General features: G+C 38.7%; 5 protein-coding genes across 6 annotated transcripts in view; 1 reads left to right on the forward strand and 4 right to left on the reverse strand.

Moving 5' to 3' along the window:
* LOC146464349 (uncharacterized) overlaps positions 1-6,800 on the reverse strand; it is a 19,802-nt gene extending 13,002 nt beyond the window's left edge. The window contains exon 1 of the mRNA XM_085129822.1: positions 6,663-6,800. The gene's annotated coding sequence lies outside the window, so the exon portion shown is untranslated. The remainder of the gene's footprint in view (positions 1-6,662) is intronic.
* Positions 6,801-12,641: 5,841 nt separating this feature from the next.
* Positions 12,642-22,982, reverse strand: LOC146464350 (cilia- and flagella-associated protein 53-like). The gene is made up of 10 exons (XM_085129850.1): positions 22,796-22,982; positions 22,437-22,556; positions 22,184-22,293; positions 21,610-21,783; positions 20,774-20,996; positions 20,365-20,565; positions 19,788-19,886; positions 14,511-14,727; positions 13,596-13,813; positions 12,642-13,137 (listed from the first exon to the last, which is right to left on the reverse strand). Exons 1-10 carry the CDS (start codon positions 22,859-22,861, stop codon positions 13,024-13,026), a joined length of 1,542 nt encoding a protein of 513 aa, XP_084985976.1. The 5' UTR covers positions 22,862-22,982; the 3' UTR covers positions 12,642-13,023.
* A 3,858-nt stretch (positions 22,983-26,840) lies between these two features.
* On the reverse strand, positions 26,841-49,607 carry LOC146464351 (uncharacterized). 2 transcript variants are annotated; one of them, XM_085129873.1, is made up of 16 exons: positions 49,034-49,607; positions 45,160-45,239; positions 43,750-44,170; positions 42,884-42,945; positions 41,764-41,879; positions 40,306-40,847; positions 38,980-39,107; positions 38,056-38,213; positions 36,820-36,944; positions 35,476-35,994; positions 35,096-35,212; positions 34,088-34,192; positions 33,116-33,313; positions 31,583-31,808; positions 29,444-30,224; positions 26,841-28,830 (listed from the first exon to the last, which is right to left on the reverse strand). In XM_085129873.1, exons 1-16 carry the CDS (start codon positions 49,508-49,510, stop codon positions 28,734-28,736), a joined length of 4,152 nt encoding a protein of 1,383 aa, XP_084985999.1. In that variant the 5' UTR covers positions 49,511-49,607; the 3' UTR covers positions 26,841-28,733. The 2 variants fall into 2 exon arrangements, with proteins under 2 accessions (XP_084985999.1, XP_084985998.1); XM_085129872.1 differs by having other exon boundaries at positions 40,306-40,850.
* Positions 49,608-58,985: 9,378 nt separating this feature from the next.
* Positions 58,986-65,703, reverse strand: LOC146464352 (acidic skeletal organic matrix protein-like). Its single transcript, XM_085129839.1, has 5 exons — positions 65,552-65,703; positions 63,145-63,390; positions 62,008-62,273; positions 61,092-61,352; positions 58,986-60,360 (listed from the first exon to the last, which is right to left on the reverse strand). The coding sequence occupies exons 1-5, from the start codon at positions 65,595-65,597 to the stop codon at positions 60,109-60,111; spliced, it is 1,071 nt and encodes a 356-aa protein (XP_084985965.1). The 5' UTR covers positions 65,598-65,703; the 3' UTR covers positions 58,986-60,108.
* Positions 65,704-68,542: 2,839 nt separating this feature from the next.
* LOC146464353 (skeletal aspartic acid-rich protein 1-like) overlaps positions 68,543-71,760 on the forward strand; it is a 6,001-nt gene continuing 2,783 nt past the window's right edge. The window contains exons 1-3 of the mRNA XM_085129815.1: positions 68,543-68,684; positions 70,482-70,678; positions 71,669-71,760. The exon at positions 71,669-71,760 is cut by the window's right edge and continues 178 nt beyond it. Coding sequence (XP_084985941.1) covers positions 68,636-68,684; positions 70,482-70,678; positions 71,669-71,760 — 338 coding nt within the window. The 5' untranslated portion in view covers positions 68,543-68,635. The remainder of the gene's footprint in view (positions 68,685-70,481; positions 70,679-71,668) is intronic.

The following is a 71,760-nucleotide window of genomic DNA, read 5'->3' on the forward strand; positions in this document are numbered from 1 at the left end:
TTTGTTTTTCTGGCAATTTATTAGGAAGGTTCTCGCACTTAATCAGTTCTCACGTTTGAACGTTGGGTTATTGAACTTTTGTGTGACGAACTTACTGGTATAAAATGCAGGAAATTTACTTCAAGAAAGCTACTAAATATTAGGTGTTGATCACTGAATCTTTACAAGCGGTTGTTGTTTTAGAAATGTGACATCAAACATTTCAAACTTCAATTAGTGAATTTTACGAGAAACATCTACGTATATGGAAAATGACGATCATGGGGTACTTGTCATTTTTACATCAGTCCGGTCTCCTGGGAATTCAATTTCTTGCCATAATTACAGTGAGGCTAAAATAAAAATGGGTTTTATTTTGTCTCTTTTCAGGAAAAAAATTCTTTTTAGCTCTATTAAAACACATCAAAAAGCAACAAGGATCTCTGTACAGATAGCTTATCTGTTTACATAAACGATGTTATTTGTAATCATTCGTGTCAGGCGATCAGATCTGTAGAGCTGCACATTTCAAAAGCTCTATTTTCACTGAGCCCTTACAGCCTGCAGCTGTATTGTTTCTTTCTTTTTTTTTTCTTTTTTTTTTCCCTTATTTTTTTTATTATTATTATTTATTTATTTTTTTTAGGGCTGGGAACATTGTTCTGTTGTTCGTTTCTTGTCCCCTCGACCACGCATGTAAGACGTTGTAAACGGGGAAGGTCCCCACGATCAGAGAAAGAATAATATTTTCCTCGGCGGAGTTTTAATCTTTTGCCTCAGAGGCTAAAAACGTTTCATTATACATAAAGTATAGCAAACTATGGAATGTTGAGCAAATTAGTGTTTCTTATCCTGTTCTACCATTGCCGTTTCTTTTATTGGCAGGACGTTCATTTTGATGAACATTTGTCAATGGTGTCGTTTGCTGATCGAGTAACAAACTGTGCAAAACATACATTTATTGAGATGAACGCATGGAATGATATGAGCTCTCTTGGTAATATGTCAAATTAAGAACAGATGCCTCGCTTCCTTTAGCTTTCTTCAGTTTTCAAACCACTTTTTTTTCTGAAATCAGTCATGGCGACCAATTTGCAAGTGCTTTCACCTCGCTAGTTCTTCTCCCTCCAGTCATGTCCAATACTCACCACTTGTTCGGGTCGTGAAAGTGCCTTTACGACTCGTACCAGTCGTACGAGCCAAGTGGTGAGTGTGATACTTTTAATGAAAATAACATGACGTTTGATTTGGTAAAACTGCATCTCATTAAAGGAGGTCATGGCCTGCCAAATTCGTACGAGTCGTACGACTCGTTCAAGTGGTGAAACAGCATCTCATTAAAGGAGGTCCTGGCCTGGCAGATTCGCACGAGTCGTACGACTCGTTCAAGTGGTGAAACTGCATCTCATTAAGTACGGATTCTTTAATCCATGAGCCGAACCAAGCGCAGTACACATGAATATATCTCGTTCTTTAATCCATGAACCGAAACAAGCACGCTACACATGAATATATCTCGTTCTTCAATCCATGAACCGAAACAACCGCACTACACGTGTATATAACTCGTTCTTTAATCCATGAACCGAAACAAGCACGCTACACATGAAAATACCTCGTTCTTTAATCCATGAGCCGAAACAAGCGCACTACACATGAATATACCTCGTTCTTTAATCCATCAACCGAAACAAGTACGCTACACATGAAAATACCTCGTTCTTTAATCCATGAGCCGAAACAAGCGCCCTACACATGAATATATCTCGTTCTTCAATCCATGAACCGAAACAACCGCGCTACACGTGTATATAACTCGTTCTTTAATTCATGAACCGAAACAAGCACGCTACGCATGAATATATCTCGTTCTCGTTCTATCAGCGTGAGCGACCAAATGATGCGTTTCTCGTTGAAACAGAAAATAAACTAGAAGTAAACAAAATTTAAACTAGGGGCTGATGCTGTAAAATACAACAAATATATGTTTTCTTCGTTCTTTAGTGTGAGAAACTAAATGCTGCGTTTCTTACAAAACAAAACCTTACAATCGTCTGGAACAAGGAAACGCGTTTTCCTGACAACTAATGCAGAATACTATAGTTTAAAATTAGTATTTTATGGTAACAGTAGACTGAACGGTAGTATTGGTCAATAACTTTAGTGGCATTTGGTGGCTCCTAAAGGAGCCGTTGTGAGAGTTCATTTTGTAATGACCCTCTTTTACTTCGGTAACCCATTGAGGTACAGAAGTTTGTTGTAGTTCTACGTCAAAGTAGAACCACAGATGGCTTTTCTGCTCGGCATTGTTGAGGACAAAATCTACTTGTCTTGCCCTCTTTTCTGCTTTAACTGTTGAGTCCGCCCAGCGTTGCGCCAGCATTATCCATCTTCTGATAAGGGTTTGCTCACAACCGTTGCCGATGAGAAAGGGAACCAACTTGAAGGTTTCGGTGTCACCCATGGGATCTCCAGAATATGAGCCGCATTTCCTTTGGCCACGATTTTAAAGGAAAGAATGCGTCCCCGTCAATTACTGTCGTCAACTGCCTTCTTTCCTCCACTACTTCTGTTCGTGACAGTAAACGAGTTTCTTCTCGATACAGACGTAACGTTGCCATCACGCGTCCTTTTGAAAAGTGCTCTATGAAAGCTCCAATCCTGCGTCATGGTTTAAATACCCTCAATTACAATTTTGCCACCTTCCCTCGACAGAAAGGTTGATTGTTTGGATCAACAGTTATTCAATGTAATCGCACTAGCTATTGTTGGTAAATTTGCCGCAAACAATCGGCTCGAGTCTATTCAACCGGTTCCCATCAACACAACGCGCGTACTGTTCGACTACAACCGATTGCTTATACCTGCCAACTTTTTCTGAGATATAGGCGTGAGATTTTTATCTTGGGAGTGCTGAGATTTTTGAAGACGACACGATCATTTCCGAAGATTTCCGAAGTCTTCCGAAGACGTCCAAAGTCTGCCGAAGGCGAAGTTATCGAGAAAACGCTTAGCTACAAGAACCGACGTTAGTTGATAAAATCAGCTAGCAGCGCTATAGTTCTAAAATCGGAAAGTTTTGGACTTTTATTCACTTTACACATGGTTTTCGTTCCTTACATGGGTCTGAGTTAACATATTTTTGGAATTGTGTCAAGCAAGACGGCAACAACTCACATTTTTCAATCAGGCGTGAGAAATTGGCCCGCAAGCGTGAGCCGGCGTGAGGTCGAAGTTTTCAACCCGCAGGCGTGAGAGTTGGCAGGTATAGATTGCTACGTCCCTCCTGCCTTACAAATCGACAAATCGTGCAGGATATCCCAAGTCTGACACCCTAAATAGATGAATTATTACACTCGCAAACAATGTTTGAGTCCACCTGTACGACTACACAACCGATTCCGGTACTGGCTGCGGCCCTTCTGCCGAATTGCAAACACGGACTGATATTTTCAGACTCCCCGGCTAATGAGATGCATTTTTCGACTCGACAATTCACTTTGTCGGCTCGACAAAGCTTCTGCCCACCCGTACGACTCGTACGAGTCGACAACTGATTGCAAGGGCCCTACAGCCTTACAAACACGGACTGATATTTTCAAAGTCTCCCTAATGAGATGCATTTTTCGACTCGACAATTTACTTTGTCGACTCGACAATGCTTCTGTCCACCCGTACGACTCGTACGAGTCGACAACTGATTGCTAGAGCCCTACAGCCTTACAAACACGGACTGATATTTTCTAAGTCTCCCTAATGAGATGCATTTTTCGACTCGACAATTTACTTTGTCGACTCGACAAAGCCTCTGTCCACTCGTACGACTCGTACGAGTCGACAACTGATTGCTAAGGCCCTACAGCCTTACAAACACGGACTGATATTTTCTAAGTCTCCCTAATGAGATGCATTTTTCGACTCGACAATTTACTTTGTCGACTCGACAAAGCCTCTGTCCACTCGTACGACTCGTACGAGTCGACAACTGATTGCTAAGGCCCTACAGCCTTACAAACACGGACTGATATTTTCAAAGTCTCCCTAATGAGATGCACCCCTAAAAATTAAAAGCAACATCATGTAATTCCACGAAAATGTAACTACTTCACCACTTGCACTAAACTGACCACTGGAACAATTGTTCCACGACTCGTACGACTCGTACGAGTCGTAAAGGCACTTTCACGACCCGAAAAAGTGGTGAGTATTGGACAACCCTCCTGGAATTGCATTATAAAATAATGACGCATATTATTCAGTATGCTGCTTCCCAAGACGAGCGGCTCTCAGAGGCACAAACATAATAGAAGAATCTAATCTTGACTCAATCGAAATATACTGACTTTTAATGTAGTGTAATATTCCTTCTGTAATCTAAAAATCCTGATACAGCAATGATTGAACTTTGTAAAATAGTACCTCATAACTGTTACAAAATTTTTTCCATAGGGAAGCGAGTACGATTAATTAATCAGGACCAATTGCGGAATGGTTCTAGTGCCTCTTGTGTTGCGGGTCGATAAGACGATCACAATTGAATTTCTGATCACCGTGAAATAATCAAAATGCTGAAAGTTTCGTGATCCTCAGTCGGAAACCAATGAAGCTAGAACAATTTATAATTTTTTTACTTTTTAATATATATTTTTTTTTTATCAACGATTGTGATATTGCTTCGGTATGTATTTTTATCATGCAAAAAGAAACCTCCAAAGCGTATAGCGTCGACTTATCAGTGAATTCCTGGGATAGCTTTGGGCCAAGAAAATTTAAAAAGGGCCCCTCATTTATTTATTCATTTATTTTTTATTTTTTTATTTTTTTTTTTTTATTTCTCCACTCCAGTTTACAAATAGGTTAAGCTAATAACAGTACTTCAGTGGAGAGAGGAGGAGAACATCTAGTTTTACTACCATTATGACGTGTGCTTGTAAAGGGAGAGGTTGTTCAGCGCATGTGCATGAATCTAAATACTTTTTCTCTTTCTTATGAACTTTATGGCCTTAAAAATCCAACTCACATGTACATCAGTAATCACATTCTATAATCAGTCCAAGCAAAATAACTGATGACCAAAATTCACAGAATAATGCTAGTGGATTGTACTCGTATTGTCGATATTGAATTTAGCGTCGACCCGTAGGATTTATTCCACGGTTGATGTGTTTACAGTTATTTCCATGCGAAATAACGCAATCATATGAAAAAAATTACCACCCGAGTTACCTATTCCCTTCCGAATGGTTCATAAGCAATGAATTAAATTAAACAGGCTTGGGTCATTGCGAGCAAAGGCGAAAAAGTATTTTGATTCATGGCCGTGCGCAGAAGCGTGAACCCTTCCTTTGACATAGAATGATTACAGTAAAGATGTGAATAACTAATTAGTTAATCAAACATTTGTATATTTATATATTTATCTCGCCTCGAGTGTATCATTTGCAAAATCTTCGCGAAGGAAAGCTTTGTTTTTTAGTTTCCGACCTAAAAAGAGAGAAAATAAAGCTTTGACAAGTATCTGTCACATGATCTCATGACTAGTTATTACCCCAATTGTCATGTGAGTGGATATGCGATGGCATTCAAGGTTTCGCTTCTCGATCCTCCGCATTGTTCAGTAACTATGGCTTCCTGTTTTGGTTAGTTTTACTTTTGCAAAAAAAAGGTTTTTCTTTTGTAATCAGTAAGGCATCAACAGCAAGAAATATTGAGGTTGTTTGTGATACTTTCGTGTCAATGGAAAACCATGTTACTGTTATTTGTAAAGCAGGTTTTTATCATCTTCGAAATATTAGTCGCATAAGAAAATACATCACTCGCCATACAACTGAAATCCTCGTACATGCCTTTATTACCTCCAGATTAGACTTTTGTAACTCATTACTGTATGGACTGCCTAAACAAACTTTGATAATCAGGGACTTCAGCATGTTCAAAACGTAGCGGCCAGAATCGTTACGCTTGCAGCTAAACGTGAACACAAATCTCCAGTATTGTATAAACTGCATTGGCTGCCAGTACAAGAGCGCATAGTTTTTAAGATTATTTTGATGACTTTTAAATGTTAAAATGGTCTAGCCCCCTCGTATTTATCAGAACTAATTCAGAAGTATATTCTTCCATGTTATTTAAGATCTTTAAACAGTAACCGCCTTGCTAACGTGGAATATCAACTCTGTAGTTACGGATCAGGGTCCTTTTCAGTAGCCTCACCCCAACTGTGGAATTCCCTGTCACTTGAAATAAGATCTTGTGACGACTTGAATGTTTTTAAGAAAAAAGTTAATACTCATCTTTTTAGGAAAGTTTATCCATAGAATTAAATACCACATGTAGACATTTTGTACATTAGATATATTAGACCTAAAAATGTAAATGTAATTTTCTTTTCTTGTTCAGTATTGTATGGTGTAATGAAATTTATTTGCTGTAATTGTAAAGCGCGATTGGACATCGCTGGAAATCGCGCTATATAATAAAGTATCATTATTATATTATTATATATTGGGTTTAGGGCTGCTTGCGTTCTGTCCATTGATATTTCCTTTTTAGAAATTAGCTGAAAGTTGCAGTAAGCGCATTTCGTACAAGATTACAGTAGTAATAACTAGGTCCTAATTTAAGCATAGTCTTGATTGAAAAAGAAAGGCAGAAAATCTCTGTGATTATCTGATAAGCTTTACCTTATGACCAACGTTGAACTTGCAGAATTCTGGCCAACCTCTAAGGGCAACTGCTGAGGCCGATTCAGTGTATCATGGCGACTATCATGTGCGTTTAAATATCAGCGGCGTGGGTTGAATGCCAAACCATTAGGAAACTAACCTGCGTAGCAGCGGGTTCTGCGGTTTCCTTTGAGCCAAGTGGCCCTGGTGTGTCTTTCGTCATGCCCCGTCATGCCCCTTCATTCTAGAAAACAGAAGGACGTAACGGGACGAATACCAGTATGGAATGTCGAGAACAACCACAGTGACTGAAAAACAAAAATATTTCGCGTCAATGCACCGTAGAAACATCCTACTGAATATTTAACGAAAAGAAGCGTTCCCAATGTCAGGTTAGATTAACATATTTTTCAGCATAGTTTCAACAACAAGATGAATTTCACAGAAAAATTGAAGAAATGACACTGTAGGAACTAAACAACTGTCTCTAAAATGAGTTTTATTTGTCTGCAAGAAAGCGAGACGGAACTCTCTACAATAAGAAATCGCTTACCGCGGGCTGCGCGAGATGTTAAAATTTCATACTACTTTTACAGTATAGCTGGCATTGGTTGAACATTGTCATCAAGGAATTCAGAAAGAATTAACGAATGCCTCCTCCTTGATATTGCTATCCCATCAGACAGGAATCCTCCAATATCGGAAACGGGAAGAATATCAAAATAGAAACATCTTCTAAGCCTAGAACGGTCTTCAAAACTTATGGACTGTAATATTCAAATAAGTTTGAATTCCACACGCATTTTGATTGGTTCTTACTTATGATCTATAGGAGGACAGACGCATAGATGACGTCACCAACACCATTAACAACTTTTGCTTCTTTATTATATAAAACAAAGAGATTCCATGTTGCCATGCGTCTGTTCAGTAATATATCACAGAAGACGTCAAAACGTGGTAGGAACATCAGTGCCACACTCGGCTGCGCCTCGTGTGCCACTTTTTTGTTCTCAACACATCTTGACGTCATCTGTGATCTATTACTGAACAGACGCATGGCAACATGGAATCTATTTGTTAAATAGATAATCAACATATCGCTCGAGTAAAGGAGTTAGACAATTTTCTTAGGAGTAGTTTCTGAATTGGACGTCGGAAATATCTCACGTCGCACTCAAATAAAGCTGCGAAATTAATTGGTATAATAAATAAATGCAGCTTCTACCTTCCTAAAACTTCTCTACGTTTATTGTACTACTCCTTAATTGATCCTTATTTTTATTATTGTAATATACAATGTAGTTTGGGCTTCGACGTACAAAACAAATTTCCGCCGTCTCGTTATTCTGCAAAAGCGCATTATCAAAATTATAAATAAATCACATTTCTATATGCTCATACAGCCGGATCCCATTTTTGAGGACATGGTATACTAAAATTTAATGATATCCATTTGCTTCAACTAGGCCAATTCATCTATTCTTGCAAAAATTCATTCTTGCCGCCAAGGTTATAATAACTTCTTCCAACTGAAACAATTACTTCCTCCCTTACAATATTAGAAATTCCCATGCCTACCGTCTACCCTATTGTCGAACGAACATTAAGAAGTTTTCAGTTTTTTTTTCCAAGGACCCAAGTGTTTTTTTAACTCGCTTGACGTCATCAACTCTTCACTCATCCAGTTCTTCTTTTATTAAAGAAAATACTTAAGAGTAAACTAATGAGTAGTTAAGAGTAGTTAATCAACTCTTAGTTCGTAGTTTGAGGGTGCCTAATCTCTTATAAGCTCTCTATAGTTTCTTTCAGTTCCCATTGCTACTTTTCTTTTTTTGTTTTTTTATATTGTATATTTATCCCATTTGTGTTCAGCTGTATGTAAGAAAAACGACAACAGTTTTGATTTAATGAGGCATGTTTCGACAGCTCTTCCGTCATCTTCAGTTTTAAACCGTAAAGTACAAAGTTGAATTTATAATAAGTACAGTACATGGAATGATAACGAAAAAAAGTTGCAACCGAATACTATACTAAGGAATACGTGACAATATGCGACTGTACAGAGAGTTTTAAATTTTAGGTGGTAATTTGTTTTATCGTTGGGATTTAAAGTGGGTTGTTCCCTTTGGGTATAAATAGCTTCTTTTATCTTGAGCGGCTGAAAAGTGGTGAAAACTTGATCCCAATATTAAAACAATATATTAGGCGAGCATTGACATTGGCATTGGCATTGCTTGATAGAATCTTACAAGTGCTTGAGAACGCAAGAGGCCCTATCCTGAGTGGATAAGTGCTCACGTACGAGTGTGGAAAATATATAGAGGATATTACACGGCGGTGCAAAGATATGAATTTTATTTTCGAGTGGTTAAAACAATATTTTACGAACGAGCGCAGCGAGTGAGTAAAATATTGTTTTTAACACGAGAAAATAAAATTCATATCTTTAAGCCACCGTGTAATTTTCTTTTTATTATATGGACAATAAACATACGTGATGGAGATTGAAAAGTTGGATTTAATACAAATACTGGGCATTTTACAAACTCTGAGCTTGATACAAAATACAAAATACTCAGTGCCCAAGGTATAAAAATGTTTAAACATTCAAAATACAAGTAAATGGGACCAAATACATGTGAACTGGTTTAATTAAGTAATGAAAACTCCATTACTGACTCTGGCTTGAATCATCAGATACGGTTATTTTCAGTCTCTTTTCACTAACGAATCTGTGAAGGCTGTTCAGCACGACCGGAATAAATTTGAACGTTTACCGTCCCGATTTTGCAGTTTTGAAATAAACCTCCTGTAGATGAATCGGGTAAAAAGCGAGCCGACTCAGTCTTCTCTTCTATCGAGACAGTTGACAAGGTTTTTGAGGTGTTAGCAGTGTTAGACAACACAGCAGAAATTTGTTGTTGTTTCTTATCGGATAAAGTTGAATAGTTGTTCAACGAGTTGACGTTTTTATGTCCAGTTATTTGAATGATTTCGTTTGGAGGTACATCATTATCCACCAGCTTCTGAACCAAATGCTTTCTGGTGCTGTGATTCACGAGTTTTTTGTCCGTTTTCAGTCCCGAGTCTTTTATCATGTTCTTGAGCATGCTTCTTAGAGAATTGACTCCAAGCGGGGAGCATTTAAACCACGTTTGACTTGGTTTCGGGCTTTCAATATTAACAGCAAGATAGAAAGGAGATTCATCGGTCATCATGTCTGCAGGGCGGTGATTTTTGTAGGCCGAGTAAGTATTAATAGGACAGCGATCTGGGTTGTTCTTGTTTTCGTACATTTGAGGTTTTTTGTCCCTCACATTTCGAGGGTTTTCACCAGTGCGCGTTTTCGTTTTTATTATATGGACATGAGTGTTTTACTGAAAACTAAAACACTCGTAGAATCCATAAACCACTACATCCGGGACCCGAGTGACGTATTTTCCGTATGTCACTCTCGCGAGTGACATAATTTTGTAAATACTTCCTGAACTTCATTTATTTTTAGTATTTTTCTCGATTATAAAGTTTAGATAATGTTGTAATTGTTTTCTTAAATTTGATTAATTTTAATTGTGTAGTTATTAGTAACTTAAGTATTTAAATAATTGTTCCTGAAAAGCCCCATTGGGGAGGTAACAATAAAGTATGTATGTATGTATGTATGTATGTATGTATGTATGTATGTATGTATGTATGTAGGTAGGTAGGTAGGTAGGTAGGTAGGTAGGTAGGTAGGTAGGTAGGTAGGTAGGTAGGTAGGTAGGTAGGTAGGTAGGTAGGTAGGTAGGTATGTATGTATGTATGTATGTATGTATGTATGTATATCGGCAATGACGTCACAACACCCGCCTTTTTTGTTGAATAAACTTGGTTAGTTTGCTGTTCAGAATAAAATAATGGCGGCTGCAAGATTTGTTGTGGTAAGCGACGACGATGTAAATGCATTTTCCAAATAACAAAAGAACGAGAATACTAAGAAGAAAACGCTCTATGATTTAAAGTTTTTCAGAGAATTTCTCGAAACTTGCTACGAGAAAAGAGAAATAGAGAATATTACGCCTGCGGAAATACAAGCAATCATCAAAAAGTTTTTGCTTGCTGTTCGAAAAAAAAAAAAAAACGGCGACAAGTATGAGCCCTCGTCTATCAGAGCTTTTCTGCAAAGTATCGACCGCTATCTTCGAAAAAATAACTATGGATTCTCAGTTCTTAACGACAAGGAATTCCACGAAGTACAAGATATTTTAAAAAAGAAACAAAAGCAGTTAAAATCTATCGGCAAAGGAAACCGACCCAATGCAGCGGATCCGCTCTCAGATGAAGATATCGCAACGTTTTACAGTTGCAGAGTCGTAGGAATTGACTCTCCTAGAGCTCTGCTTAACGCTCTATGGTTGAACAACTGTATTTACTTCGGGATGAGGCCTGGTAAAGAACAGAGAGATCTTTGTTGGGGTGATTTGCAGTTGAAGACTGATTTCCGCAGGCGTAATTTTCTCTATTTCTCTTTTTTCGTTGCAAGTTTCGAGAAATTCTCTGAAAATCTTTAGATCATAGAGCGTTTTCTTCTTAGTATTCTCGTTCTTTTGTTGTTTGGAAAATGCATTTACATCGTCGTCGCTTACCACAACAAATCTTGCAGCCGCCATTATTTTATTCTGAACAGCAAACTAACCAAGTTTATTCAACAAAAAAGGCGGGAGTTGTGACGTCATTGCCGATATGTCACTCGCGAGAGTGACATACGGAAAATACGCCACTCGGGTCCCGGATGTGGTGGTTTATGGATTCTACGAGTGTTTTAGTTTTCAGTAAAACACTCCTGTCCATATAATAAGAGGGGTTTTCACCGCCATATTGTCATTTTCTTTTTCTGGAGGTGTTTTTCTTTCTGTTGTAGTGGCTGCCATTTCTATTTAGTCGCCTCAGTTCTGCGAAATGCGCATTCTACAGTTTGAACACAAGTATTTTGCGAAATTACTTGCTTGATTTCTATCAAATACGATGAGGCAAAAAATAGAATGGTCAGATTTTGTAGAATTTATTGACTCAAATTTGACAGAATACGGTCGCCCAAATTTTCTCATAGGAAAATGCTGACTGGTTTCTTCGACGAAAGAACCCATCCGGCATTTTTCTACACTCGTAAGTGAGCACCGACTGATGGGGCCTCTATAATGTTTAACCAAATCGGTAAAGTGCCCATTGTTTTTCCACCGTCCTTGAGCCAAGGTATTCCCCACTGCCACCCATGAAGAGCAATATTGTTACGATCATGTGGTTGAGTTGGACAGGAACCTGTCAGTAGTTGTATGTGGAGTTTCGCTTCAGCTCACTAAACTGTTCTTTCAAAAGAGCAAAGGTGAAAGAGACGGCACCTTTTGGGTCGTACAATTATTCAAAAAACAATTATGCAACCGCTAAACTTCAAAACGAATTAATAATCACTAAGTCCAAGTAACAGATAATACTACAAACTAGATGTTAATTCGCTGCAATGGGGATATTCAAGCAACTGTTTGACATCGGCTCACATACTTTGTCGTTCCTTGAATATAACAATTGCCGCGAATAAAATACGTTTATTTACACGACCAGCTCCCAGCTGACCTCGCAGCTCAGTTGGTTAGAGCGCTATTGATCTAACCCAGAGGCCCTGGACATAGAACACACCCAGTAAACAGCCTGCGTATAGCCGCAAAAACATGCCCGGATTGCGCATTGACTTTCAGACGCCAAAAGCTGGCGCGAGTAAGTTGGTTGATTTTAACTAATTCTTAAAATAATTTAAACAAATTAATTAAATCAAAGCAAAGAACACTCAAGAGAACGGCTACACCTGGAGGGAGCTTGAAACGCTAGCCCAAAACAGATTGAGATGGCGGGCAGGATTTATGCTCCAAGGGGAGTAGCAAGGAATAAGTCAAGTAGGTCAATTAAATCAAAGCAATGGAAACCTCTCCATCATTCGAAAAATAATTACACAACTACCACTTTTCTTCATAAATAAGCTTTTATTTACACTAGAATGTTTTGGTTGTGTAATGTATGTTACATAATGTGGTACACCAGAGCCACTCTACTTCATCATGACTGACGCGGAAGTTAAGACAAAGTACTGTGCATTCGATAACTGATAATACAGGGAACATAGGTAGAATTATTTATATAGCTGTACAGTTCGGGATACAAGTCAATATCAGACCACACAAATTTTCTAAAATCGTTGAAAATGAAGACTAACTAAAAATTGTTCTATCCACCAGTTAAGTACAATTTGCCTTATCTCCCTGCATTTGAAATCGTTGACAAGCTATATAAATGTTTGCTAATTTTTAACACGAAAGGTAAAACGAAGAGGACTGGATTAGTTCTTTCAATTGGATTTGCTTCTGAGTGCCGTTCCCATAATCCTCATGGGGTGTACTTTGTCGATGGTTGGTCGTTCAAGGGCCTCCTTCAACTTCCGCTGGTATTCAGCTTCCGCTTCCTGTGAGAAAGATATAAATAGAAACCGTTAACTTCTGCTTAAGTAATATGACGTATTCAGGAGAGCCATACAAAATAAGACGGACCTAAAGAAAACAATTGAGAAAGAATTGAAATTACAATCACAAACTAAAGATTGGTTATCTAACGCCAATCTCGTGGCCCTGTTTACATACTCTATACAAGCCATGTAGCTTTTGGGTTTGCAAACGAAATTCTAAAGCGTGACCAATTAAACGAAACTCCTTGGTAGGTTTCATATGGAGCTTTAATAATATGTTGTACAAGGTGCTTGTTTCAAGTTACTGTGAATGAAATCTTTAAGTGTGTGGTCACTCAAAAAGGAGCTTTTCAGAAGTACTTTTCGGTGGTGCTGTATATTTTAACGATGATTCAAAGTGAAATTTGGGAATTCTACAGTAAGCACTGTGCCCATGTTGTGGGCTTCATTTTACTGACCTGTCCCAGCCTGAACTCCCTTTCTTCCTCATCCATTTCTTTGGATTTCACTCTTCTCTGATAATCGATTTGCATGTCAAGGTCGCGCTGGTAAGACAAATTTCTGTTCTTGATTCTTTCCTCGTTCTCTGTTTCTAATCGCTTGTGTTCCTCGATGGCTGTCAGTAACGCCTCTCTTTCTGCTCGCTCAGACTCTTGTTCTTCCTCAGCTCGTCTCTCTGGCAGAAAAGAAAACAACGAGAATTTAACAAAGTGTTCACAAACAGTTTACAGAAGACCTCTGCATTGTATTGTAAAACACTCACGAACTGCTACACAAGGCAAATGAAGACATGAACAAGGAGTCTGAACAAAGGGTTGTCAGGTTTGTGAAAACGAATGGTGGAACTGCAAAGTTTTATTACTTCATATAAGCTAAGACTGTAGGTTATGTGATCTGACGACCTACAAATTTAAATGCTGTTTGTAAGTTCAAATTTTGCTTGCTTTTTGGCTTTTTTCGGTCAAGGTACTGTATTTGCCAACTCAGGATGACGGAAGTGATGAACAAGAGAAATTTTGGGGTCAAACTTGTAAAAAGCTTGCTGAAACAAATGAATGACAGAAACAAGGATTTGAACAAGGTGAAGATGCTTCACTATTCTTCCTTTTGTTTTCGGTTTTTGTTTACACTCCTTTTTACGTCTCGGTAAACTTGACATTGATTATTGTTGTGTAGCGTATTCTTTTCACTGTTTACATTGTATATGCGAGCTTGCATATGACTTGCAGTTTCTTGTGACTTGGGCAGAAAAGTTGTTTTGAAAAAGGTTTTGAATCAAACCGGCAGAACTATGACCACCAGAGAAGATGGCCTTCGGAGTTATACTTGTCTTATTTTCCTTTATTTATTTTTTTTTTTTATGGTGGACTTACTTCTCTCTTCAACCTGCTGTTGTCTAGTTTGCATGACATTTGCCATAAGCTGTTTGCGGGCTTCTCTCTCCAGTTTGTATTGTTCCATGGTATGCTTCCATTTCTTTTCCACTTCGTCATTCACCATTCGTTCCAGGTCCTTTTCTCGTTCCTCTACCTCCTTACGGTTCATCGCACAGTACTGCATGAAACGCAAGTTTTCCTCACGCATCTCACGCTATTGATCGGAAAAATGAAAGAGTATTGAAAAATTCATTTCACACAATTTGTCACACTTTTATCCATCACTACCAGAAGTGGATGGCCTTATCCCACTTGAATGAAATGCTACTTTTACTGCACAAAATACTGGAATTCTATTTTTACAAACAGAAAAGAGTTTGCCTACATAAGACACTCCCAAAACAATAATGTTACGTTTTCCATCACCCTACCAAGCCTTTTTTTTTGTTGTTTTTAAATAAAAAAAAGGAAGGTTAGGAAGTTTCTGATTTCACTGTGTATGCCCCTTCTAAAATCTTTCAAGCTTAATGTGCTTTTTCAGAGGCTACTTCACATGTAATCATTATCAGCCTGATTTGACGGTAATTAACTGGGAAATCATATGGGCCTATGTACTTTGTTACAATCTGTCAGCTAATTTCTTTTTCTGTTGATGACATGGGGATAAAAATCAGCGTGATTCAAAAACTCTGTAGCATTGCAACACATTTTTACAAACTGGCCACCAAAAAAAAGTGGTCCTGTTGATTGATAAATGAAATTACATATTGTAATATCATCAAGCCTAATAAATCAGCCGTTATGACAATGGGGGGCCCTTCAAGCACGAGAAATAGGTCAGCTTATCACAAAATGGCATATAATCAACCCAGGTGGAAATCTTATTAAGATCTTGTAAGATCTTACAAGATCTTGTAAGAATCTTGTAAGAATGAAAATAACACTAAGATCTTAATAAGATCTTGTTAAGATTTCATATCTTAATAAGATCTTACAACACTTCTTAATAAAATCTTAATACAAACTATACAATCTTCAGCATTTTAAGATCTTATAAGATCTTACAAGATCTTACAAAATTCTTGTAAGATACTTGTAAGAATCTTGATAAAATCCTCACCCTAACAATCAATAAGATCTTAAACAGCTTTTAATAAGATCTTATCCATTTCTTAATATTTTCTTATTAAGATCTTATCAAAATTTGTGACAAGATCTTATTAGCAATCTTGTTAAGATCTTAAGAATCAACTTACAAGAATCTTGTTAAGATCTTACTATAAATTAAAAATAAGATCATAAACATATTTTGATAAGATCTTACCTATTTCCTAATGTTTTCTTAATAAGATCTTAATCGAAATTTGTACCAAGATCTTACAACCATTCTGATTACAAAAAACAAAAACTTCTTCTTTGGTTCAATTTTTTTTATTAAGATCTCATAATATCTTACAAGAATCTTGACAGGATCTAAGAATAAACATGCCAGCAAGACTCTCACACTGACTGTGATAATCCCTTTACTTTCTTTGAAATTTAGTTGTTTGTTGTGACATCTTGTACATCTTAATACTGTTTTCTTCAGTGTTCTAAGTTGATAAACGCTATGTAGACATGTGTGTTTCTAAGCAAAGGCTTAAAAGATATGACTGTTAAGACTTACAGTTTGCAGTTTACAGATTGTATTTGCATAAAAAAAAACTAAATGCATGGTCCTACACTGAAACTCATTTGTGAAAACATTATTACTTACAAACCTGCATTAATGAATCTCAACTCCATTTAATGCCAGAAAAAACAAAAATGCTTTAAATCGTAATTTCTACGATTGTCATGCACAATGCTAGCTTTTAAAATGAGCAAGAAAACGTGGAAAAGCGTGGAATCGCAGCAACACCGGCAGCCATCTTGGATTTCATTCGGACTGGGAAGACTGGGCACCATTTTGGTCAGCAGATATGCCACTGCAGGCTCGGAGAAAAGACCGTTTCATGTTAGATTTTAGGCGGCAGCACTCATTTCCTCTGGATTTTGCCTCTGTTAAGCTAAAAAAATGATGGCTTCAAGCAGCAAACTATGGACAACCACTTTTTAGAAAGAGGTAAGTTTCGTTACCAATTATTTTGTGAAAGACTGCTTGAAAATGTGTGATCGTCCACGCGAATTACAGACATTTACGTATGCATGCTGCTTCTTGAAGATTGTTGAGGTGGTCATTCCCTATTTAGTTTTTATATGAAGCCTTTGCAAACGTTTTTACGGAGTAATTTGTAGCCGGGTTGATATCATGACAGAGTTGGTATAAGCTGAAGACAATGAGTGATCGATCTTGATTTGGCTTGAAGATCAGTTTATGATCTTCGTGGAGTGTATGACTCATTTTACTCACATCAGGCTCACTGCAACATTGTCTAAATTAAAGTTAATGGCAGCTTAGTGGTCACTGTGATCACTTAGAAGAACTGATTTAAAGTGCACAATTTTCTGTTTTACTGTAGATTTTCAACTCCTATCTCCATTTTGTTGTCAAGGTTGAGACTCAAGACTGCAACTTCAGAGTCAAAAGTCAACGAATCCTGCTCAATAAAGTCACTTATAATTATGACCGCTGGAATCTATTTTAACCGATTTAATTTTGTTGTGAATTGTGACTTCTACTAATTCTACTCAGGAACAATAATACTAAATAATAATGGCAGTATTTGATCAGTACTTGATATCATAGTTGAAAACAGCAAGCAATAAATTATAAAGGGAACACTAAGTAACAATCCTTTTGATCAATGCAATCATTTTTTCTTATAAATTAGGCTTTTATGAACTTGTCAAACCTGCATTAGGAATAGTAATATTTAGCACATTGTTAATGGCTCAGCCTACACTCTGGAGTTTTGTAAGCATAAAAGAAATGTAAATGGGCAATTGGCTGAGAGAAAATATAATCCTCACAAAATAAACTGAAAAGTGGCATTCTCGTGCGGTTCACACAATGATGATGTAATCCTGCTCTTCAGTGGGTTGTGGTTTAATCCAGCTACATTCCATCCTCAACATTTGTAAAACAAATAATTACTGTTTTTAGTTGCTTCACTGAGTATCTTTTGTATATTGGTGCCATTCTTTTGGCTGAAAAGTTGAAAGGCTCTGCTCGCAAACACTTATAGACTCTCAATAGTTGTTGAAACGCTGCTCCCCTTTCCTCTTGGTCAATGTTGTTTGGGCAAATTGGCTTCCATTGCTTCATTGCTTCCATTGTACTTTACTTAGGAGGAGGAGGGAGGGAGACACTTCTAACAAACAGTGTTTCAACATTTTGATGCCAATAGAAGGCTGCTGTCAGCATTTGCTCAGAGGCAAACAGTACATGATGATTTGACCAATGGAGGCATACACTTAACCTTAGTTAATAAATAGTATATTGTTGTTCTGATTGGTAGCTTTTTTAGGAAGGAAATTAGCAAAAAAATTAGGAAAATAGCATAAAAATGATATCTTGTTCTTTTGTTTTTAATTATTTTTCTTTTTTTTCTCCACAGGGGCCATACAGGATAATTTCAAGCTTTCATGTTTTCTTGCTTTTAACATGCAACTGAAAGGAATTATTGGGGTTTTTTGTTTTATGTTTGTTTTTTTTTTTAATTTATTTGTTTATTTTTTAACACTAAAGAACATTATTGTACCAGTGGAAACCAAGCTCATATTCATATGTACAAGTGTTTTTAAGGTTGCTTCTTTCTTGGGAAAATAATACTGGCAAATAATAATTCTCTGGATTGTTTAGGAAGGCTTTAAAGCTGCCAGATTAATTAAGTCAAATAGATTATTATTAGTGCTTCATTAATTGATGCAAATAGAAGAAAAAGCTACATGTAGAACTTTCTCCTAGTCTAGAGAACATTTGTTGGTAAAGGTTTGTTTCTGTCACTCTTGTGGATTACAATAATAATTATAGTGCTGTTGATCTTGTGAGCATGCATCACAAGAACTTGAATATATGCCTTGTAAAAAAGCTGTATATGGCATTGTTGTGATAAATTTATTTCACAATAGCCAAGATTTAGCAATAAAAAGGTTATCACACATGATTTTTCTTGTTGGTTATGGTTTAACAATGGCCCATCCTTTGAATCTAAGTGCTATGAGCATATCCACCTCAAGTCAGTTCCTAGGTACGTATAGATTTTGTATTGTGAGCAAGCTGTGATCAAACTCTCAGGAACACATGATTCTACACCTGTAGTTTAATTTTGGATGAACCAGTGTACGTGTAGGTCATTGCCAGAAATGTCAGGGCAATCCAAAAGAAAATTTAAGTATACGTGTACTTCAGGTTTTTCCCTATTTTGCAGCTTGCTTGAAAAGCAAAATCAAATCTTGGCCCTTCAATTTATCCTGGTTATGGATCTCCCAAGACTTTCTACAATTTTAATTGGTAAGATCCTGACAATGTCTTAGAAAAACATTTGAAGAGGTCTTGTCGAAATCTTGTAAGATATTTGAAAGAATCTTGTAAGATCTTAGTAAGAATCTTATGAAATCTTGTAAGATCTTGGTAAGAATCTTATAAAGTCTTGTAAGAATCTTATGAAATCTTGTAAGATCTTAGTAAGAATCTTGTAAGATCTTGGTAAGAATCTGATGAAATCTTGTAAGATCTTGGCAAGAATCTTATGACATCTTATAAGATCTTGGTAAGAATCTTATGAAATCTTGTAAGATCTTGGTAAGAATCTTACAAAATCTTGTAAGATCTAAGTAAGAATGTTTTAAGATCTTGTTAGAATCTTATAAGATCTTACAAGATCTTGTAAGAATCTTGTAAGATCTTGTAAGAATCTTGTGACAAGATCTTGTAAGATTCTTGTAAGATTCTTAAATAAGATTCTTAATAAGAATCTTGATAAGAAACTTAATAAGATCTTACTAAGATCTTAATAAGATTTCCACCTGGGAAGGCAGACCACTTGCTTGGATTTATTTATTTAAGAATTTGTCAACCTTTCTGTCCTTTCCCTATTCAACTGACTGACCTACTCTCACAAGGAAATGAGCAATTATGGGAAATGAAGCAGTCCTGTACATCTGAGCCGCTCAGAGCACCAGGACTATTGTTAGTGCCTTTGAATTCCCTCAAACTCACTACAGTCTGCATCAGATGATGTGAGCAAAGTATAGACACTATACAGGTTATTAAATCAGAGTTTTGTAATAAAAATAGATACGAAAAATACTGCACAATATTAAGTAAATTTTATTAATACAAATGCACACCTTTCTCTGTGTCTCCTCTTTCACTTCATTCCTTGTATCATCCAAGAGTTTTTCTAATATTTTCATGTCCATCGCCAGTTCTTCTTGTTTTTCTTTGGCCTGAGGAGAGGAAGTCACTTGATTAGGCAAGGCAGCTTTCCTTAGCACCAGATTAAACTACAAGTGCAAAACTGGAAAAAAAAAACTTGCTTCTATTTCCTACAGGTAAAAGCTTCCTCAAGGCATGGATGTCTAACAAACTATATGCAACCAAATTAAACCCTTCTCAATTGTACAACGTACGTGCTATGTGACTTTACATATACATGTAGCTTAAAACAACATTAGTTAGGAAAACAATTTGGATGTGTTAACTAGTTGGCATGGTGTGGTATATTCTTGAACACAATTACAGTGGAACCCCGCCTTACGGCCCTACGACCATACATTTTTTTGTTAAAAAAAAACCCTTGTTAAAATGGTCACCTGTTAATACGGCCAAATTTTTTGGCCCATTGGTGACCATATTAACAGGATTCCACTGTAAGAAGTGGATACATTTTAGCCAACATTAAGACAACGGAAGCATTTCACAAACCTCCTTCTCCTTTTTAAGTCTGATTGATACTTCTCTTGATCTCTTCGCAGCTTTCTGTTTGCGTAGCTTCTCTTCCTGGAGCCATCTTTCCTCCTCTTTTCTGAGTCTTGCTTCTTCTTTCAACCATTCTGCTTCCATTTCTTTTAACTTTTTCTCATCTTCTCTCTGCTGTTCACAGGAAGCAATCTGTAACTGGAGTACCTGAGTGAAAAAGAGTCAAAATACAGTCAGCTCCCTTTATTGTGGACACCCTCGGGACCGCGAGTTAGTGTCCTAACACTGCAATGAACTCAACCGGGGCCACCGAAAGAACCAACACTTTGAAATTTAAAGAATTGTTCTCTTTTTTAATTGGTTTACAAACTACCAAAGCCAGCCTCTGCTTTGTTGCTAATTGCCATGACCGTACCTTCAATGTTTCCCTGTTCCTTTCAATCTGATCTCTTGCCGTCTCTTCTTCTTTTTGGCTTTTAATTGCGATGTCTTTTGCCCATAAATCAGCATAGAATCCTTCTACTTCTGCGTCCCTCTTCTTTTGTTCTTCCTTCATTCTCAGTTGTTCATGACGTTCGTGAAAAACTTCATCTTGGTGGCGCTGGCTTAGTGTTGAGCGGAGTTCCTCACAGTTATCTCTAAAAACCAGCAAAATGTGCAGACTTGAGTAAGTTTAATTAAAGTTACTTATTTTAATGGAAGGTAAAAAGAACAATGACAAGCTCCAAAAAAAATTTTTGACAAATTTATCAGCTTCAGTGTTGACCTTTCAAGTCTGAATCAACTAACTTAATTTAACAATTTCTTGATCCACCTCATTTTAGTCTCTGCTGCTTTTAGTTGATTAAACATTGTGACTCTTGCTGTCTGATTTTAAAACACTGACATTAATGCCTTCAGTTGACATACATAATTATGGTTCATAGACAATTGCTAACATGTAGGTTGAAAATTTGATAAACCAAATGTTTGCAAATAACTAAGAAATTACATAACATGTACACAAATTCAAAATTATATATAGCAAACTGTTGTACTATCAGTACGGAGAGACGATTAAGACAACACTGAGGATTTGACCAAAATTATAGCATGGTATGAAAATAATGTCCAGAAAATTTAACGGCCGATCCAATTGAAGAAGGGATGACATAATCTACAGGCCTAGATCATACGTATCCATCAACCAAGATTAAGCTTCAAGTGAATGACTAAACTCCAGGTTATTTTAATAATATTAATTTAACATACCTCCATCTCTGATCATTTTTTTCCTGTACAAGTTTCAGTCGTTCTTCCTCTCTCTTCTCCTTCAAGAACTTAGCTCTTTCTCTCATCTTGGCCTGCCTTTCAAGAGTTGTCTCCTCTTTGGCTTCCATTTCGTCAATGTATTGTTGTTCTTCAGCCAAAAGCATTTCTCTTAATCTGCAGGAAAATATTCAGTCAATTAGGGCTATTACATGTGGGCAAGATGAAGGCAATAGTTAATTGGCATCAAAATTTAGAGTGGCAATTTGTTGACTGATGGTTTGAAGCCTTAACCCTACACCACCAAAGTCCAAAAATTCACTGGAGAGGAAGAGGGGGGGGGGGGGGGGGGTGATATTAACGTGCTGAGTTTAGATGAGAACAGCTAACAATTCTAATCTTTCACACTGAAAAAATCAGGCCATGGACATCAAATTGGACAGCTGTATAATATCGTACCACGCAGCATCTTACATCCAATGAGAACACACTAAAATTAATCCGTTGGTTATGATTTGTAATAATTAACGCTTGCTTAGTTATTTGAGATCGTCTTGTGCTGCAGGTAAAGACTTACCTTCCTCTTCTGTCCTCCAGGCTAAAAGTCCCTCTCTGCATTAACTTCTCCACTCTCCTGGCAATTGTATTACTTTTTATTCTCTTATCGGTAGCTTTCTCCCATTCAGACTGCAAAATAACACAAGACCACTTTAATTCCTCCTTAGATACTGGCATGGTCGAGTCATTTCAAAATGCAGATTATTGAATATTTACTTTCTACAAACATCCAGCTCTATAAACAGTACCAGTGACAATTGTATTAAGCTTACCTTTAAATCGCAATGCTTCTGGTACTTGGTTTCAGCTATGGCCTGCTCTCTAAGTTCATCTTTTCTTCTTGTTTCCAGGATAAGATGTTCAACTGGCCGTTTGCTCGTGGGTTTGGCTTTCTGTTCAACGTAACAACAAAAAGCTATTTCTTACCCGAATACAGCCTTTTTAGGTATAGTATAGATATATATTTTTAGATATATTTAGTATACTCGATTTTTAGATCTTTAAATCAATCGATGATGTAGTATCGACAACGTAAACAAATTGAGAAAACTTAAAGATTTACGCTTATTTTAACACGGAGACACGACAAATTTATACGGCCGAATTGGAAAACTAATATAATCTAACTTACAATCGCCACTGAATGAGGAGTTGGCCCAGTGAATTCCCTACATCTTCGTACATGTTGGACCATCATATTGACGGCGAATTATTCCACACAAACGCTGTACAATATTCCAAACCCTTTCTGTTTCAGGTTGTTGAGAGGACTACAACAATCGACTTGGCGCAATGGTTGCTGTTCCCATATGTTGTCATGACTACCACCTGACCAACAAAAGAAAAGCCGTCTTTGCCTCGTTTTCGTATTGCTCAAAAAAGACTAAACGCTAGTAGCCAGTCCTTTCGCTGATTAAGAAATTTCAAGATGGCGGAAGAACTCAAAGCAAATAAACTGGACACGATCAAGTAGACTTTTTTTCTCGCTTTGAATTTGAAGCAGAAGAGGAACGCGTTGTTTCTCATAATTTCTACGTTTCTGCTTGCGCGTTTCTGCATTGTAAGGAAGAGCAAACACGGCTAACATAGTTGTAGACGTTTGCACGGTCTGCTGGTTTACTCACGTCACCCGACTTTGAACATCTGGCTCCATCGGAAAAGTCGACTGTGGGATTTGAAATTATTTTTTTGAACATCTCAAACAACTTATCTGATAGCAAATAAGACTATTGTAGACGTTACAACTTCCGTAATTCACAATTTCACCGTAATTTGCTTGTTAATGTGTTTAATTTATAAGAATGCAGGGTTTGGGTTTGAACCCGCGATAGGTTTGTCTTCTATAATAATAATGACAATCTTTAAGGGACCGATCGTTTATTACGTCCTAGGGGGGGGGGGGGGGGGGGGGGGGCGGTGTTTTTTGAGGGGGGGTAATTTTTTTAAACGAGCTCTTTTTGGGGGGGTAATTTTTTACCCAGTACGAAAAGTGAGGGGGGTAAAATTTTAAGGGTACCAACTAAATGTATTTCGCAATCATTCTTCTCATCAATCCTAGAGTTGGTAAAATCAACTAGCTACTTCTCCATATCGCTACAATTCTTCAGAGCGACAAAGATCTTACAAGTAATAGGTTGAGTAATGACATAGACAGGCAAACCGTGTATTTCATCAAGCAGTTTATCTCTGAAGGCTTGTTTCTCTGGGCAAAAAAATTGACCAAAAGACGAATAGAGATGGTAGGCTTCTTCAAAATCTATATATCCACATCCTTGATCCACATCCATTCATCAAATGCTCCTGTACTGCTCTCAAACCCCGAGCTGCTTTGACCTTCTGTGTACCTTCTTTTGACGACTGAAGAATAGACTCCAGCAATAACAAAACATCGTTATTATAAAGACATTGAAGAGATATTCTAAGGTACGTTCCCTTACTTGAATTTTGCCTAACTTCTGATTGTTTCTCTTGCCAGTTCAGATTCAGAGAGCTAGCGACTTCCGCATGTAACCAAGCGTTGTGCCCAGGGGCCCGTTTCTCGAAAGACCCGGTAACTTACCGGGCCCGATAAGTAATTTTGGTGACAAATGTTTCTCAACAGAAGTCAATTTTTGTTAGCTTTGAATACTAAATTTTAAAATCTTATTATTCTATGAAAACATTGGCGAAGTACCATGTCTGTAATCGTTCTGTAATCGGCGAAAAACGGGCCCGGTAAGTTACTAGGTCTTTCGAGAAACAGGCCCCAGGACCTTCTCAACAATTCAACCACCATGGCAACCATGGGGGGGGGGGGGGGTAAAATTTTCAAACTGTCATTGCAGTGGGGGGTAAAACTTTTGTTTGAAAGATTTTTTGGGGGGTAAAATTTTCATACACTCGATTTTTTAGGAAACCACCCCCCCCCCCCCCCCTAGGACGTAATAAACGATCGGTCCCTAATGAGGAAACTTTTTCACTAAAAAGTGACCTCGAAAATTAAAAATTAAAAATTTACAATGAATAAAAATGCTAAAAGATGCTACTAAAAACTAATGTATCTTATGTGTAATACAAAACTTAAATCAATGAATTAAAAATCTGACGCTTCAAAATATTTACATTATCAGAGGCTCGTATAGTATAGCCTTCGAAGAGTGAGAAGAGCTGGGTACGAGAGAAGTTTAAAATTTTCGCTTAAGCACGTGTTTTCTGGTAAAAATGAATCTCAAGAAAAGTATAATGTGGACAAATGTCTTTGAAAATAAATATTCCCTGCCAAAATATAAAATCCGACATGTTTGAATTGATTCAGAGATTTAAAGTCGGCTTAAATCCTATACATTTACAGTAACACCAAATGTCAATAGACGTGTCTTGCTCCTGTATGAACTTATGGTAATGGAAACAAAGCTACTTGCTGTTTTTGAGCAAAGCTTAAAAATGAATTTATTGTAAACGTGCATCTCGTTTTAAAGAATTGTGACTTAATACACGTCACTATAGCTTTATTTATAAACCACCTTTCCCTACTAATACAATGCCTACTAATATATACCGAAGTATATTTGTGCGGTTTATGACTATGCGGGAAAAGTAGATCTTAGCAAGGCCTACTGGAATCCAAAAAGAAAATTGGGGTTAACCACGCAATTTTCAGAGAAAATTAAGCCGCAATAATGCATCAGTCAATTCCAGCCATGCCCATCTCCCCCCAGGCAATAGTGGGGCATTTTCCCACACTGTCCATCCCGGGGGTCGGGCATTAGCCTTCCACCCAATTACCCCAGGGCATTTAACCATCTCACTTTTTTCACCCTACAGCATTGTTGCTTCCTTAATGAGAAATTCATCAGCAAATATAGTAACTTTCTTATTGAAAACGTCTAGATAGGACATAAAATGGGACGCTAGAGCTGCAGAATGACCTATTTTTGCACTAACTACGGGAAACAAGACCCAGCTAGGACTTAAGGACGGTGCCTACTAATACCGAAGTATTTTTGCGCGGTTTATGACTATGCGGGAAAAGCAGATCTTAGCAAGGCCTATAGGAATCCAAAAAAGAAAATTGGGGGTAACCACGCAGTTTTCAGAGATAATTAAGCAATGATATAACTAAAAAACGCCAAAATATAAAGCAATGTATGGGATTTTTTCCTAAATTGAAGCTTAATTATCTCTGAAAAATGCATGGTGAACCCCAATTTTCTTTTGCGATACCAAAAGCATTTGGTAAGTTCTGCTTTCTCCGTATAGTTTTAAACCGCGCAAAAATATTCCTGTATTAGCAGGCACCACCCATAGGAAACCCTAGTATCTCGCGATGCGCAGAATGTATGCGCAGTAACAATAGTAGGCACCGTCCTTAATTTGGCCTGAATTAGCTTAGATTTTACTGAAAGTAAGACGAGAAACGAAGAAAATAAAACATTTCAGACATGTTTGAGTCGCCACCCCGGGGCATTTGAACAACTATTTTGTCCCGGCGGTGGGACATTTGCCAGTTTATTTTCAAAAAATCCTAATTCCCGGGGGGCGGCCTGGGGTGGGGGATGGGCACTGTTGGAATTGACTGATGCATAATATCTCTGAAGAGCGCCAAAATATAAAGCAATGTATGAGATTTTTTCCTAAATTGAAGCTTAATTATCTCTGAAAAATACATGGTTACCCCCAATTTTCTTTTGGAGATACAAAAAGCATTTGCTAAGTTCTGCATTCTCTATATCGTTTTAAACCGCGCAAAAGTATTCCTGTATTAGTAGGCACCATACATAAGAAACCCGAGTATCTTGAGATGCGTAGAACGTATGCGCAGTAACAATAGTAGGCACCGTCCTTAACACAACTCTTTATATATTTTAAAACGCTGCAAATTATAGTTCTACACTTTTTTAATCGTAAATAGTAGTTGGGTTAGTAACATCCTCAATTAGCAGCAAATATTAAACGCCATCATCATCCCCTTGATTCCTTTGTTCTTGAATTAATGAAGCCAGAGAATGCGATACAGTCAACACTGGTATTGGTTTCCTCGAAAAATTCGGATGAAACCTCCATTCCTCGATTTTGTTTCAAGAGAACAAGTGGCTGTGCACGAGTTTAAACTGAGCTCCAGCTAAATGAGCAGGCACGTCTGCGGTAGACAGAACCTTCCCCCAAAATGAAAGAATTAAAAATAAGGCCAGCCAATGTGATAGACACATTTTGTATCGTTTAATGTCTTTCACATCTATCCGCAATAAAACCCAAATCATGTTCACATATTTACATCAAGCATCATGTTAATAGTCAAATTACCCAACACAACTAACGTAGTTCAGACTCAAAACAGAAGTTTGGCGAGACAAACGTTCATTGCCCCGGATTTTGTAAATGTACCAAACTTGATAAAAAAAATATAACCTGCACACAGATGTATCCCGTTTCCTTACTACGTTGTCCCGTTTCTGACGCAAAAAGGAAATTGGAGACAACTGTAAGAATTCAAACAGGAATATTGTACTGTTTTGATTCATTGATGCCCTCAAGAACTTCCAAGAGTTTAAATGCGGGAGAAAGAGGGAATCGGCGACCTGCTTGCCGTACCGTTTCCCCTTGAACTGAGCCCCACCCCACCCCCCTCCCAATTCTTAAAAGAAACAACATTTTAAAGCAATACAGGAAAGTAACGAACACTACAACTAAAAACGTTTTACGCAACAACTTTCTTCTCGCCTCAAATGAGACACAAAACGTGACCAAACAAGATTAAGATCCTGGATAAATACTGAAATGACGCGTGAACAGCATGTTACTATCTTTCACGACCACGTCGACCAACTGAAAAAAGGTAACCTCAGAATACTACTTGCTACAAAATCTCACGAATGGTTTATAATGAAAATGGGCATTGACTCAATCATCATGCTTTTGTTATACTCTCTTCTTCTGTAAATATAATAAAATTTCTTTGTATAGATTCAGGTGGCCCTTAACCACCAGAACTGGTGGTACTGGTTGCTGGAAGGTAAATATTTCGCATTGGAGCATTTAAAACAAACTTTACATTCCCTAGCGGCTCGCGATAACATCTCCACTGCTAAGCTGATAAACTGGGCCCAGTTGTTCAAAGCCCGATTAATCTAATCCTGGGTTAACGTGAACTTTGATTCGAGTATATTTACTAATCCGTAAAGATTCGTCCAAAAGATTTTTGTCCCTCAGTCTTGCCTTAGACTTTTCTTTACCATTAGCTTAAAATGAGCCTTTAAAATCATTTTTAATGAGCGAGATGAAAACCTCGATTAACTTTTAATCGTCGATTAGCCTTAATCGGCTTTCGAACAATCCGGCCCAGAAAACTAACTCTAGGTGTGGGGAATCTAACTACTAAAAGTACCAAGAGATGTTTATCCTCCCTTCAGTATTCTTATATTCAAATAATCCATATCCCGAGAACAAACGGAATTAACCATTTACCAACTATTTTAATATCACAATTTTAGGTAATAACAACTTGATTCTGTAACAGGATCCTTTGTACAATGACATTCGTTACTGTTGATTTTACTTGAGCAGTATGCAGTCAATAAAAATTTTTCTCTCCATTAAAATACCAGTTGAACTGTTGAACACTTTATATTGCGAAACGCTACGGGCCAGTTATTTAACGAAGTTCAGACAGGGTTTAACAAAACTAAACCCAACCTGGCCACCCCGAACACTTAAACGTTGTGTATTGTCAAAAGTGGAAACAGGGCATTATAAACTGAGTGACTAGACACACATTTATGGACCTTAAAGGACCCACTTACAAACGGCAGATACACGTCTATCGATTGCCTTACACCATTGGCCTACGTCAGACTTGGCTAAAATAACTGACCCTAAAAGCAACCACAGAGTCTTCAGAACCAGTTCAAGAAGGCAACTTGTCTTGAGAATGAAAACAGTTAAAAAACAAACGTATCCTAACCGAGATAACATCAACATGAAAATGTTCAATAAACTGCCATTCTATATTGGTGAATTATCATACTGGTTCACTGCTGGACCGATACTGCACCCAAGTTGGAATCCCTTTTACCGGTGATAAGAAAATGAAATCATAAATTTATCTCTCCTTCCAATTCTCCTCTTTCCATTTCTAGCTGTTTCAGTTCCTTTTGGAGCTTCAAGATTTGGTTTTCAAGTCCTTTTATCCTGTGGACAAACAAGACGTGTATCACATTAAAACCAACGTGGCGATTACTTCAACTGGTCTGAACTGATGGAAGGCTTGAAACGTCACGTCAGTTGGAACTTTTCCCACACCTACTGGTTTAGACTAAAAACTGAACTGCAACTGATCAAGAAAGACAGATAAAACTGAGACTAACAGACACTAGTGTTTACAAACAACTAACCCTAGACGAGGTTAGGATAGGGTTAACACCCCACCCAACAATTCAACAAAGATTTCACACGGTTGGCCCAAAAAAATTTGGAGTAGACTTAGACAGTACACAGAGGAAGATGGAGGCTATCGACTCTTCCCCATGCAAAATACTCAAGTATAATGGTCATGATTGAAATGTCAATCTCAACTGAAGGCTGTGTGGCGTTCAGAACACTAAACTCGCTCAGTACCCCTCTTCAGTTTTTACCCAAAGGGAACTGGTGAAGCCAATAAAATCATGGGTGGTTACCCTGTGACGAGGACGGTTACCACACTGGATGGGGGTGGGAAGGAGGGGGGAGGAGTGCCGGGAGGGGGGCATACTAGGGGAACCAGAGAAAACAGTTGCCAAAGATGAGGCACTCTACTGCACTGTACCTTATTTTTCTTTCTAACTTCTCCTTTTCCTGCCTCAAGTTTATCATTTTCCTCATATCTTGGCGCGGCATCTCCAGGAGTCGTTTCAGCTCTTCATCTCTCTCAATCAGCTCTTCTCTTTCTTGTCTCCAGTCTTGCTGAGCTGAAGTATGTTCGGCAGATTGCTCCGAAACAGCACCATCCTGTATGGACTTGTCAGCTGTACTGAGAGAACTTTCAGTACTTGATAAGCCATTTACACTTGCATCTGAATACACTCCGCTGCTGTCTGAACTTGTTGTGGAAGGTGAAGGAGGGCGAACATCCTGGGGCATAGGGCACTCACGATCTGCTATAGGGCCAGAGTGTATATCAAGGTTTGTGCCAACAACTAAACCTGCTGAGTGAGGGAAGTGGATGTCAACCGGCGTGGTGCTGGATGGGTAAGATGAGAAAGAGAGACCTGTGTCAGGGTACAACGTGTTGGTTAGTCCTGCTGAGGAAGGAGAACGTGCACTGTTTGCTGACCCTGCTGCAGACGGGGGACGCACCTCAGTAGTGCTGGTTGATTTGACTGAAAATGAGGCATGAATATCAGGGGGTGGTGGGACATAGAGTTGTTCCATTGACTGTCTCTCGTGATCAAATGAGTGAGATTCTGTTGGTGCACTATCACTCCAGTCTTCCTCTATCTCTATCAGACTGTCTTCCCAATCAGAATGTACTGAATGGGTGTCCCACTTATGCACATCCAGCTTCCTCTCTGCAAGTCCTGGCTGGTGCCATCCTGGGCTTTGAACACCTGATGAAAAACAATAAAACGAACTTTGAATACGAATATACATGTATTCATGAAACATATATTTGAACTATGAGTGAAAGATCCTCGCAGTTATTTACTCAACTTAAGCAGTAGCGAAAAGAAGGCCTAAACAAAATGACCTCTGCGATGCCGGTGCAGTGCTGTACCAACTGAGCTATCAAACCAACTGGGAGCTAATCGTACTGTGAGTGCGTAATATACCCGTGCAAGAAGAATAAATAAACATGAATCTGATAAGAAACATGTTTGAACTGGGGGTGAAAGATTAAATAGATGAAAGACCCTCGCAGCCATTTACGTAACTTAAGTAGTTGCGAAAAGAAAGCCTGAAAAAGAAAATTAGGTTTGAACGGCATTCGAACCCATGACCTCTGCGATGCCGGTGCAGTGCTCTATCAACTGAGCTATCACTGAAGCCAACTGGGAGCTGGTCATATTGTGAGTTCGCAATATATTAAGAAGGTTAATGGTTTAAGGATGGTCCATGCTTATCATGTTATTGCCTTACACAAGAAACTTCACCTTGTCCTTCCCTACCCGAGAGTACAAATAGCCACCTACAAACTGTTAGCAACATTTGACAAAATGCTTGGGTAGGAAACCTATCATGGACGAGCCGATCCCACCGAGGGAGAATGAGTAATGTTTGTAGTCAGTGCACACCCTCAGATGCAGATGTAACCATCGACCAGCCCTGACGGAACACTTGGGTTATCCACTCCACAGATAAGGGAACTTAAGCAACGACGACGGCAACAGCAACGAAAACGTCACCTGAATATACAACTTTATTTCATTTGTGCTACTTCGCGATTATTTCAACTCGCTCAACTTTTACAAAAATTGCGAACTATCCAGGAACCAAATTGGTAGGAGTGGCGTACAAGTTAAGAAAGAAAATGAAAAATTTACCGTCGTGCATTCACGTTCTCCACAAAACCTTAAATGTCGTCATTTCACGTTGTTGTTTTGCAGAGGACGGCAAAGAAATGTACCAAAATGTAAAACGCACGTGAAGAGCGATTGTTTTTCGCTCATTAAACCTATTATTTTGAGGAGTTGTCGTTGCCGTCGTCGTTGCTTAAGCTCCTTAATATCAACATGTATATTGTCGTCACTCTACTCCAAATATCTTTCATGGCGCTACTTGGCAGAATTTGCATAACCGTCAAGAGATTATTACTTATATTTCGTCGTCATTTTCTTTACTCCGATGAACTGTATGTTTGATGAAGTACAGTAGTGATAATTGTAAGGGGGCACGTTAAAGCAGGTCACTATCAGGATCTCAAGACTTATCCTTACTTCACCTTGCAAAGAGAAGATTGTTACATTACCTGTAGGGGGCTGATTGCTGAATCTCTGAGTTTCTTTTGATTTGCTGTCATCTAAGCTGTGAGAAGCAAGGTTTGACCCAGACAGAGGGCATTGGCATGGATCTATTTCAGCATAACCCTCCTTTACCAATTGCACATTCAAGCTTGGCGATGATGGTGAAGATTCAAACAGCTCAAGATGAAGACGACCATTCGGCTCTCGCTTTATGATTGATGCTTGCAAGGGCTAGAAAAAGGAAAGACATTCTTAAAGAGGTAGTGTCATCTATTTTTATTGGTCCTTTGAATAGCAAGCTGCCAAATCTTGACAATTTCCAGTCTGTTGAAATGTATTCTGTGTTTTCATGCGTGTTCAGTCAGGGGCAAACTCTAAGTTTCTGTTCAAGCTGTTTTTGGTTATAGCCTGGTCTGTTATAATGAGAGACATCTGCAAGCAGCTTAGCAGTTTTTCCTTTTCAACAGAAAACAAAAATAAGTTTTCCATGTGGTGGGCGAGTAAAAGTTTGCAGATACTCCTTCCCAAATTTACAGAAAATTATAAATCTCGAGGGGACCCTGCTCATTCTTATTTTGAAATATGATCTATTGAATGTGAACATAGCTTGGTTTACACTGATCAAATGGAGAAATTAAAAGAATGCCATTCTGTCTATTCTGTCCAATCTAAATGAGCCATTTCTCATTCAACCGCTTCTGTGAGTATTTTTTATTGTAGACCCACCCTAAGAAAACAAAATGCCTTCTAAGCTTGATAATTTAAGATGCCACCTTGCATGTTATGAATATGACCCAAGAAAAAACACCAACAAAGTATAATGACCCCAAAATGTTACAGTGCGACGCGCCTTACTGTGGCCACCCAAAAAACTTTTTTTACAAGTAAGCCAATCAGGATACGCAAATTTGATTAAAGGTCATGCCTCCTTGCAAAGTCCAACAGGCAAGTGACGCAACAACGAATTTATTTTGTATTTTGTATTTTATGAACAAGGAGGAAGATATCCTGATTGGCTAACTTGTAAAAAAAGTTTGTTGGGTGGCCACGGTAAGGCGCGTCGCACTGTAAATCAAAGATGTGTAGAAGGTAGACTTTCTCTAGGCTCCAGGCTCGTGACTGCCTCTGTGATAACAAAGTCTACAGTGCCACCTGAATACATGTATGTTGGCCTGAATTACTACATTTTTCTCTTGGGAGCTCCACACAGTTCTGCCACGGAATAACTGCAAGCTAATTTGTTACACTAAGGCCATTCATTTGAGGCAATGAAATTTTGCAGTGGTCGACAAGTAATACCCAGCGATGAATAGCCAGAAAAAAGAATAGTTCTGTTGCTATTCATTTTTACATGAAGGTTCATTAACTTCATCATAACTTGAAACAAGCAACATAATCCTCCCATCAGTAAGTATTCTTAAATAGGGAACAATACATTAACTTGTAAAGTGCTACTTTATTTACTCTGTTTAAAACCAGTAAAGGATAAAAAGCCCTTGGTTGAAAGTCTTCCAAAACACTGCTCCCTTCTTTAGTACCTGTCTTTTATGTTTCAAAGCAATTAAATAGCTGGTAGCCGCATATGGATAACCCGTCATCCCTTGCTTTTTCCGTAACCCTGCAAGCTTGGCCTCCTTTACTTGTGGTGGAATGTCCCTCAAAGATGGTGGTAGTTCACACAGGTTACTCAAAGGAACCGTTTCAATCGCTCCATAGTCAATACCCTTGACTGTGACCTGACAAAAACAGCAGATTGATGTCCATAAATAATCATCTTTTTTTGGAGCAAAGTAAATTGTGCACAAATATGTCTGGACATTTTACCTGTCCAGAGAAGTAACAAAGATTAGTGGTATAGTAGGACTGGGAGGACAACAGAGATTGTAAACTGAGAGAAGATTCGTGAATGGCACAGGACTTCAACTAATAGTGGAGAGTGTGGACTGGGGAACAACAAGATGGTAAAGTGAATGAAGATTCAACTGTGACTGACCAATGAAGCCATGGCCATGTTTTTTGCTTTAAGCCCATCTTACTAGCCCCACCCCCCCCCCCCCCCCCCCTCTACACAATGTTGAAATCCACAAGTCATATTTGTTACACAGGCATGCGATTACAATCGCATGCGATTTCTAGAGCTCGCGCTGCTTGCGTCATGAACTCTAATCATTCAAGATTACATATATCTACGACATTTTTTTTGTGACGTACACGACAGTCGTAAGCGAGTTTGTAGGTTTGATTTACACGAAACAATTCGTGTCGTAGGCCTGTTGTAGCTGGTCGCATGCGACAAAGTCGTACGGTCTAAATCGCCCTTAACATAATACCAAGGAGGTATCACTAAAGAGTGACGGCCTAACAAACCAATCAGAGAAGGGAGGAGGCTGGGTTTATGTTCCAAGTAATTTGTACTCATTCACATTGCATACATAGCCTTTCACTCTCACGGTTGGATTAAAAATGGTCTTTATCGGAGTTTTATACGGGCAAGCAGTATATGGACATACCTTTTCTATCCCATAACCTGCATTTGCTGGAATGGAAATGATTTTAACACGGAATCTTTTATCTTCCAGCACTTTGAGCACCACGTCTCCTATTCTCGGGTAGATCTGATTGGACAAAATATGAAATCCAGTACCTTTTAACATAATTTATTACTGATTAAGATACATTATTAATCAACTTCAACCTCAGAAGAACCTGTCCTGGAAAAGGTTTCAGTCTTAAGCCCCGTCTACACGAGCAATTTTGATGAGGCAATTTTTATGTGGCAATTTTTATTTGCCCTTGTAGATGATGAAAAATGACCAATTTTTATGTGACAACTGCATTTGCTGAAAAGCTGGCGTGTTAGTTTTTATGTGGCAAATAAAAATTGCCACATAAAAAAATTGTCCGTGTAGACGAGATGCCACATAAAATGTGACAATTTTTTAACGTCTGGCCCGTCTTCTGACTTTCCCCATCTTGCTTTTTGCCTTTCCATGGTAATCTCCGCTGTGCGAAATTATTACTGACGCAAATTAACAACAAATATTTGTCGAGCTATCTACACGGGCAAATAAAAATTGCCACATATAGTTGCCACATAAAAATTGCTCGTGTAGACGGGGCTTTAGGCGGTAGATATCTCATCTATTCTCAACTCAAAACTGTTGCAATACATAATTACTTTTATTGTACAGTAGCTTACATCCAGTCCATTGTCATACATCTGTTGTTGCATGTTATTAGTGAATATCTAGGTAGGCATCTAACCGTCCTAATATAACTGTTTGTGATAGCTTAATGTGATTTCCATGTATTATGCTGTAACAACAAAAACATTGTTTAAGCACAGTGACATTGTTGAGCAGAGTTTACTTGTAAAATTAAATTTCCATTTTATTAGTGTAAAATATTGAAATTTCTAGTGAACAGTAGGTCACACGATCCCAGCAACAAAAGGGCTATTATGCCTCCCCCAACCATTGTCGTGTGTTGCAATAATAATTCATGACTAGCTAGCTTACCTTGCACCCGGCAGCTTTAGGGTCAACCACGTTTCTCAAGTGACCTTGAATTTTCATTAAAGTTTCTTTTGTCTCCTTGTCAGCCAAGAACAAACATAGTTCATCAGGGCTGACGACCTGTAAATAAATACCAATATTTTTTTTTTGAAAGAAACATGATTTAAATTTCACTTATTTCCACGTTTAAACTTCATGCATTCTTTGGATCTCAGATGTCATTTCGGTGTCCAGTAGAAATTTGGCACACAAGAGAAAATCTTCACATGAAAGTTTGTCAGTTTGTCAGGTCAGAAAGCCAGCTTTGTTGGGTTTTTGACTGGAGAACCCCCCCCCCCCCATCTTATCTGAAACACTACAGATGTAAGTGCTTCTTAACTTACCCTTGAAAGAAAGACGTCGATGACCTCCTTTTTCTCAAACAACTGGTTTGGTAGTGACTGCTCATATTGAAATGTTCCCTGTGGCGACTTTGTTACATGTTCTAATTTTGCATTCTGTGAGGCCTGTTGGTCAAATCCACCTTGCCGACCCTGTGGTGACAGAGAAGAGCTTTGGGTGGACTGTGACTGGGTGCTTTCAAAAAGTTTCTGTGAAAGCTCTAAATGTTTTTTCGCAGGCAGCTGCTCTTGGCTTGAAGACCGCTGAACCGGTTGTAAAGGTGAGTGAGTCTCTTGCGCAGCCTGAGTTTTCATAAATGGATGTGGGGGAATATGCTTTTTAGGCTTTGGGGAGGGTAGTGACTGCGAGGATGCAGGAGTGGACTGCTGGACAGATGGATTCTGGAATGTAGCTTGGGTTGCTGTTCTTTCCTCATGGACATATCTTGTGAGAGCCATCTGCCCATTCACTGATGTTTTCCTTTCGTCATTCAGAACCAGTTCAACTTCAATAATATGTGGCTGAGAACAAGGAAGTAGAATGAAAAGCAAGTTAAAACCACTAACAATCAAAATTTAACAATCCAAATTTGCTTCCTAGTGTACTACCAAGAAAAAAATTTTTAAAAAAAATGACAAGAAACTAAGTTATCATTGACCAAAAGGTCATCACCCTTCTCTTGTACTCTCAGTGTGCATGCAATATGAAAAACTTGGCTGTAAATTTTAAATTAAATTACTTTTACCAAGACTGCTTTGATCTGCTCTGCATTCAACAGTGTGCAATTATCACCAAAACATTTAGCATACGAAGGCTATATACATTGGTGGCATGTTCTTTAGTCTGTTTCATTTAATTTTTAACTACAAAAAACATGTCTTTATAATAAATTATTGAAGGAGGAGAGAACCTAAAGTGAGCTGTGAGAGTACGCCACGTTTAAAAGTTCACGACCAGCGACCCAGTAGCCTGTGAACGCAGATGTATTTCCGGCTGTCGCTTCTCTCCACCAATACGTCTGCGTTTGCAGGCTAGCGACCCAGTGAAATGTCCAAAAAATTACAAATCTCGTCCCCAGAGCCCACTTTTCTTTTGGTCAGCATTACAATTACTCGTTCATTGTGCATGCATGAAAGTTTACAACAGATCAACTGACCCATGGACTGAGTGACATTTACCCCACATTACGATAACTCATTCATTGCCCATACGCACATTCACAAGTTAAAACTAACCCAGCATGAACAAATGCTAGGGTCTAATCAACTTTCAATCATTTTAAAACAGGGCTTCATTATTTTAATTTTTTTTGTTGTTACTGGTAGATACAAATTATGTACATGTACCTGACTGGAGTCTGTTGTTGGCTTAATCTTCCTTGCCCTGCACACCTTGTTACAAATTAAAGCACTTAAGTATTTGGATCCTTCATTCAGTATATCTGGTTTCAAGTCTGCTGCAAGCACAAGACCTGCAACAACATAAGTACAAAATTACTATTACACGTAATACTGTACTACTGATGCCAGATGCACATTCAAAAGAATTCATATCAACCTGCAGGCTCACATGCTCCAATTACAACTTTGCTGACAACAAGATAACCCAAGAAATGCCAAAACCTGTAATATTTTAACTTTCAAGTGCACTCCCATGTGCTCTGTTAAAAAATGTCCTGATCAGTTCTGATGCAAATGTTTATAACTATAGCTCAGGGCTGACTATTATTCCAGAAAAACACTATATAAGGACATTTGAGGCTACTTTGAGTTGAAGATGAAATGCTCACAATCACAGATCCAGCTTGCAACCAACAAAACTGCAATGACAAAGTTAATTTTCAGACCACAGTGATGGTATCAAATCTGGATCACTGAAAATGTGATAAAGCTGTGATGTTTGGTTGTTAGAACTTCATGGGATCCAAGTGAATGCTTTACCCATTTCAAAGGACATCTGGCATCCTCTATGCTATTGTCTTCTTAAGTCTTTCGTTTCACTCATCATTCTCCAACAATAAACATAGACCTCAACTTAGAATGATTATTCATTAATCTTAAGATACTTAGTAGACCATTGCACACTGACTAAAATTATACTCCTGACAACCTACATGTAAGAGTTGCCTAACTTGCTACCAGAGACTTACAGTGCTTTGAGACATGTTCTGTGTATTCTGAAAAAGGAATACAATTTGTACACTGAAAAATGTAAAATACACTGTATGTGGTATCTGTTGCATGGTAATTAATGAAAACTATCCAAGTGGCTAAAGTAAATGACTCAAAGTTTTTTGATGAAGAATAACCTACTATATTTAACATTTTGAGGTATTCTGATTTTCGAATATCCTGAATACAGTCAACTCCCTCTATTGCAGATACCCTCGGGACTACCAGTTAGTGTCCTTAATAGCGAGAGTCTGTAACAGCGGGAATTTATTTCAGTCAAATGTCTGTTTTTGCTGGGGACTGAGCTGCTGTCCGTATTATTGGGGTGTCCATAATAGCAAGGTGTCTGCAAGGCGAGAGTTGACTGTATGTTATTCAACAAAAATGTACTAAGCCCACAGATTAACTCACCTGCTAGCTTGAAAGGCACTGCTTGAGGTGCAAGGTCCCAAAACCTGTTATGTATGTCTGTAAAGTGGTCCCAACAAATCCATTCACAGTTCCCAAAATCAATGTACAAGACTTTGGCTTTTCTCTTTTCTAGTGAAGTTACCTCCAGACACCAGCACCTGCACACATGTATATAGTTACACATTAAGAGATCCTTATAAATAAATAACAACTTCGGCAACAAAACAAAGAATTACCATTGAATGCTGTTTTATTTGCAACTCAATGTGTTTCCCTCCCTCATGCTATTACAGTCAAATCCCGATTTTATGATATGGCAAGGGGACAGCAGAATCATATCGTTAAATCGGGATATCATTGTAAACGAACTCTCGATTCATAAATTAATATTTTTTGCCGGGACACAGAATGTTGATCATTAAATCAGGAATATCATGAGATCGATGATCGTAAAATCGGGGTTCCACTGTACAGTGTTACAGTGCATGATTGTATACATGTATGTAGCATTCCTAGCTTTTGAGACTAATTCATGTGCAGGCATTGCTGTTGCACATTGAATTTGGTGTAAGTCACATATGTAACACAATATGAGGGCTCTTCTCTTGAAAGATTACTGATCAGAAATGAAGCACTATTTGAATTGTACATGTATGTAAGGAGGTAACTAGAAGTGCCCAATGCTAACTCAACAGATTATATTCTTTGCTCCATAACTTGTATCTCCAAAACAACTCTGAATTTCCAAACAGTTCAACTTTTTCATTAGCTACAGTGCAGCTCAGAGGTAAGCGAACTAAGTATGTACCGGTAATGAGGTTTAAAGCAACTCGGATGTGGCATATTCAACTTGCAGGGAGCACAGGATTAATGTCAGGGTACATGTTCAAAGATTGTGCGCCTCCCTAAAGCTATTAAACCTACCTGTACCACTGTTGATCCTCTGAATATAAAGCAGCACCTAACTGATGCTTAACAGGCATACACCGCTTGTGGTGCTCTACGATCTGAAGATCTGCTCGGATTTGTTCCAGCTTCTTATAACTTCCACTCTAGATAACAAAAATGTGCTAATAGTGATACAGCTACAATGTTAAGCTAGAGCAGCAATTATCATATTTTCTGTTACAAAACTGCACGAGACATAGACAAGCAAAAACAAATGTTAAATTAAGGACGGTGCCTACTATTGTTACTGCGCATACGTTCTGCGCATCTCGAGATAGTCGGGTTTCCTATGGGTAGTGCGCACTAATACAGGGATATTTTTGCGCGGTTTAAAACTATGCAGAGAAAGCGGAACTTATTAAATGCTTTTGGTATCTCAAAAGAAAATTGGGGGTAACCATGCATTTTTCAGAGATAATAAAGCTTCAATTTAGGAAAAAATCCCATACATTGCTTTATATTTTGGCGTTTTTTAGAGATATTATTGCTTAATTATCTCTAAAAAATGCGTGGTTACCCCCAATTTTCTTTTTGGATTCCAATAGGCCTTGCTGAGATCTGCTTTTCCCGCATAGTCATAAACCGCACAAAAATACTTCGGTATTAGTAGGCACCGTCCTTAAAGGGGAAGTATCACGCAAATTTGCTGTCATTTCAAAACCCAAAAATGTTTGTCTGTCAGCAGAAACAAAGAAATAATTGTCAAGTTTGTTATAAATTATCACCCTGGGCACTGCAATAAAACTGTCGATTAGTGCCTCTGGCAAGAGACAAAGTAGGTCGGAATGGATTGAAACTTGAAAAATGTAAGGCTAACGTTTTTTCAAGTGCCTCGCGTTTTTGTTTCCAAAATCCGCTAGAACATATCACGAGTTGTTCCTTTCAAGAATTGAGTTGATTTCTTTCCTCTCATCATTCTAGAATTATTATTTGGCAGCTGATTGAAGGTCTTATTTCATCATTTTTTGACAAAAGATACCAAAAACCCCATGATACTTCCCCTTTCAAAACTAACATTTTGGTGTCATCTTGATGACATTGATGAAACCGAAATGTCAGTTTTTATCGTTCTTTTTTGTTTGTCTACATGTATGTCTTAATAAACCGTTATTGTTACAACTGCATAAATAATTAATAGGAAACGTTACACTACTGTATGTAAAGCATCAGTTATCCCTAAAGTTCTTTCACTGCCTTGAATAGCAACCCCTCACTTTGCCAAACATTGTTGATTCCTTTGTGTTAGAGTCAGTGTGACTTTAATGCGAGATGCTAGAAAATTATTTGCATGAAGCTTCTCACCTGATCATCCACATTGGCCCAGAAATGGCAAGAATCTACCACATCAGTCACTAGAATGTCAAACTCCTCAAAAGTGATGCTACTTGCGGTCCTAACAGGTTTGTTGCACATTTTCATAAGTTTGCTCGTTTCTTCATAAGTCAAAAGTGTATGTAAGGGAACCCCTTGTTTCAAATCAGTAGCAATTTGTGTCTCAGTAGTGGAAGTTATGAATCCCTCTCTGGCGACAGCCTTACTACTGGTGTTCAATATTTGCCCATCCACTTTCCTTCCTTCTTGATGTGAGGATATACTGTTAGAAGTCTTTGATATATCAGTAAAACTTCCTCGTTTTTCACCAACACAATTCTTATCCAATTCTTTGGATCCACCAACAGTTATTCTACCACAGGATCCGGTATTCACGAGGCAATAATTACTTTCTCCCAAGTCAATCCCAGCTGAATCAGAGACACTGCGATTTACAGGTGATTGTGGTGCTGAAGAGCTGCAGCTAGAGATCAGAGAACTCTGGCTAGAACCCTCGCTCAATACTGATGGACCTACCGTGAAGGACAAGAATAGAAGCCATCACAATATGAAAGACAAACTGACAAAGCATCTTTTTTTACTTACATTTATCTACATTTTTTTTCATGCATGTACTGTTAACAAAACTGACATTATGAAAATCACCCAGCATCAAAATTAGTATTCTTTCATTTATCAACTGATAGAAACGAAAGCCAGGCCAAATAGAAAACTTTTCAAATATTAATACGGCGCACCTCAGAGTTACGCGAACCAAAATGTGCGCGTAAAACGCGTATAATACGCGTATTCATTATACGCATACTAGTATTGACATATATGCATACGCATGATATACTTATATGCATATCTGTCATTAGTATGTATGAGCTAGCCTATTGTTTTTTCTATTGTGGAAAGGTCATTGTTGATTGTACTAAGGTCATTGTAGGTTGTACTATAGTTGGAATTGTATGGAATAGTGCATTAGACTTTCAATAATTTGCAACATTGGTAGGTTGGTGGTTAGAAGCTAAAGCAAGAAATGTAAGAACTTTTAAGTGGCAAATTTGTAAATCTGAGTTTGTTGGCTGCAGATCCCAGCTGAAAACCACACCTCTTTCAATATTTCAACACGAATTTCATTTGAAAATACAATGCACTATGACTGTGCCTCCATGTATTAACCCTTTAAGCCCAAACAGCGACCAACATCTAACTTCTCCTTACAAAATCACTACTTGATCAAAACACAGGTCGTGAGAATAAACGAAATGATCACCAAAAATAAAAACTCCTTAATTCTTAAGCAAATTATTTCCAAGCCATAACATACAGAGATCATACTTGCTGTTATTGGTGGTTATAGGGTTAATAGTAAAGAGAACACTAAACATTTCCTGCCTGACACATTTATATACATGTATGGTCATTGCTTGACGTGTTTACCTTTATGTGTTCTAGGAGTCACTGTTAGACATTTCCCAGCTAGTCTGGCCTTGTTTCGTTTGGTCACCAAGGCATGGAGAGCTTCTTCTTTTGTCGCAAAGTAAATGAAAGCATACCTATAATACAGAGACAATCTCAACATGCACCATTGATATTTCATGTAAAGGAGGAAAAGGCGTACTATAAAAACAAATGAAGGACAAAGCAAGCAATTGCATTTTCATGCTTACTAGATTCAAGGAAATGGAAGGTGTGTGCAATTTAAGCATACTGCTATATAATATTTCAGTTCTTTACAGGCCAATCATCAGGGTGGAAACTTTAGCCAAAAATATAAACCCACAGATTTGAATAAAAACAGTTCTCAACTTGCTACCAAACTGGGGTTGATGACTGGTCTAATTTTCTTGTCGTAAACAACCTCTTTGAATTTTTACGTAGCGTCACCACTCCTCCCTCACAAAATGGTACGAAATGATACGAGAAGCTACTGAGTTCCTTCTTGTAGGCTACATGTACATGTAGGACTGCCTTATAATAATTATAATGGGAGCAACAGTGCACTGAAGAGAGCCAGCTGCTTAGAGTTTGAAAATGACTTAAAGATAACAACTGGATGTACTTTCTTTCATTAATGACCATGCAGCTACATGTACATGTACTCTCCCTGTGGAGCCCATAATTATTATTTTGTCACGACTTTTTCCCTTTGATAAACTAATTCAATATTTAAATGTAATTTGTCTACCCATGGAGCACCAAAGAGATCTCTAGAAACTCGTTCAAAGGTGACCAGGTGTTACAGGTGGAATTGTAGAAACTGGAAGTGCTGGTTTTTGTGAAGGGACAAAAACTGGAGTAACCAGAGAGAAACCCTCACAGCAGGGGCGAGAACCAACATGCAACAGACTCAACCCATAATAATTATGGCCCCAACTCCAGCAATCATGCAAACCCGGGCCTGATTGGTGGGAAGCGAATGCTCATCCCTGTTCTCCAATCCATATACATGTCAATGTACATATTTTTGACACTGCCAGCTGAACGTGGTGATAAAGTGGCAGCTAAATCAGAGACTAATGTGGGTTGTAACTCTCAATACTCTACCATAAGTACTCACTTTTCATGGATTTCTACGCGAACAATTTCTCCACATTCACTGAATATCTGTTTAAGTGCTGACTGAAAACAAAAACAGCATTAACTTGAACATGGTATTGTTGATATAAGAGAATACACACTTCAACAGAGTATGCTACTAAACCTATTTTATATTTGGCTGGGGCACCTACACCGTATTGCTTGACTAAGTATACCTAAGCAAAATGTACATGTACTCTCCTTTTAAAAAAAAACTGTTCATCGACAACAGCATTAGACATATTTTACAGCTGAAGAAAACACAGACAACTCGTACAACATTTATTCAAAACAACTGAGCTCTGGAACAGAGCTTATTTAATGAGCGTCAAAGCAAAAATGGAAAATGTCTAAGTTTGTTACACATGTGCACGTACTGTAAGCCACCTGTGAATGAAACAAGGGCCACAGTGTAAGCATCTGGCTGTTGTCACTTTTACAGAAAAAAATGCTAACTTTTTTCCAGAAATGTTGTTTTGGATGAGTTTATAATCCAGACCAACATGTACTATGAAAACATACCACTCTTACATATTAAAGTACCACATCAAAAAGTAAAAAATTAAAGAAATAAGAGCCAATGAGTGTGCTTTTCTTCCAGAAAATAATTATGGTAAGCCATCCTTTATCAACCTGAGAGTTCCCCCTACCAAATGAAAAGTATGGAGCCTAGTAAATTTCTCTTGATTAAAAACACTGGAGACTATTAGAGTCATGCAATTCTCTTCTAACAATGACCACCCCATAACAGTCATCTCTACAGTCCCTCTATTCTCAACTGTCCTGACTGCAAGTCTATCCGTTCAGCCAGAGCAATATTAAATCAGAGGCTTCCAATCCCCTTACCTGACTGGTTCCTGCAGGAAAATTGCTGACATGAATAGGATAGCCACCGTCCATCTGAAATATGTAAGGCGCTAAATTCTCCTGGCTTCCAAAAAACTTGTCTTTTACAGCGCCTGCCTTTGGTGACAAAAGCCCACCTTCTGTCTCCCAATTTTCAGCGGAAGCAACAGTTTGTGTTTGAGTTGAAGGTGAGGTCTGTTTAATGCTGTTAACATTACTAAGGTCTTTATTTTCTAACGCACTCTTGGATGTTGCTATATTCTCCTTCTTTTCTGCTGGTTCCACCGCATCCTTACTGGCTTTGGAAGACCGTTCAATACCTGGATTAATTATCAAACTGTAACCTTTTAACTTGTAGCCATTCATTTCATCCAGGGCTTGAATAGCAACCCCATGATTGGAAAACCTCACAAACGCTGCCCTAGAATTGAAGACATAAAAATTCAAGAATTTTAAGTAACAGGAAATACATGAACTCAAACGTTGATTGTGTTAAATCCAACACTGTAAAATCTTCTAGAGCGCTGTTGTTCAAAAGCTGATTAATGCTAATCCATGATTAAAAGTTAATTGAAGTCTTAAAAGCTACATTTATTTTAAGTTTGTGGTAAAGAGAAGTATAAGTTAGACAAAACTAAAGGGCACAAGTGTTTTGCAAAAATCTTCTGGGTTAGCATAATCGTGATTTGAACAACTGGGCCTTGTTAAAAGACTTGAAAAGCCAGAGGGATGCATATCGGATAAACAACTCTACACAAGCTCTACACAGTCACATGCTGCTCCAATAGATGTGGTAACAGAAGAAGAAATGTTAGAATAACTACAAGATTGTATTATACACCAACAACCTGAGTCATTTGCTTCATTTCTTGTATCTAAGTGTATTAACCACTACTAACACCAATGAGGGCTTAAGCTGCTGAGGATTGTAATTTTTATTGTGTTTTCTTTACAAGTGTAGAATGGAGCATTGTAAAAGTTGTTTTTTCCCAGTGCCATTATAAGGTCTAATAGCAAAGTTCACCTTTAATGTTTATAGTTTGATAATATTATGTATTGTTAGTAATAATAAAAAGGTACAAAAGGTAATTAATTATTAATAACTTTTTGTAAACTTTGCCTTCTTAAACTTTGTAACCCGGTCCCGGGCATATTGTTTTATTCTAAGCCAGTAAACTTTTCTTATCTTCGTCTTCATTTGTAAACATATTGTAATTCATTTTTTTTGTGCAATCGTGTGCAAATGTGTTAATGAACAAACACAAAATTTTATAATCCAAGAACTGCCCAACCAGAAGGGCAGGTTATTGAGCAAGACTGAGAATAATGCACGACAGATATCAGTCTGATTAGAAGATAGAAACAATGCATGACAAAAATAAGTACTGTCAGTGAGATGAAAGAACTCACCGCTTCTTTATACTTGTAGAACTTTCCAGCTTCACTTCAGCTAAACTTTGGAACTTCTTGAAAATGTGATTTATATCACTCTGGAAAGAGGAAGGCTTGATTTATGAACATAGCGGCAAACCAGCATATAAAGATTCAAATTCTATTCAGTCCTACACGTAGATATTGTTAAACATAAAACCAATGCCTCACTAATTATGACGGTATTTTCTACCTGTCCATCGATTAAGGACGGTGCCTACTATTGTTACTGCGCATACGTTCTGTGCATCGCGAGATACTCGGGTTTCCTATGGGTGGTGCCTAGTAATACAGGAATATTTTTGCGCGGTTTAAAACTATACGGAGAAAGCAGAACTTAGCAAATGTTTTTGGTATCTCAAAAGAAAATTGGGGGTAACCATGCATTTTTCAGAGATAATTAAACTTCAATTTAGGAAAAAATCCCATATGTTGCTTTATATTTTGGCGCTTTTTAGAGATATTATTGCTTAGTTATCTCTGAAAAATGCGTGGTTACCCCCAATTTTCTTTTCGGATTCCAATAGCCCTTGCTAAGATCTGCTTTTTGGCATAGTCATAAACCGCACAAAAATACTTTGGTATTAGTAGGCACCGTCCTTAAAAACAAAAAACAAACAACTGACCTATTACAATTCATGAATGTGACCTTTTGAGACTGAGTTACTGCAACTGTAACTTTAATGTTTCCTAAAGGGCAATTTACACAGGACGACTTTGTCGCATGCGACAAGCTTATGACAGGCCTACGACACAAATTGTTTTGTGTAAATCAAACCTAAACTCGCTTAAGACTGTCGTCTACGCCACAAAAAATGTTGTAGGATTTTAAAATGCGATGTACAACAATCATAGGTATAGGCAATGTTGAATGACGAGAGTTGGGTGCAATTTTTTGCATGATGCGAGCAGCACGCATTCTAAAAAATCACATGCAACAGTCGTACGTGAAAGTTGTACCGTCTAAATCAGCCTTAAGATGACTGCTATGAAGATGTGACTGACAGCAGTGAAACCATAAAGTCACTGTAACTGTTAGCATGTTACCAAAAGGTGCATCGTATCGCTACTACAACAATTATTTGTCCCTCTACTCAGTTTTACAATGGATACCCAAGAAACGCTGCTCAGACCTAAAGGATAACCATTCGATGTACTAGGTCATTGGCAACATTTTAGCTGACAGCCCCATATATTATTATTATGCATTCACTTGCTGAATCAAATTCCATTCATCATGGACCTTTTCTCACAAGTAGTAGTGGATTTATTCTTCTTTGAGAAGTACATGTATGTCAAGATTTTTAACCCCACTAACTCCATTTTAAAATTCTATTGAATTTTGCACATGCCAAAGAGGTCAGTAGGGCTTACAATCATGAAAATAAAAAAAATAATTTACCAGCCACCATTCTTCTTGTCTGGCAGAATGCATGTAGTTCCTAACCCATGGGTGTGTTAAAGATGGAAAATGTCGCTTTTGTGAATGACTGGCTCACCAAAAAGAGTCTCGACAAACTTCATAGTGTTTTCGACTTGGTATGTATAGAAAATTTGATTGGAAGTAAATGAACCAGTTTCCAACAGTCTAACAATGTTTATTATTTGTATACAGGCCATCTGATATTATGCGATGGTGCGATTTCGCACAATTGACCTCAAATCGCATCCGATCGCACAATTCATAAAAAATCGCACAATTCACAAAAAATTGCACAATTCTTAAATAAAAGCCATAAATAATTGCCTTATCTGAAAAAAATTCTGCGTCTGCACTTAGTTTCAAGACGATTCAATTTCGAAAAAGCCCAAGAAATGTTCTGAAACCATCAATTTCACAAACAATTGAAATTCAAGGCGTCATTTTCTTTTTCGGCAGTTTCAGGGCCTGGTGCTAGTTTTTTCATTCTTAAAGAATTGCCTATTGGTGCAACGCAAACAATTATTCTCTTTGAGTTAGCCTATCAGGATTGCTGATATGAATCCATCACATATGACCCTTCATACCTCGGTGGAATTCGGCAAGGAGCAGACTTTGAAAGCGGCCGCGAATGTTTACATCTTCGGCGTAGTGTTACAAATTTGCATAAATGTTATCGAGATCATCTCATAAGGCAATGTCACGTTTTCTTTATTTTCTATCAACTGATTTTGGATTGTAACAGTGTCTTCCTCTGACAGATGACTGGATTACATGTTCACTAAACCCTGTTTTAACAGTGAAGGAAGCGAAACTAAAAGATTGCGACATTTTCGGCCGCTGTTTCACAAGCTGACGATGGAAACACGCGCGCACAAAATTATGCTTGATTGTACCTTAATAATCTTTCGAATCAAAACTTCAAAAACAGCATTTTCTTGATTAAACACGCTCAATACTTTCGGTTGTAATCGGCAAGGAACCGAGAAAATGCTTAAAGAGTGAACTCTTTCCATCTCAATCATACATGCGCGCACATCGCTCCAACAAAAACGCAAACACAGTTGGCTGTCTCGCAGAGTTGGTTCCTGAAGAAAAGAACCGAACTGTGGCCTTGGATCACATGTAAAAGACTTATCACGCGAAAAGTTCTTTGTTTCCCTGCCTTGAAACTGGATGCACTCGACTCGCGCCTGAATACTCGAAGCTTTCGAGTTTTGAGAAGCGAGTCACGAATTTCAAGTTTCGAGGGACTGTCAACTTACATTTGCATGGTACTGTATGTGCATATTTAAAATTTTATATCCCATTTCACTCGTAATATTGCTTATTTTTTGTTCCTTTATGAAAAAAACGTTGCTAGAGCAGCATAAAAGTGGTTTTACTTTCTCAGAATCCTGGGAAAACAAGCTTAAAATAGTTGAGGGGAAAATCGCATAATTTGCATAATTTACCGCATAATAGTCCTTTCTTATCGCACAATCTACCCTGAAAATATCGAACAAATTCAGATTTTTTATCGCACCCTATAAGATGGCCTGTGTATAGTAGAAATATTGAATGTTATTAGCGTATACCAAAAATTTGGGAAGGGAATTTGATTTTCAAATTCAGCACAAGGCCAGTCCATTTGAACAGCTTTTTGCCCCATGGGGCAGTAATTTGAACAAGCCTTTATTCAAAAGTTCAAATGCAGAGCTAGGGGTTTGGGGGAAGGGGCTGTTAATCAGTACATATCAGCACATAATGTAAGGCCAATAACAAAACATGAACCCAGGGTCCATAGATCACTTGAATGGGCCCGGCCTATGAACCCCATTTTCTTACCACCAAAAAAGAGAATACAACAAGACTTGAAATGTATTTTAACCCCATTTTCTTACCACCAAAAAAAAGAGAATACAATAAGACTTAAAAAGTCACATACGTTAAGCTTGTGTATGTAGCAGTGCATATGCAGTACAAGTGGTATGGGAAACTTCAGCCTTGAAAAAGTTTGAGACCCACAGCTACCTACTTGGACACACAATTATACCTTTGCATGACTATTGGCCATTGATATTTATTTTTCTTTGCACAGTAAGTCAATTGTTAGGGGAAGGCTGAAGTTTCCCATACAACTTGCAATGCAGATATCCGGCTACACACATAAGCTTAACATAATTTGTGAGTTCATAAGCCTTATTGTATCCTTTTTTATTTATATATTTTTACTTATTTTGTTGTTGTTGTTGTTGTTGTTTTTGTTGTTTGTGGTAAGAAAATAAGGGAGCTGTAGACTTAGTCCATAAATGCATAAGTGGTCCATGGACCAAGTCAAGAAGGGGTATAACTTCCATGGAACCTGGGACCATGTTTTTGACCATGTGCTTGCCCAAAATGTAGCGTTTCATCGCTTGCTACTGAAGAATACAGTGCACTGCTGTACCATACCTGTTGACAACCCGGAGGCAAGTTCTTGATATGGAGTGTATACAGCCCTCTGGAATTAGGTTCAATCTTCCTCTTAGTGTCAGAGTGTGCAGTAACGTTTAAAGAAGACTTATTCTCCACAACCGTGCGTTCCTGCTTGCTGGCCTTGTTTCGCGGCCATTCTGCAGGAGGTAGCGGCTTCAGACCATTTGGAATCCCTTCAGCTTTTTTTGCATGGTCCGAGAGAAAAACTCCCTTCTCAGCTACACCGAATACTTTATTCTCTCCATCCTTAACTGAATATTCCAGCCTTGCAACGTCTGGGACAGCCAACAGAAATTCATAAAGGTCTTGGAATCCATACTTTTTGACGTCAAGTTTTGTGTTGGTCAGTTTGTGATAGTCCTTTTCGATCGCGGTTTGCTTGATTCCTTTCTGACTCGACAACAAAACGGCCCTCAACGAAGCCTTCACGAATTGAGGTACCTCTTTAGCCATTGAAATCCATAAAATAGTTGACAACTAAATCCAGTTCTCAATCAAAACATCCACAACTGCATTGTTGACTTGATGCTGCAGTGGATAAAATGCGCACGACCACGTGAAAGAATCAGCGGTCACACCAAATCGCAGGCGCGTCCCATTTACTTCAGAGTTGTCGGAAGGGTTTTCAGTCGGTTTTCGGAGGATTTTCGGGCCCGAGCAGTACAGTATCTTGCAAATCTCTCGATTAATGGCAGCTTTTCATGCAAACAAGCAGCATCCCATGCCAATTGAATCATTCTTCTCTTTTCTTGAGTGTCTAGCTGCATGTAATTATAAGCAGCTACAAGCTTCTGATGACCGAGATATCATAACAGTGGGCATAAGAAAATTTACCCGGCTCCTGATTTATTTGCAAACTCACGGAAATTTATTGACTGTTTCTTTTCGGGGAATTATTATATTCACGAATTACGGCATTATCTTGTTCGGTATATAGGAACACTTTTTCGGCCGTTTTCTAGTTCTGTGAAATTAATTATCCACTATTTACCGATCGAAACTCGGCCGTTATTCCAATTGACTTAACGGCCGAATTTCGTTCGGTTATAACAGGACACCCAAATTCGGCCGTTATCCCAAATGAGTTAACGGCCGAATTTCGTTCGGTTATAACAGGACACCCAAATTCGGCCGTTATCCCAAATGAGTTAACGGCCGAATTTCGTTCGGTTATAACAGGAAACCCGAATTCGGCCGTTATCCCAAATGAGTTAACGGCCGAATTTCGTTCGGTTATAACAGGAAACCCGAATTCGGCCGTTATCCCAAATGAGTTAACGGCCGAATTTCGTTCGGTTATAACAGGAAACCCAAATTCGGCCGTTATCCCAAATGAGTTAACGGCCGAATATAATAGGAAACCCGAATTCGGCCGTTATCCCAAATGAGTTAACGGCCGAATATAATAGGAAACCCAAATTCGGCCGTTATCCCAAATGAGTTAACGGCCGAATATAATAGGAAACCCAAATTCGGCCGTTATCCGAAATGAGTTAACGGCCGAATTTCGTTCGGTTATAACAGGAAACCCGAATTCGGCCGTTATCCCAAATGAGTTAACGGCCGAATTTCGTTCGGAATATAATAGGAAACCCGAATTCGGCCGTTATCCGAAATGAGTTAACGGCCGAATTTCGTTCGGTTATAACAGGAAACCCGAAATCGGCCGTTATCCCAAATGAGTTAACGGCCGAATTTCGTTCGGTTATAACAGGAAACCCAAATTCGGCCGTTATCCCAAATGAGTTAACGGCCGAATATAATAGGAAACCCGAATTCGGCCGTTATCCCAAATGAGTTAACGGCCGAATATAATAGGAAACCCAAATTCGGCCGTTATCCCAAATGAGTTAACGGCCGAATATAATAGGAAACCCAAATTCGGCCGTTATCCGAAATGAGTTAACGGCCGAATTTCGTTCGGTTATAACAGGAAACCCGAATTCGGCCGTTATCCCAAATGAGTTAACGGCCGAATTTCGTTCGGAATATAATAGGAAACCCGAATTCGGCCGTTATCCGAAATGAGTTAACGGCCGAATTTCGTTCGGTTATAACAGGAAACCCGAAATCGGCCGTTATCCCAAATGAGTTAACGGCCGAATTTCGTTCGGTTATAACAGGAAACCCAAATTCGGCCGTTATCCCAAATGAGTTAACGGCCGAATTTCGTTCGGAATATAATAGGAAACCCGAATTCGGCCGTTATCCGAAATGAGTTAACGGCCGAATTTCGTTCGAATATAATAGGAAACCCTTATTCGGCCGTTATCCGAAATGAGTTAACGGCCGAATTTCGTTCGGTTATAACAGGAAACCCAAATTCGGCCGTTATCCCAAATGAGTTAACGGCCGAATTTCGTGGAAAATGTGGAAAAGAATCTGAAGAAATAAGATACTATAACCTCGAAAAGGAAAATTTGCTCACACAACTTTTATTTTCTTATTTCAGTGTAATGAAATAGGTATGTCACAATTTATAACAAAAGGACACGTATGCCTTGCAAAAGTTGACACCCTAGTTCAGACGCCGAACTTTTCATGAGCCGAACCTAATACTTTGAATTGAGTACATGGAAAGTTCGGCGTCTGAATTACTTGAGAACGGCTGTTTAAATTTGGAACGGCTTAGCCGGCAATTTCGGTTTTGGAACGGCTTTGATTCGGACGTCGAACTTTTCATGAGCCGAACCTAATGCATAACTTTATATCATAACGTCCTTCAATTAAAAATAATAATAAAAATTGAATGAAAAGGTTATAATTCCGATTGGTTTTGCTTCAAGTAATTTAAGTTCGGCTTATTAAGTTCAGCGTATGAATCAAAAGTCGGGATTTTCGTGATTTGGGCAGAAGTGGATTTGAATTAAGTTCGGCTCATGAAAAGTTCGGCCTCTGAACCGGGCCTAAGGCCTAGTTCAGACGCCGAACTTTTCATGAGCCGAACCTAATAGCTCGAATTAAGGACATGAAAAGTTCGGCCTCTGGATCAGCTGAGAATGGGTGTTTCAATTTGGAACGGCTAAGCCGTTCTCCCTGCCTGGATCAGCCGGGAATTTCGGCTTTGAAACGGCTTTGATTCAGACGTTGAACTTTTCATGAGCCAAACCTAATGCATAAATTATTATAACGTCTTTCAAAAAAAAAAAAAAAAAAAAGGGTAACATTTCGATTGGTTTTGCTTCAAGTAAATTCAGTTCGGCTAATTAAGTTCGGCGTCTGAATCAAAAGGTGAGATTTTCAGGATTTGGGCCGACCTTAATATTATTCCAGTCATTCCTTATTCCTTAATTTGAACTAAGTAAGTTCGGCGTCTGAATTGGGCCTTAGCTTAGGCCCGGTTCATACGTCGAACTTTACATGAGCCGAACCTAATACCTATTAAGGTCGACCCAAATAATTAAGATCGGCAGTTGATTCAGACGTCGAACCTAACTGAAGTCGAATTAAATTAAAGCTCAAGTGAGAAAGTAGATTTTCGTGGTCAGCGGCTGCTGTTTTTACTCAACAAGATTCAAAATGGCGGGAAAGATGAATTCTGACATGAAAGAGCTTGTTTGGTAAAATAATAAAGACAGGCCAAACACGGCTCATACTGGTCGAGATAGGAAGAATATGACCTTCAAAGCTAATTTGCTCTTACGAGTACGTCTTTCAAAGGTCTCTCCTTTCTGTACGAAAGTAAGGAAGGGTCTTTGTAGATCCCCCTTAGCAGAGGCTGATTTTCTATCAAGTGTCATTTACCAGGAGCCATAATCAGGGATGGAGACCGTAACGAGATGCCATTTTGACTTGTGGGCTTGTCCCCATGTGTTGTACCAAAAAATCTATTTTTAGAAAAAAATTGCGCCATACGCGCGTGCGCGCACGCGTGTAAACGGCCAGGATCGCGCGTGGAGAAATTGAAATTTTTTTCTACCCGTTCAAAATGGCGTCCAAGTTTTAAAATTCTGCCAGGGAATATCTCCTCAGTGCCCACATTTAAGGAATTAGACTCTCACAAAGAAAAGGTAACAATTGAAAGAAAGACGGGAAAAGTTGAAATAAGCGGCCTATTGATCACATGACTCTCACAGTAAAGTCAAAAAGGCGCCAAAACGGTGGCGCTGCGTGCGTTGCTACTGTTGAATGAATGAACAAAGCTTACACTACGGACATGTACTCAGACAGGTGAGGACATTTTTTTCTTTAGTGAATTTTTTCTCAGCTGCTTTCCGTGTCACATATAAGGTAGTAGCCCCACGCAAATTTGCATGTATTCATGCGGGTTTACGACAGGGGGGGGGGGGGGGGGCGATTTTTTCTAAAAATAAGTTTTTTGGTACAACTAACGGGGACGCGTGGACCCCACGCTTACGGTCTCCACCCCTGATTATGGCTCCTGTATTTACTCATCTGAACTGTTTTAGGTTAGGCAAGAAGGGCGATATTCCATAACAAACCTCAAAATGTTTTTGCGGGTTTTTAGTTTGTTTTGTAGTGCCGACATTCTTTCCCGGAGGTTGACTTCTGAAAGAGTTTTATTTATAAGGTTATCGAGGTAACCTCTGTTGCGTAATCTCTGTTTGAATAGAGTAATGTTTCCTTCAAATGTTGATTTTGAAGATTTGTTCTGAGAAGTCTTGACGCTTCCCTTTTGATATAGCCTGTATTGGAAAGTTTCTGTCGGTTTGAAGTGCGTGAGCACTTCAAGAATAGATATTTTTTTTAATCTTTCGCATCTCAGACAAGTATATTCAGTTGTTTCGAAACAAGAAGAACAAGCACATTCCTCTTCTCCCGCCATCTTGTTGAAAATGAAGTCCTTTGCGCACATGCCAAGTTGATGGAATGCACAGACCTCTGGGATAGATATAATTTATATAATTTATACCTAATGTATGCATTTGGTTCGGCACATGAAAAGTTCGACGTCTGAATCGAAGAAAAATTCATAGCTTTATACCGTCAATAAGCTAGGGAAATTTATACAGGAACTCTGAAATCTCGTTGGCGATTATCAAAACTGACATGTAAATTTCAAAACTCCGTTCAAATTTGAAAAATATCGTTCACGCGTGACCTGGGTTGACTGTAAGTCTTCAGCTAAATTTACGATTACAATATAAAATAGGTATGTTACAATTAATAGAGTGTGTCCACGGCAGCCATGTTGGAGGACTAAAACAATAAAAGATGTTTGCATAAAAATAGAATATATTTACCAAAGGAAAATCATTGTATTGTTTTGGTCCTCCAACATGGCACACACTCTATAACAAAAGGACACGTATGCCTTACAAAATTTATAACCTTATCAACTTAATTTTTCAAACAATTCACGATTAATCCTTGATTTCTAGTATGAAAATTTTTTATGTAAAATGGTAACAGCTAAAAATGACAGCTAATAGCATAAATTTCAGTTGAAATTGTGACCCTGTACGGTAATCAATGGATCTATGTAATAGGGAAAAAAATAGCAAAAATCCAGAATGCAATAACAGAGCGCAAAAAAGGCCAGGGACTAGTCTTGTCTAGCCTGTGGGGCAAGCGTTTCCCTTGAATTCTCTGCGCCGAAATCATTATATAACACGCGACAGCATCGTTTCCCCCTATATGAGAGACATTTTCCTAGATGTGCACGAGTCGCAGCCTCGTTTTGGTGCGAAGCTTGTTTTCGTCCTATAACGTCATAAAATTACTGTTTTCATTAACAACTATGGCAGAGGTCTTGAACTCGTGGATTTCTTGACATATTTTAGGTTGATGTCGATTACATCAAGGATTTTCTTGAAAATGTTCATCTTAAAGGGACACTGTCACGGCGATTTTGCTATATTTTCGTCAAAATGGCTCAAATATTTGACAAAGAACTTTTTTTCTAACATGAAATTGCTGTTAGAGCACCGGGAAGGAAAATATCAAGGGATTTTTCCGGGGAAGAACAAACTATAACAGTTTTTGACGACTTCTCTACAATACACAGGAGGAACTTGAAAAAATTGGCCTCAAGTTGCAATCCATTCCCATCCTAGCCATCCCCAGCCAAAGATAATTAATACTAGTTTCTGTGCATTATTAGGGTTATTGTTAACAAAACTGAACCATTGTTTTGACGATTCCACCGATTCAAATATGTTTTTTGGCTATTCAAAGTAACAAAAAAAATCGGTGACACTGCCCCTTTAAGGGGGAATACGCCTAAACGCCATTTTTCCGCCACTTGACATGGCTTTATGGAAATATCTCGCTCACTTTTCAAGCAATCCAAAAACTCTTTCATCATCCCGTGAATCTGTGTTGCGGGGTAGTTTGCGAATTTTTGGGTGATTTTTGGGTATGTTTGGGCGGAGTATTCCTCTAAGAGGATTGGTCAAATTAAGAGAAATAGGTCAGCATATGGAAGTTAGTCCACTAGCAACCTGGGGTGCTTTTGCGTGGATACCAACTCTCTCAGTGTTGTTGTTCCAAATATCTTTTTCTTTATTCTTTCTCTTTTTTTTTAAGCCTTCAAATTTCATTCGGGATAACGGAGAAAATAGGTTTCTTTTCCACATTTTCCACGAAATTCGGCCGTTAACTCATTTGGGATAACGGCCGAATTTGGGTTTCCAATTATATTCCGATAGAAATTCAGCCGTTAACTCATTTGGGATAACGGCCGAATTTGGGTTCCTATTATATACCGAACGAAATTCGGCCCGGTTAAGTCATTTGGGATAACGGCCGAATTAGGGTTTCCTATTATATACCGAACGAAATTCGGCCGTTAAGTCATTTGGGATAACGGCCGAATTCGTGTTTCCTATTATATACCGAACAAAATTCGGCCGTTAACTCATTTGGGATAACGGCCGAATTTGGGTTTCCAATTATATACCGAACTAAATTCGGCTGTTAAGTCATTTGGGATAACGGCCGAATTTGGGTTTCCTATTATATACCGAACGAAATTCGGCCGTTAAGTCATTTGGGATAACGGCCGAATTCGTGTTTCCTATTATATACCGAACGAAATTCGGCCGTTAACTCATTTGGGATAACGGCCGAATTTGGGTTTCCAATTATATACCGAACTAAATTCGGCCGTTAAGTCATTTGGGATAACGGCCGAATTTGGGTTTCTTATTATATACCGAACGAAATTCGGCCGTTAAGTCAATTGGGATAGCGGCCGAATTTGTGTTTCCTATTATATACCGAACGAAATTCGGCCGTTAAGTCAATTGGGATAACGGCCGAATTTGGGTTTCCTATTATATGCCGAACGAAATTCGGCCGTTAAGTCATTTGGGATAACGGCCGAATTTGTGTTTCCTATTATATACCGAACCTATTATATACCGAACGAAATTCGGCCGTTAAGTCAATTGGGATAACGGCCGAATTTGAGTTTCCTAATATATACCGAACGAAATTCGGCCGTTAAGTCATTTGGGATAACGGCCGAATTTGTGTTTCTTATTATATACCGAACGAAATTCGGCCGTTAAGTCATTTGGGATAACGGCCGAATTTGTGTTTCCTAATATATACCGAACGAAATTCGGCCGTTAAGTCAATTGGGATAACGGCCGAATTTGTGTTTCCTATAATATACCGAACGAAATTCGGCCGTTAAGTCATTTGGGATAACGGCCGAATTTGTGTTTCCTAATATATGCCGAACGAAATTCGGCCGTTAAGTCAATTGGGATAACGGCCGAATTTGTGTTTCCTATTATATACCGAACGAAATTCGGCCGTTAAGTCAATTGGGATAACGGCCGAATTTGTGTTTCCTAATATATACCGAACGAAATTCGGCCGTTAAGTCAATTGGGATAACGGCCGAATTTGTGTTTCCTATTATATACCGAACGAAATTCGGCCGTTAAGTCAATTGGGATAACGGCCGAATTTGTGTTTCCTAATATATACCGAACGAAATTCGGCCGTTAAGTCAATTGGGATAACGGCCGAATTTGTGTTTCCTATTAGATACCGAACGAAATTCGGCCGTTAAGTCAATTGGGATAACGGCTGAATTTGGATCGGTAAATTATACCTAACGAAATTCGGCCGTTAACTCATTTGGGATAACGGCCGGGTTTGTCTCGGTATATAGTATTAATTAAATTGTATTATCATTCTTTGTACTGATCGAGACTCGGCCGTTAACTCATTTGGGATAACGGCCGAATCCGTATCGGTGTATAACAACCGAACAAGTTAACGGCCGAAAAATGCTTGCTATATACCGAACAAGGTTGAGGCTTATTTCGTTATTATCAAAACACACTTCTTTTCGTCCCAAATGCAACATCCCGCCAGCTTCATAAACTATTTTATTTCGAGACAACGTAGCACAGTCGGTATAGCAACGGACGATCAAATCCAGAGGTCGTGGGCTCGATTCTCGCCGAGGTCGGAGATTTTTTCTTTGCCTAATCCGGTCTCCCGGCATTTCCTTACCAGGGCTAACGCTCAGTGGGAATTTCATGGGATCACTTTAGCACTTTAGCATACACTGTAGAATTCTCAGTCTTCTCCATTTTTAGAAGCAGACTACTTGTTTTAAACTGAGAGTCAAGAAACATCTAAATCACCTTAGTTAATTTCTCACCTTCATGAACTCTTTGATTGATTTTTTGCTTTCATTTCTATATTTAATTATTTATTCTTATTATTTTACACAGATCTCCATTTAAAACAGCTATGCTGAACTGGAATTTCTGTATAAATAATTTATATAAATAAAAATCAATCAATCAAACATTGTTTCGCAGCCTTAATTACTCACTTTCTGGTGGATTTTAAAATAGCCTTCCACGCAGTCGTTTTTAGTCCGGACTCCCGTCGTATTTACCTCCCCCCCCCCCCCCCCTGCACTCAATATTCGTTGGCCGTACACGACAGATATCCTGCAATATACTTAAAGGACCCTAGTCAGCCTCCGCCATTTTCGATGCCATCGAAATCATTGATATTTTATGGTGAAGCGAAATCTTTTTGCTTTACTGTAAGTTGTGTTCCTGATAATATGTTTCATTATCTTAAGTAGTTTCACAGTGATTTCGTTTATTTCGACATGAATAAAATATAATAGCCAAACTCTTCAAAAAAAAAATTAAATATATAGCCATCATTTAATTTTCAAATATAATAAGAAACCGTTCAGGTTAACCTGAAAAAATCTAGGCTCTCCGTTATATAAGTGGGTTTTTACTATACGGTGTACGTCGTAGATAAGTGGAAAACTGCGAAGGTGAAGTTCAGGTAGCGGAGCCGAGTGGCGAAGAAGGACCAACGAAGCCAGGAAGGGAATGGGGAAGAGTACACCAATCTCACACGAATATGTTGAAATGAATTTGTCAGCGAAAAATGTTTACAGGTTCTCAACAGTTTTCAAAATTTGGAATTCTAAATAAATGATGCAAAAGACAATAGCACTGTGAGTTCAATTAAGTACGACTGTGTTAAGTTCGACTGAAATTTTGTTCGGTTTCGTTCGCCAGGTGTATGTTAACCAACCTTTTACGCCGTTAAAAGGTCTTAGAGGTAGCTGGAATTCATTCAAATCAACAAATTGTCCGCTTCGAGTCCCCAGTCACCGCTTTGAATATGTGTGATGTCACACATTTGACTGTGCACTTAGTTTTGTTCAGTACATGGGAACGAAGTTTAGACCCATCACGATCATCCCATTCTCGTTTATTATTTAACATCCAGCGTCTCAACCTCCCAGGCTTTCCCAGGCTCTATCTTCTTTCTGAAGACTGACGAAGAGACCTTTCAAGGGGAATGAGTTTGACCCGGGGTCTCTTGTTGAGTCGTAAAGTCTCAGTTTTTCCTTTTACCGATACGACAGAAAAAGGAAACTCTACTAAGATCTGCTAACGAACAGGGAAGTTACTCCACTCTCATAGTACATACCAACGATTCATTAACTACTGAGTTACACGTCTCCAGCAGCAAATGTTGTCAGTTTATTGACCATAAACAAGTCTACAAGTTGTAATATATAAAATTCGCTGTCCTCCTTCACTATAGCTTGAAGGCCTAAATGGAAATGTACCGCTATTTATGTCGGGTACTAAATAAAAACATTGAACCAGCATCGTACGTATAAAGCATAACTATGTATGTCTACATTAGAGAAAATTGAAAATGAAACTCAATAACGATGCCAAGTTAGGCTTTGATACAAATATTTTTCACTTTAGTGAAATGAGCTGCGTCGAACTGCCTTAAAGGCCGGTAATAGTGATTCGCTCAGGGGACCTCTAAGGTGTGCATAGCGCTTACGGTTCTTTCTTCGGTATGCGTGGCTATCACCTTTCTTTCACCACACTTTTCTAGCACCGCTTCTACCCGGACTACTCAGGCGAGCTGGAAAGAAAACATGGCAGTGTGTTTCCCACGACTATCCAGTTCGATAGATATGTATATTTGTCATGCATGTTTGGTAAAAAATTTCTGGTGACTCCTAGAGGTGAGCTTTAACCTCGTGCGGGGCGTTCTCGCCCTTAAAGAACTAACGCTTTTCATCTGGTAAAGAGGATAACATTACAGTTGTCAACTGCATAATCTGACGACAGAGGTTTAACGGTTCAACTTAAGGAATTAATCAGCTTTCTAGCAATAAAAGCAGCTAATTATGCATGCTTCTCAAGCTTTCCAAAATCCTCTGGTACCGTGCCAGTATTAAGATTTTTGTGAGCATTACTTCCGAAGCCTTCAACTAAAAGTGGAAGCTACTACCCATTTGCTTTTAAATTTAATTTATTTGCTGAGTTCTACAACTAGTTCAAAGTATAGCTACAGAGTATTCTAACACAGCAAAAGGCCTTTATCAATCACGAGCACTGAAAATACATACATTCATAATTTGGCTAACGTTCGTTACAATTTCCCCTCTCTTTGCACCAGTTGCGCATCATATATTTCACTTCCAATTCTGATTGGTTTATTCTACTCTTTACTGTTGATACGGTCAAATAGAAGAAATTACTCTAAATTGGGTTTGATTCTATGACAGTCGTTAGCAAATCTTCTCTATCAGTGCGGCGCAATTAGCTGGCAAGTTATCAACGTTGAGCCATGAATGTGCTCAAAAACAAAGCAAGCGAGAAGAACTGAAGCGATGATGCGGCGTTGTTGTGTCCAGCTCCACCCGGCTGGCCCTTGACAGGGACACCGACTTTCACGCTGGGATCGATGATCACAGTGTTGTTAAACTTGGGAATGCGGAAAATTAATCTTTTGCTCATCGTTCCAGTGGGCTCGAATTTCGGGAACCCGGTTGGCATTGGGACGTAATTACCTCCATCTGTTACAACCTGTCAAGAACAACAAGATTGGTTAGAAAGTATATCACCAAGTAGAACTATTCACAGGGGCAGTCGGCATGAGTTAAACGAAACGCAGAACCTTCTTTTCCCTCGGTGAGAAAATCGGACGAAGGGCACATTGCCTGATCCGATTCTTACTCCCCCCCCCCCCTCCCCCCTCCCCCCTCCCCAGCTGTCGTCATTGACATGGAGATTTTGTTATACTTGATGTTATTGCTAAAGAAACACACCCCAATGGTTCACAAATTAGAAGAAGTAGAGAAATCTTCAGCCGAATATAATGCTTTCTTCTTTTCATGACAATCCACTTCATTTTCCTTCACCACCCTCCTTATTGTTATTACAGTCCTTTCCGTAACCAAACATATTTCAAATTTCTTGGTTCGGTCACCTGCCCTGATGATAAAGGCAATGGTTTAGGATAGACTTAACCATGTGAGCTTTAGAAATTGCCGGTTATGATAGTTGGTACCCACCTCCTGTTGAGCACTATCTAAGGGGAACGGGAGTCACAAATGAAAAACAAATGTTCTCCTCCCCGACTTAATGCATTCCCAAGGAGGAAAGTTAGTTCTATAATACTTCCTCTTCCCACCTCTCTGTTGGGCGCTACCGTCTGGTTCCCACTTATTATTACTCGCTTTCCTCTCTCCTGTTGAACTACGAACTGAGACTGAGGAAAGCAAGCCTTCCTGATATAGATCTACATTGGGACCCACCCCTCTGTTGAGCACCATCTCCGAGTTGCCACCCATGTTGTAGATGATGGGGCAGTCGTCGTCCTGTTCATTGGGATCATCAGGATCCACGCAGATGGGAGCTTTGTCCGACTGAGCCCGTTGTTCGTCGTCCACTTCTTCAGGTTCCTCTGCCTGGCTCTTGATGCTGAGAGAGAGATCAAGGAACTGGCCAACTTCCTGTTGATTGTTCTGCGAGACACAACTTACAGCAGCATCGCCACAGAACTGCCACTCACTGACCTGTGATTAGAATCATAAAAATAGCTTCAGATGAATTAACTTGTGATTGCCAATATCAGTGTGCTGTAGTCAGGTTCTATACAGTAAACCTGCTTGGAAATTAAAATGGGTTGAACTCAGCGAAAAACTCATGAGCAGGATATTCAGTTGTAGCAACTCATTGTTATTTGCCGCTGAAATCTATCCATGTCCACACCGTAAACTGTTTGAGTTTACACTGAAAAATCTGGACAGCAGGTAAATTAAAAGAAACGGCGCATGATGAATTTATCACGGTATATCTGACGGATTTCGTGTTTCCTATATTGAATTCTCTGAGGCATATTAGCTAAAGCTTTGGCAAAATTAAGAAGAAGTCAGATAGCAAAGAGATTTCTGTAAAGATCCACATATTAAGCTACTCCTGAACTGAACCGGCCAGAATTATTCAGTATTAATTAACGTCTGGGTAGATTCGCTCACTCTTCTCATCCTGATAGAAATAGTAACCTTAGGCTGCCATTTCCCGCGACCCCTCTCTCGAAAAAACACCTGATAGCAACGTTTATCTCCCCACAGGGGATAGGGTGAGCAGACGGCTACGTAATCCAGTTGACAGTTGATGGCACTGAAACTGTTTAAAAAGTGAAACACAGAATGAATCTTCAAAGGTCACCTTGATGTTGAATTTCATAGTGCCACTTTGTACTCTAAACGTCTCATTTCCAAATGTAACGGTCCCATCTTCCAGAAACACCAAGACAATCAGTTCAAGTTTTGCCTGGGGGCCATTCAGAGTGGTGGTCAGATTAACGTTTTTCACGGGGATTCCTTGAAACGTGGACGTGTTATCCAGCGGCGAAAGGTTAAAGACCTGAGATGCCAATCTCTCAACCGCGTGCTTTAGCTGGGAACCTGGGCCGCTAACACCCACAGGCGCTCCTGTGGAAAGAGATGAACCTCTTCAGTGAGCTGGATTAATTACGAAATCAAACTGTAGGTGGGAAACTAACATGTGGTGGAAACTTAAGGCTTGTAAAAAGTCAACAAATGCGTATCAACATTGTTACTATAACATATAAACTCCCCTAAAAATCGTTGTAGTTTTTTCATCGAGTAGACCTGCTGTGAACCTATGTTCTTATGGTTTTTGGAGAAGTGAGTTAATTTTAGCGGTAAATCCTACGAACAGACTTTCCGGTTGGCACCTAGCCGTTGGTGAAACTGACCCAGTCACAAAAGCACCCATTTTCGAATGAAAATCAGTCAGGTATGGCACTCAATCCTGACTCGGGTGGCATCAAGAGAGGTGGCATTCAATCTTGAATTACACTCCTGTTGTAAATCTGTCTCTAACACAGTTCTAAACCTTAACTTTAACTATTCTCAACAAAGAAACGAAGTGAAAACTGCCAAACACGTGCTCTCGCACTGAACTCAAACATGGCCAACAAAACAGTTCGCGGGGTGGCCTGGGAAACAGTCAGGGACCCAGAATCCCGTGGGGTCCCTAGTCAATAACATTACAACAACTCCGTTAGGGAATAGAGTCTCGGGTGGCAGTGTCTTGTAAGACACACTAAGTGCCTGATGGCACTCACTCTTGGATGAAATTCTATCCTGGATTGTAATCAGTTCCGGTTAGAATTCCTTTCCTTTTCCTTTACGCTAAATTGAATGGGTACCAACCGGGAGCCTTTTCGTTTGTAGGCTTAGTCAACTATGCAACCAACTTGCGACCTCTCCCACAATAAAAAGTCTTTCTCCCGCCCCCTGCCAATAAATTCCTTTACGAAAAGAAAACCAGGCTTACCAGTGGAGTTTCTTTCTTGTAGTGACTCAACTTCAAAGGATAATACATCCTCATTGTCGTCACCGAAGTCCTCTTGTTCGTCATCGTCATCATCGTCGTCGTCGTCGTCATCTTCATCAAAATAGACAGTAGAAATTTTGCCCGACACTCCTTGTACTCTCACCGAAGTGTCGTTTGCGCGCATTATCACTGTATTTGTGGCCGTGTCAACCATGTCACCGGTGCATAAAGTTATCAAAACAGCGCCTTAAAATAGAATGAGATAAAGTTTAAAAATGAAGAGCTGTATAATGCGCCATTTACCATAACACGACAACAAGGTTATGCCGAGTTTTGATTCCAAGTATGTCGTTGCGTAAGATTTTGACATCTGTTAATTTTAACAAAACAGCGCTAGATTTTCAATTCATAGATTGTGCCAACTGTAAGACCGGTGTTGCGTAAAGAGAAAGTGTGTTACAGGTAAGTCTCATAATTAGTCTCCTAAGCTGCACTGTGTGACGACCTTGCGTATGATCGAGACTACCCTCCCCTCCCCTCCCCTCCCCACTCAACGTCATTTTTACCCAAGTACCATCTCGATCTCATCGTTGCGTTCCTAATAATCTGATCGCCCGGTGTAGCTAAAGTAAAATTTGTTCCACTTGGGTACTTTTTTAAAGTTAAGATTCGTTATCAGCGATTACTGTTCTCCTTTTCGGTCAAAAATTATTCAAGTTTAACAATCGGGGCACCTCCATACCGCCGACTTCCAAAAACGTACATTTTCAGCTTTACAACCACATAGAATTGTGGCCCATAAACTCACAAACTCGTTTGTTTCTGGTGCTCGTTTTTTGTTTGTTTTTTAGATCATTTTGCTATTTTTGTAAGTCACTTTAATATTGCGTGACCAGCAATTCTTTGTGCTTAAGATGAGTCAGTCATAGTATATAGGCTGCAGTTGTATATTTATCACTGTATTGTTAGTCGTCTAAATACTAGTCCATATGTGATGGATAGTGTTTCATAAGGCTGTAAAATGGGACATAAACTGTTAATAGTTAGAATAAAATTATGATGTCGCACGCAATGTTTTAGCTTGAAAAGAATATAGTTGCGTGCTTTTAAATCTATTAAAGCAATATCGATATTACAGATATTCAAATCGGACTAGAATCAGCACTAATAGAAAGACAAGGTTTTTTGTAAACATTACAAAACTGAGATACAAAACTTGCTTGCAGTGCACTTTAAAGTTGTGCTTTAAACTCTATAATTGCTAATTTTTGAACGATTTTATCACGTTAGGGATCTTTTTTTCTTTCCGCTAACAATTTCCACGGAGTGACCGTATTGCAGATAAAGTACCCATATCTGTTCAGGGATTACCGCATCTTGTTTCCGCGCTCGAGCAAGGACAGCCTGAGAACGAATGTCTCGCCGGATGTGTAGCCAAAAGGAAACATTTTCCTGTGATCACTTTCAAGTGTACTGGGAATTAAAAGTTTATTGTTGTTAGGTGTCCGTTATCTTAAAAGAAAAATTAAAGCGCATGTGTTAAATTTCGTTTCGGTTGTTCAAAACATGTATAATCGATATTACTTTTGAATCGTAAATTTGTAGACTGGATTCTTGTGTTGAAGTGGTCTAATGGTGTTTAAAGTGTTAGAGGGCCTTACAGCCATTGTCCCCTGCCAAAGTGAAGCTGAAAATATTTTAATCACCCTTAAGATATTGAAACATCAAGCAACATTCTACCGGTTAAAATGGACATAAGGTGTGCTTCTTCAGTGTTGCGAACGCACTAAACGTAAGTTGTTCACGAAAACAAAAACCGAAATACGAATAGTCCGTGGCGAGCCAAAAAGCAAACGTATGTCCTTTCAATATAACAATTTTTATAATCCTGGGCGTCATAGTGAAATATGCCTATCTGGTAGAAAGCTTTTTGCAAGGAATAGTGGCCCCGAAATAGTGACTTGATATTATGGTCGCAAATGTCCCTCTCTTTCACCAAAAGATCTGTAAAAGCTTAGGTAATGAAAATTAGTTTTGATCAGCTGACTAAAATTGCTACGTTTTGGCGAGTATCATCATTTTTTCACAAAAGTTTCAGTTTGAGTTAAGGTTTACTAACTGCATCGAGTATTCCTTCTCATATCCACAACAAACTGTGATGTTGAAGCTTAAAAAAAATACTCGAGGGAAAGAATGGCAAAATTAGGGAAACAGTCGAACTAAAACAGTAGCCCCTCTGAATCGATTTCTGTTAAAGACAGAAACTTGGTTTAAATGCGTTAGTCACGACTAATTTGCTACTATTTGTTTGATTTATACAAGAAAAGAATAAAAACAGAAGCTCGTTTAAGAAAGCATCGTGTCCAAAATAACAAAATTAAACACCTTTCTTGCAGCGACCACTTACCAACACAAGAGAGAAGCAGTCCGATGGCACAGCGTGAAGCAAACATTTTGGTTCTGTAACAGTTTGAACTGACCTCTCCGTTAAAAGAAGTGAAATGACAAAAACCGCAATTACAAGCGTATAATATAGAAACTGAAAAACAAAAGAAGGTAATTACCAGCGGATGACGTTTAATTATCATACCTGTGTGGGTGGATTTACTCAGTCAATATTTTTGCTGCTTTACTGAATTGCTGTAAAATTATAACAAAACCGGCTTTCAGCGACCAATGTTTAATTGCCTGACTCGACTAATTGATGGTTGTTTTTTAAAGGTGCGTCTAAACATTTACAGAGATATAACTTCGCAAAATGTGGTTTCTTTTTAATTCCTTTTTAGGAGTTTAACTGTAGCGAAATACAGAGTGTGTACTAAAATATTCCATACGCTGTTCGTTTGGTGTATTTTAGGGAAATGACTTGTTTGGCCAAACACTCGTGGTTGTTAAGACAATATTGCTGTCTGCAGAATATGTAATTTTTAAAAACAATCATGGGTCTGCACGAAAGCTTTGCTTCTCGTCACAAGGTCTGAAGTTAGTTTTTGGGCGCATAAATTCGACTTCTTTGCAAAGCATTTGGGAAATAATCTTATTAAGTTTAGAAATCTAGAGAAACCTCTCCAAATTTCTTCTTAGCAAAGTGAACGACAATGTAGGATGCATATGACTGTTTTGAAACAATTTGTGACATCGCGTGACGGTGTTTTAATTGAGGTATGGCTTAAATACGGATCATATCTTAGCACCACACTAAACAACTTTTCAATGGAATAAATTGACCCTTAAAGACTACATTGAACTATCCTTGATTACGTCACGTGGCAAATTACAGGTCACGTGACAGAAAGTAATTCATAAGTTCCCTTCTAGCGTTTCCGTTTAAGGAAAACCGTGACCCGTTATGTAAATAAATTTAGAGCTCACGGTAAAATGCAAAATAAAATCTTATTAAAATGACAGAATATATCGCCGTATCACTGATCCAACAAAGCCTAACAGTATAACTTCACATCGTTTATAATTGTGACACTCCTTTTAATGTAATTTCTTATTTTTGTCATATTGGAAAATATATTTCCCTAACCGTTAAAAGCCTTGCCTTTTTTTGCCATATTTGTTCATTTTGAAGCTTGGAAGTTTTACGCATAGTACAATAACTTACAATGGCGAAGCGCGTAAATGACTAATATCTGTTTTACCATATACGATGGCTATTAATTTTGAAGCACTTACTGAAAACACTCGGTAGTTTTTCGTATGGGAATTTATGTTACACAGCTGTTTTAATTCTGGAACATTCTCTAAATCTTTTTATTATTCATTTAATATCAATGTTTGATGGTTTACAGGCAAACTTAATTACATTGTCAGGTTTAGTATGGCGCAGTTATGACTGATAGGATATTCTCTACGATAATTGAAATTTTTTTATCGAGAATTGCGGCTGGACAAAAAGAAATTTTCCAGTCTTATAGAGTCTTTCTGTCGCCTCTAGTCTGTAGAATTGACAACTCAAGATTTGTTTGTCAGGGTTATTTTAAGGTGCTCTCAATATTTCCTTTCCCACGTGTATATATTTTTATTTATGAACGTTAATTGATGCTAAGACAAGTTAATGCCTCTTTAATCATCTCTTGTCTTGGTAACCAGGAAAAACACCCTACAGTATTGTTTTGAAAATCAATGAGAGTCTCGTTGACGAGATTAGTGCGACGTTTGTTTTGGGTTCAATTTCCGCCGCTTTCTCGGGTCCGGTATTCTTCCCCGTGGGAGTGCTAGCTCCTTTTGGCAATCGAGCCTACGAGTTTTTTCGATTGGTTATTTTTGAGCAAATGCACTTGTCTCCCCGGTTACTGAAGAAATTCGTTTGGGAGCTGCATCATTCTATTTAAGGTGATTCCGTTACAAATCTAGACAAACTGGTCCTAAGAATATATTTAAGTTGACGGATGAAAGTGCTAATTGTGGCTTGTAACTGGCCGGCAGGTAACCACAAGCGTCTCACTTTAGGCATGCAAAGCGAGTCCGACATCGAACAACCTTTGCTAGTTGTTGACGTTGTCGTAGACTTAGAACAAGTCGACTTCATATGGCGTCGAAAGTGAGCAACAGGTGACGGAGTCGCGTGGCGAGAAAGTTTTCCTCCTAACTGGACTCCACGAAAAAAATGAACGTTGAGAAATTTTAACGTTATCGATGTTATACTGTAATCTAAACGTTCGTTGTATGGCAACCAAAACGAGTGGAAACGATTGACTGTTGATAAGATAATTTGGTCAGAGACTTCTGTCATCTTCAGTTAATTAATATACTATGGGTTGGAAGTTGAATTTAAAAGTTTTGTCGTTTTCTTTAAACTTTTGACTTGCCTGCTATAGCTACTATCAAGACCCTTTGGTAACATATATAAATACTGAAAATCACGACTACTGTCGATGCAGTGAAAGCGCAGTGACTCTCAACCTACCTTCCTGAGGGTGGAAAAGAAAATAGAGAAAAAGAAAAGGCAATCGATATCCACAGTACGAAAATAGATGGCCATTGTAAATTTAATTTTACCATACCCACATTGTGAACCTAACACAGCCAGTAGGCACACAGAAAGCAACATTTTTGGAGAAATTGTCTATGCTAGGTTTGAAGTGTTTAGGAGTTTTCTATGCGGTTTTATGGGTATTTTCAGGGTTTTCGTACGCTAAGAATTATGGGCAAATGTTACCAAGAGCGTTTGGCTAAGCTCGCCTTTCACAGAATATCAGTCTAACGGTTGTTTTCTCCGATTTCAGGGTTAATAAAATGTCTATTTCACACTTTACGGGAAGAAAAATTAAACATATGACCCCATTTGTTTCGTGTTTCGCCTCTGCATTTGAAGTGTCTTACTGTTTGTGACACGCCGTGCCTCGCGAAAGGGATCTGGGAACGAGTCTAGCAAGAGCATCATGAGCATGCGCTCTCGTTTATTTAACACGCCACCATTTTGGACACAATTTGCAGACAGATTTTCAGTGAACGTTTTCAACACCTCGTTCGTTACTCGTCCATGAAGATGAACTCTACTTTCATATTTATGCTTTGGTGCTTGTTAACTGGTAAGTGAATGTTTTTGTGTTTCGTTCGTTCGGTTTTTCACTACGCTAACTGTAAGTACAAACAACGAGACTCGGCCGGGAAAACAAAGACGAAGAACTCCCTCTTTTGTAAAAAAATTTTGCACTTTACGATGTTTTTCAAATTAAATGGCTTCAGTAGGGAAGCGAAGTTAATTAAATTCTTGTAATTTGAAACACGAGGCTAATTAAAGATTTAGCTCGAGCTTATAGATCACTGATATAGGAACACAGGAAATCTCTTTTGTCTTGATTTACCCAAGTGCTCATAATTGCCATGGTGCAGATTAGTTTACTGGCAATCCAGAGCGTAAAAAAAACTCTGGATAAATGAGGTACCTGTATTGGTAAGGAGAGAGGACAAAGTCTCAATAATTCACATTAATCATTTGTATAGGTAATCACATGATTCCGAGTGCAATTTGGAATAAATGAGCACGGGGAAAATTTTAAAAGACTAACAAAATTGCACGAGCCCGCAGGGCAACTGCAATGTGTGGTCTTTCAAAATTTTACAAGTGCTCATTTATTCCAAGTTGCACGAGAAAAATCATGTGATTACTTGTGATAATATACATACAAAAATTTCAAATGAGCTTTTGTTTATTTCTTGTCTGTCAGCTAATGCTCCGTCTACATGTGTTTGATTGGTTTCAAAACTGACAACCTTGATTGACATACATGTTCATACGTGCGGAAAGCATGCTAAAAATACCTTCACTCTATAAATGAAGAGCAAGTTTTCAAATCACAAAGTAAAATTTTAAGTCAATGTTAAAAGAAGTCGGAAGTCAATCACCGTCCTCGGCATGTTTTCAAACTGACTGGATTTCAGGAGACGGGGCCTTGCAGACAGTCCAGACTGGCGTGTTTTAGTCTGGATCTCAGTGAATTCAACGTTTGTTTTCGTCCAAGCCGACATGGAAATCTTCAACACGATGCTCTAGGCCAAAATATTGAGTCAGGTCAGCCACCAAACCGTTTGTACCAGGACTAGTGCTTCAAAGTCTTTTCCTTTTTCACAGCTCATTTAATTAAGTGTTTGTCAGACTGCCGACACTTGTTCGGCCGCTTGGCTTTAAGCTCACCTTAGCCCGGTTTACACGACAATGTTTTTAGGCCCGGCACTCCTAAATTTTGGCACGCGGGCCAATAATTTATGGCACGGCACTCCTAATTTTGCCGTGTAAAAGCAAAGTTTATCGGCCCGCGCGCCTAAAACTTAGGCGGGCCGAGACCCCCTGGCGAGGTAGTCTCGGCCCGCCAAAAAATGGGCCCGCGTGCCGACACAGCGGCAAAATGGGTGCACATGCTCATGACGCGTAAGCAATCTTACGCGATTTACGCGGCGAAATGGCGGCATTTTTAAAATTCTCATTGTTTGTTGTCGTTTCACGGGGATAAGCCCAAATCAAAATAGATAAGGTTGCCTCTTTCAGGAAAGGTTCCTTCGAACTTTTTCCATTACATATCTTATTCAACAAAAAAATTATTGTGGTAACAAGTGTGAATTTGGCGATTAAAGTGGAGCACTCGTAATCGATTCTCGCTCGAATCACAAATCTGCGGAGCATGCACACTCATTTTGTCGCTGTGTCCCGCGTGCCGACACAGTTGTATTTGTGCAGTGTTGCATGTTGCTGTTGTATTGTATTCGACAACACCAGTTGTCATTAAAATTCTGGAAAAACAAGTTTTCTCAAAACTACAGGGGGAAACCACTGGGCCCTTGTTGGCCAGTTTCCAGGATAATCTCAGAATGTTTCCACGTCTTTTCAGCTGCTCGATCTGCATTATCACACGGTGACGTAGACGGCCAAGAAGAGCATAGAAGACAATTTGATGTGGGTGGGGTATCTTGCAGGGCCCTCGGCCTCTCAGGAAAGATCATGTGTGTCCGTCCCCACAAAGGAGGAAAAGGAGACTTTTCTGACAGGAACAAGGAGCGTGTTCTTATTGAATTTGATAGCCTACAGGTACTGCGTTTGTCGTTACTTAAAACAGAGCATTTTTGGTAGATACGTCTGTGCATGACCAGAATTCACAAAATGTAAATATATTATTCACAAAATTCACAAAATGTTAATATATTATAAGAACTCGACCAATGGCTTGTTTTAGAAACAAAAACTTGTATTTCTAAAATTAGGACTCTATCTAAAATTTTACTGTAGTCGAAAAACCTTATTGTGATAAGATTATTATATGAAAAAAATAATAATGGGATCACACAACTGGTTTTACAATGTTTAAGGGAAGAAGGGGGACATTGAGCTTGAAAACTGTTTCTTTTTTTAAGAAGAAGGAACTCCTTAGCTTCTTTGTACGATTGAATAGTATTGGTATGTACAGTTAGCTTCAACTTTAGTAAAACATGGGAATGTTCCTAACTTTGGCTGAGATAAATCTTTTCAGCATTCAAATAAGTCTAATTCATTGAAAACAAATTAATGTGTAAAGGAACTGATCTGGTCACCATTTACGAATGCGAAAGTTTGCTCAACCAGCCTAACGTTCGTTACGATTTGATCAACCGGGACCAACTGTGTGATGACTAGGTATGTCATGTTTGTATACGCTGGGACTCTGTAGAGTTATTAGCTTGATCAGGATTCAGGGAGGACGAAAGTTCACGCGTATTCTCGATCCCAAAGCCTTTGGCTTCTGCAAAGTGTAACAGTTGGGGGGTTGAGAATGGTTCAAGTGCATTTTAGACTGCAAAAATAAAACCCATTTAAGCTGTTCATTGATAGATAGATTACCATTGTTTGCAATCATGCAAAAACCAGGTACTAATTTGATAATATTATATCATTAAATCACCTTTGGCATACGTGAATTGTTCATCGGTTAAAGAACAAAACAACAACAACAACAACAACAACAAAAACAACGGCAAATTGCTAAGAACGAAGACTAGCTCCTCGAAAAGTAAACAACGATCCATGATAAAACTCTCTCCACAGGAGCGAAGCAGGGGTGGAAACAGTGTTGGAAAGGTTGGGCGCAAAGAGCATTCGTTCAACTCGTTTGCAGAGCAAGAATTTAACTTCACCGA

The sequence above is a fragment of the Pavona decussata genome, unplaced genomic scaffold, assembly GCF_977016875.1.
Source record: "Pavona decussata unplaced genomic scaffold, jaPavDecu1.1 SCAFFOLD_164, whole genome shotgun sequence".
Lineage (NCBI taxonomy): Eukaryota > Metazoa > Cnidaria > Anthozoa > Scleractinia > Agariciidae > Pavona > Pavona decussata.

Coding starts and splice junctions, on each gene's coding strand:
- LOC146464350 (XM_085129850.1), bottom strand. CDS start 22,861: ATGATGGTCCAACATGTACGAAGATGTAGGGAATTCACTGGGCCAACT. Junction 13,814..14,510: donor ACAGCAGGTTGAAGAGAGAA/GTAAGTCCACCA, acceptor CTTTTCTGCCAG/AGAGACGAGCTGAGGAAGAA. Junction 13,138..13,595: donor GGGAGTTCAGGCTGGGACAG/GTCAGTAAAATG, acceptor TCTTTCTCACAG/GAAGCGGAAGCTGAATACCA.
- LOC146464351 (XM_085129872.1), bottom strand. CDS start 49,510: ATGGCTAAAGAGGTACCTCAATTCGTGAAGGCTTCGTTGAGGGCCGTT. Junction 35,995..36,819: donor CAACAACAGACTCCAGTCAG/GTACATGTACAT, acceptor CCTTGTTCTCAG/CCACATATTATTGAAGTTGA. Junction 34,193..35,095: donor CTAAAGCTGCCGGGTGCAAG/GTAAGCTAGCTA, acceptor TTGTCCAATCAG/ATCTACCCGAGAATAGGAGA.
- LOC146464352 (XM_085129839.1), bottom strand. CDS start 65,597: ATGTTTGCTTCACGCTGTGCCATCGGACTGCTTCTCTCTTGTGTTG. Junction 62,274..63,144: donor ACAAGAAAGAAACTCCACTG/GTAAGCCTGGTT, acceptor CTCTTTCCACAG/GAGCGCCTGTGGGTGTTAGC. Junction 60,361..61,091: donor AGATGGTGCTCAACAGAGGG/GTGGGTCCCAAT, acceptor TGTTCTTGACAG/GTTGTAACAGATGGAGGTAA.